Consider the following 72,089-nt stretch of genomic DNA (forward strand, 5'->3'; position numbering starts at 1 on the left):
CTGTGCTATAAACAGCCAGTGTTTAAGATGCCGAGAGAGCCATGACGAAGTTACCGCCATGAAAAGCCAGTCATCTTAGTAACTGCGGCCATCAGTTCGCAAAATAACTCCCGAGAAAAAAATAAATAAAATAATACCTGCAAGTACTTGGGCCGCACTTTGCTCCAGCAGCCAGTCACGAAGAAATGTATTTGCTTTTGAATCAGCTAAGTAGCAGTGTATAGTCTTCACGGCGAAAAAAGACAGAAAAACGAAAGGAGGATGTGGGTCACAGAGCCGAATATCAGCAGAGCTCTGAGGGCACCAACGTGACCTCAAATGAATAGGAAAAGTTCCGCGTTTTATTTTGCACATTCGATTGCAACTACTCTATGCCAGTACAAACATTCCCCTCTCCTTAAGCCGGTGATATAACTCTCTTGGACTACTTGAACTTGTTTGCTACATTGGCAGGCTCGTTGGAGGTGTTTGTGTTACCTACTCCATTCTTCAGGCGGAAGATTGCATCGACCTTAATAGTGAAGGCATATTTTATATAATTTGATGATTTCAATTCCATACAACGTATTCTTCATTCCTGAAACGGCCGATAGAAAAAGCGCCTTGGCTTAAGCCTGCTACATATTAGACCAGTGAGTCACATTTATCAAACAAATAGACATGCAACTTCAGCACCGAGTGGCTTCCCAAGAACTTTGTGCAGGAAACGTTTTGAACAGCACTCGAACGAAGGAACCAGCCAACCAGCAACAGTGTCAGTACTACAGTCGAAGAAATCCTTGGCGGCCTGATCTTTCTGCTTTTCGCTGCTAGTTGTTCCGTATGCTACCCTGAATGAGCACCTTAATGTACCGCAGCTGGAGCAAAAATTGCCACCGTATGCTGACTCTTTTCAACATGTCGAGGAAGTCTACAGTAGTACTTTTGTGCTTTTTGTTCAGAACAGAATGCCGTGTTGCGAAAACTTTTGTACCGCCAACGTCAGCCGATGTCCACCATGTTCGTTTGAGCCGGTTTGGCTGCTCCTTTACGTGTTTGAGGGCACTGCGGTTCATGTGCCAAGCGCCTCGTTAAAACGCAAACATGAAGCAGCAGCAGCAGTTGTAGTCGTCTTCCGACCGATAAAGTATAATGACGGAAATGGCGGCCGCCTGCGGGATGTGGCACAGCCATGGACGAAAGTTTTTTGCATGCGCATTCACGAAGCATTTATTTCTGTAAAAGAATTACCGCGAAAAACAAACTCCAACGGAGGAGCCAGATGAGTCGATTAATAAACGCTTGTTAATTGTTTCATGTCTCTCCTGTGTTGCCCTTTGTTTTTCGCGCTAATTTCTTTACATAATGCATCACCAACCAGCACGACAGCACGCCCTTCTGAATTTATTTCTGCATTGTCTAAGTCGGTATCAATTCTTGCGGATGGAGCATGCTTGTCCCGTCACGGCTTTTCATTGACCTTTTAGTGGCCGCCCAAAAGTAAATATTTTGCCGCGAACCTGCATCCCGTAAACTTTCGTCCACGAGTGTACTTGACGCAACATAGCGCCAACCTTATTGCTGAACATGAGTTCTACTGAAGCGCTCCGGGCAAAACGGCCGCTAACATTTTCCAGTAGTGGTCAGGAAGCACTTGCGGCCACGCATCGCTTCTCACAGTGTTGTCTGTCCGAACTGGTCGCACATGCTGCCAGCCTCGAAAATGCTAAAGAAGGCTTCCTCGGAGACCTCTAGAGCCATAGTACATAACATTTCTTTCGTTTTTGTTTCATTTGGTCGCGACATAAATCCCGAGGAAAGCAACAGTTTGCTGGGAATCAAATTATATTTATACATGCTCCGCCGCCACTGCATCCAGTCCGGCGGAGTCACATTTAGTCCCGCAAACTGCTCACAGTACCGGCTTTTCGAGACGGGGTGAGCGCCTACAAAGCTCGGCGAGCGGTCCAAACGCGTCGTCGTGGTCCGTTATCCGGCGTGGGCGCAGGTTGGAGCGCGTGTGTGCAAGTGCTTGGCATAATGAGCGCTTTCTACCACGACGTCGATCCTCTCCAGCGGCGTATACGACCAAACAGAACAAAAGCGAAGCCCAACAATACACTGCCTCTGTACCCGCCACCACGAAGCGACTTCAGTCGGGGCTGACGCTGACGGCCGACGCGGCCGAGATGACGGACAGCGAGCGGGCCCTTCCGGTCCTCTGCGAGGGCGGCGGGGACTCGCGCGGCGGCGCGCAGCAGCACGTGTTCTGGCCGTACACGAACGCTTCGCCGTCCTCGAGCGTCTCGGGCAGCCGCTGGTCCAGCGTCTCGGGCATCGGGAACGTGAGCACCGCCAGCAGGAGGGACATGGACCCCATCAGCAGCAGCGGGATGGCCCGGCCGCACATGGCCTGCGCAGGACAGCCGGGTGTACGAATGAAATCTCTTCCGCGCAGGACGCAACTATCGAGACAACATTCTCGTACTGCAGGCTTTCTTAGATCACGCGGAAAGTCTGACTTGAGAGGAAGAAACTGCTGGAAAACGTATTGTCGCGCGGAAACCAGCGCTTGATGATGATTTATAACTTCTTACTTATTTACTAAAAATAACAGAGCACAAAATTTCATTGAGTTAGGGGGACAGAAAGTGGCATAGGTGTAGTTGCAACAAAGAATGCAAAATTCAACGTAAAAAAACAATCTTCTGCGCGTGCTTGACGCGCGCCACGTGGGACCTTTGCGAGTGTGCTCGCGCACCGAAGACAGTCAGTAGTAGAAGAGGCCAGACAAGCGCAGTATACGGCGCCACGGCGCCGTTGAAACGTGGGATGCCCACGAAACACCGGGGGGGGGGGGGGGGGGGGGGGGGGGGGGGGCGAGATCCTGCCTATTCCTGTACTATTTTTATTACACCACAGGAAGCACACAAACATAGTCGAGGAATACGCGGAAGTTGGGAACCTAACAGTGTCACCGCTCAAGTCGGGGCTGCTGATAGTACAAAAGAAACGCCCCAGCAGGACCAAACCCACATCAACCATCAAGGTCCACTTGGAAGGGAACTAGATACCAGCGGTCGATAATGTGCGCGTGCTTGGCCTGCGCATTCAGAGGGGCGGCTGCACCACGCAGGCTATAGATCATTAGACCAGATCGAAAGGGCACGTACTGCGGATGATCGGCGAAGTTACCAGCAGATATAAGGGGCTGGAGGAAGCAGACGCGCAACGACTGGCAGACGTCAGCCTCCGCTCTCCATCCCGTAGGCGACGATGCGACCTCCGGAGAGACGGCCCACGTGCTGTTAAGGGCGCATAAGGGAAAGCTAGGACTACTACTTTCACGGAAAGACTGCATGCTACAGTGGAACCACCACACCGGCAGATAAATTGCCGAAGCTAACTTTCCCAACCAGAAACAGTGGCTGCTCAAGTGAGCAATAGGACTACACCTTATGCAAAAGCTGGGTAATCAAGTAGAACGAATAGGCACAGATACAAGCCGCAGACGCGACCAGCTACAATAAGTGAACTAATAGAGGTAGCACCTATAACCAGGAATATGCACCCAGAACACCATGAGGGACGACGGCACACCAAAGCAAAAGCCCACACAGGAATATTTGTCAACTAATCTGCAGTCAGATACAGGGGCGAGGCAGAATACGCGCGGCACAAGGCTTCGGCTATCAGCGTCATAGACCAGGTGCTGGATGCTGTTGCCACAACATCCATAACAACATCCAGCTCGGTAGAAGGTGAAGGGGCTTCCATTTTCGGCACTCTACTCTCTACCCCTCTCAACTCATTTTTCAACCCGCCTAGAAACCCTCCGCCTAAATAGGCGTCTCTACCCCCCGCCACATAACAAACTTTCCCCGGAGGACTCCTGCCACCTTAGTCGCATCCAAACACTTACTTCCCCCAATCTTCACCACCTACACCGCAGTCACCCAACATTATACGCAGATACAAGTCCTTGGTGTGGCGAAATTCCCACATTCACGCACATTACATGGACATGCTCAGATAAACCGAACCACTTAAAGCCGCACAACGCGGCTCAGGAGCAATGGGAGGTGACGCTGGCCAGCAGCACCATGGAAGACCAGGAGGCGCTAGTCGCCATCGCCAAAGCGTCGGCGCAAGCCACTAGAGTCTTGGACTGAGGACCCCACCCACAATCCGCTCCGGTCTTCTTTTTGCAATTAAATGTTTATTCTCTCTCTCTCTCTTTCTCTCTCTCCATTTCCCTCACCGCTATCCACAGTGGATCAAACATCATAATAGTCACGGACTCTCAAGCTGCATGCCGCGTTCGGAAATTAATAAACATCGAAACAAACTTCACACAGGCAATCTAGAACGGACCTCTGGAAATGAATCCGCGTCCTGCAATCAGCGGGGAGCGAACGCTGTAGTTTGAGCACCGGGAGATGGAACACTCCCTTAAAGCATTTCTTTTCAGTCTGTAGACTGCCCATAGAATTCTCCAAATAAATTGTGTACAATTTCTATAGGCGAATTCATTAGACAAGTCTGTATACATTCTATAGTTTTATGGCCATACACTTTTAGTAGGATTTTGTCTGTAGCTAAAAGTCTACTAATGAGACTGTTGTTTACTTTCAGTCGGCAAAAGTCTGTTGCAACTATGATAGACAGAGATGGATACATAGTATAGACGACGTGTGAACTCATGGCCCTGCAGTTTCTTTACACTTGCTATATACAGTATAGAAGAAAGTCTCTGTATTGCAGACACAGATCTATTGATTCTCTGTAAATATTTTATGGATTCATGGCCTCGAGTTTTTAATACACTTTAGTCTATTGAGAGTCTATAGACAGCTCACTGTCTTCTGAGGCCATTGTCCATAGCCTGTTTTGACTCTGCAGACACTCTCTACAAACGTGGCAAATATATCACCACCCAGCTTTTACAAATTACATGGCGATCAGTACACTCACAAATTGAGTTTATTTCTTATCTATCAAAGCGGGACGTATACATTCACTGCGAAGTAAGAAATACGCCGCATTATACAATTAAAAATTGAAAGCAACACCATTCTAGTTTCCTCAAAGCGATTTTTGCAGCCAATTCTGTGCTGTCCACTGTTCAGGGAATACTGATCTGAACAGCGCAGAAAAAAAAATGGAGGGTACATTTAAGCTCCGATTCAAAGGTATGACACGATACCGCAATTGGTTCATTCCCTTATTTGCAGAAGGTCATTCTCTACTTAACATTCATAGATCCCTGGGAGTCCTCGTACCACTCCTGGCGCAGTGGTGCAGCGGTTAAGCGATGCGCCACTGCCCCGCGATGGCAGGTGCTCCAAGCGGTGGGCCTTAAGCTGTGCGACCCAGGTTGCTTTTCCCGAGCGAACAGTTAGTAATTTAACTGCCACCTGCCACAGTGGGCAGTTTGTTCACGCTACAGTGGGCAGGTTGTGATAACGCCGCAAGGTCACGTGACCTAGGTGGCCCACCTGCCTCCTAGGTTGCTCTCTGGGGACCGCCTGCCATCGCCATGCTCGTGATTTTTTGCTCAAAACGCTGACAACGCCGGTGCCAGATTTTCTGCGAAACGGGGCCGTTAACGCTAGCGCTTAAAAAGTGTAACTGAGAAACTACCACTCATTTCTTCAGTGCGCGTGCTTGATAACACAATTATGCTGGCTGCCCTATGCTAGAAAGGTAGTCTATATAGTATAGGTAACTAGCAAGACCACTTCTGGACAGGTTTCACAGAACATTTTAATAAAGACCGATGATCTTTCGATCATTCTTGCACTGCGTTCGATACCTACAACCACGAGTGATCTCTGTATGGCCATTTAACCGTAGTAGAGAAGGCAGAATAATCCTTCCATTTCTCAGCAATGATTTAATAAAGGCGGCTGAGAACAGCTATCATTCCTATAAAACGGCCATTCAAAGCTCTAAACACCGCGATGTCAGCAGGACGCTATTGTAAGCTTGTTTTCATACACGCAACCAGCGGCGGCATGGCTCGGATAACAGAGAAGGACGAGCACAGAAGAGCAAGAGCTGCGCAAGGAAGAGAGAGAGAGAGAGAACAACTTTATCCGCCACTTGAGGGTTGGGAGTTAGCTAAGGCAAGCGGGCCGAGTGTGGCCTTCCAGGAGGGGGCGGCGTCTTGAGCCCACGAGACGCAAGGAAAGCGGGCGCCAGTGGCAGCTCTCAGGTTCTTCGCGTTGTGTATAATGCACACGGTGGCCACATGCGCCCGCACGAGCTTTTATCCAGCCGTCACGCAATTAGCCTTCCTCCAACGCTGCATCACTCGAACTTCGACAAATGTCCCGTGCGGCATTCTAAGCCGTAGTGATAAACCCTTTGGTCAAACGTCGCGGTCTAGGACGCGCGCTGAGAGCGAGAGCCAACGCCTACGTTGCGAGACACACCTATATATTTCTGAAAAGCGTGGTTCATGGTCAGAAAAAAAATTAAATTATGAACATAATTTAGCTTGGAAGCGCCAGGCAAATCGAGATGAAGAGCACAGCTCCACTTAGGCAATGATTTGCAGGATTAACGGTTTTTCATGGTTCGCCTTAATCTCGCAGCACATGAACATCCGCGCACAGCTTCTGAAGAGCGCCTTTCCAACACGAGTTCCTTACGGAGCAGTTTATCCGTGCTTTGAGAACACAGCTGCGCAGACATAAGCGGCATTTCAGCCGAGAGCCCCATGGCTTACGCTGCTTATGACACACTTACAAACATTGATAGAAATTTTGTCGCTGCGCAAAAAGTCTATTCCACATCCACAGCTGCGCTCACAGTAATTTAGGACCACAAATTACACCTGATGTAATTTGGAGAAGATGCAGAAAGAGCGGCTGAACGAAAGTTGGGGGTTGTCAAAAATGTGCGCCACCAGAAAACACCGTCCAGAAAACAACGACTGATCGGCTGAAGCGGCATATCCCTTGGATGTGTGCAGCTGGATCCTCGACGCATGGACCGCCGTTGCCTTCAAGACTGCGGTGAAAAGCTTCAAAGTCATGGGTGTCGCCAACTACCTCTACGGTGCCGTGGACGACCTGATCTGGGGCAGGGACGCTTTCGAGGACGGATTCGGAGGAGGAGGACGAGGGTTTACGTTCTTGCAAGCTCATGAAAGTAACCAAACGTTCTTTTTTTCTTTCTTCTGCCAACACTTGCGAGCGCTTTAGTTTAATTAAGGCAACTAATGATGATGATGTCATCAGGCTTAATGGCACAACCTACAGAAAAACAGGTACCAACGAAAATATTTTTTTGTCGTTTTCTCCGTGTAATGGCCGCACCCCCGATTTTGGCCCTAAATCTAGGAGAAAAAAAGCCTGCTGCAATACAGGCGTGTATACTATATTAAAATACCTTTATTTCCTAAAATTGCTGGTCTATATACTACGCGGCATTCCTTTGCATTTACATTCACTTTTCAAGGGAATAATATGTGTGTTCGAGTTAGCGAATAATTTGAAATTGAGTGCGGCATATCCCAGCTCGACTGTATTGAAAAGGGCGGCACATATTGCGCTGCGAAATATCATGATGAAGCGTCATGTGAATTTTCCCGTTATTGCTTGGCAACAAATAGCTTAACTAAATAGCACCATCCTAGTCGCATCGACTACTGCACTTGCCTGTTGCCTTGGATGAGCGATGCCACGTTCCCGTTTTCCGAATGCCTGACGAGTCGTCGATCACATGATTCGAGTGAAACGATACACATTCGAAGTTGAAAGGATATCAAGGCACCTCGAAGGAGGATTACGAACAAATGCGGGGGTGGGGAAAAACGCATAATTGGTCGCGTGTTGAAATTTGCAATAACCCCCATTTAGGGTTTAATTTTTCAAGTTGGTGCAGCCTCACTATATGTAAAATTTCATGTTAGCCGCTTTAGTGCCTTGAGGCCTTCTCATATATGTTTATTGCTCAGTAATATTCTCAGAGTAAGCGTACTAGAAAAATAACTCAAGCTTTAAAACAACTTTCAGTGAGGGTGATGGTAGGTTGTGATGCAAGGGTGATGGTGATGGAGGGCCAGCAAAACTGTGAGGGTGAGGAAGGGCCATATTTTAAAAAGTAAGGGTGAGGGAGGAAAAGTAAAAATGTGGGCATTATCCCACCTCTGTCCAGGAGCTCCAGCTATTGGCGTGGTAGCCCGTTCATACCCTTGGCAACGACAGATGCATCTTGGATCTGCAGCTTACTTGCATGGGCTCGAAAACACATGGTAACTCTTAGACGGCCACTTACGAGCTGCGTGACCTGTGAGCTGAGGAACTTTCCGACGGAGCCGAATGCCTGGCGCAGAGACAGGGCCTGCGACCGTGCCGCCGTCGGGTACACCTCGGCCGCGTACAGGTAGCCCACGTTGTAGGCCATGGTGAGCGCCACACGCGCCAGCATGAACACGGCCGTGCTCACTATCAGGCTCTCTGTAAAAACGTGCGGGGCGATTAAGCTCAGCACTAGCGGCTTAACCCTTTCAGGCATAGCTCGCTAGTTCGAAACATCTTGCCTCCTAAATGGTGCACGAAGCCCTAGGCCAAGCCAGTGCGTTTTCCCATCGCTGAACTCGTAACGGTTACTTCGTGCAGGCACTTAAAAGATTCCATACAAAGTGTCACATTAGCTGGAAGCTTGGACGCGGATAAGACATGCCTAGTCAACACCCATGGGATCCTTTTATGTTTTGAAGATGTGCATTAGGACAAAAACTCCGAAAATAAAAGGTAGCTCTAGTGCTTGGTCCGTTGTCCACTGAAGCTTCTCTCAATGCATCCGCTCATTCTGTTCTTTGGCTTGCCACCGCGTTGCGCTGTTACTGCTGGCTCGCACGAGAGCACGAGTTGCAAAGCTCACTGATACCACAAATGATATTTACTGCGTTTGCAAATCTGCGTAAAAAGCCGCGCATTTGGGAAATGAATGAGGCTGACTCTCTTGAAACAACTATATCATGAATAGGTTAAGCACACTCTGATAAAATGGGGCGAGTTCGCTCTGTACAGACAGATTACATCAGAGGGTTAAGAGCTGGAAAGCCATATGTGTATTTTTCTTTACTGGAACAACTTCTCTGGCATTCATACTGTGAGATTTGTAAATGTATTATGTGATGATTACACACGACGGTTATTAGTAAGAAAACGAAGGCGCCAAATTGAATTCTCGGACTACGAATTAGCATGAGGTGAGCGGTGGAAGGAGCGCTCCAGGAACCTGGAAGGCAGTCGCCATTCAAGTGAACATTAAGCATGCGGTCGGATTAATAGCGGGTTGCTTAAGCAGTCGGGCAGTGAACCTCAGTCCAGTTGAACAAGTACCCGAACAATCTGCGCTAGTGAGAGCCCAGAATTCACATAATATATGCAAGGTAAGGACTGTTCACAAAACAGCAAGATGAAGGAGAGCAAAAACAAACAAATAAAGCGACCACTGCACTTTTATCGTTATCACATTGTTCCGAGCTATGGCGCACTCATTCAGACTTGGATGAATTGAACCAGTGAACATACAACGCATGCTGTGCATTATATACACTTATCTGGCGGGAAAATGTACCTAGGCGAAACAGGCCGCTGGATTAATGCCCGGCTCAGACAGGATGACAGAGATAGAGAGAGAGAACAACATTATTGAAAATGCCTGCAGAATCGGTTAGGCTCCTCCACGCAGGGAGGACAAGCTTTTACCACGACGCGGCCACTACGTCAGTCTCGTGCGTTGTGCTCCTCGAGGTCTTGGTCCCTCGCTACTTCCGCGGGTCCGAGAGGGCCGCCGCCCCCTTCCTGGGGGTGCTTCCCCCCTTCTCCTCGGTCTCGCTCGGTCGCTGCCTTTCTAGAGCTGCCGAGACCTGCTGGACGGCCACCTGTTCCTACAGACGAAGGGGTGAATTTGCCTAGGCGCGGCAGAAAGCCCAAGCGCACTCCGTTATTTTAGAACATTTTCATTGTTGGGCATGGAAAAAGAAGGACCAGTGCGAAATGTTGCAGCCATACCATAGATCACAAAAAGCAGGCGCATGTGTGTTAGTGAGCGTCAGTGAGCCGGTCAACGAGGAAATTGCATTTGAAAGCTCTTTAGAGGAATCTCTTTCCAAAACGCGGTGTGACGGGCGTCTTTCTTTTGTTGTTATTTTTTTTATTTTGTTACGCGAACTGTGATGTGTGCGCATGTCTGGGTTTCAGTTTCAGTGTATATAAGCCTATATGATATGAAGTGAAATGAAGTCAGCTGATAGTCATTTTGGGGGAGGGGGAAGGGGGGTTAGCGCGAAGGAGACAAGGACATGATAGAGACAGCGGACGAGCGCTAATTTGCAAATGAAAATATTGGAAGTGAAATGACGTTCTCGGGGAGTCAAACTTGTGTGCCAAACTATCACACTGATTTCAGGTGGCGGCTAGATACCAAGGTAAACTGAACTAAGACAATTTGGGGGCTAAAAAAACGAGCTTGGAAAAAACAGGCAGTATCTCTAGCACTATCAAGAATGAACACAGGACGATTGCTCAGAATTTAGCGACATATTGTTTTCTTAGCCGCTAAATGCTTCGTAGTTGCTAAATTCTGAGGAATCTCTGCGGTGGTGTTGTTTGATAGTGTTGGAGGTGCTGCCTGTTTTTTACAAGCTCGTTTTTTAGCGCCCAATTTACCCTAGTTCAATTTACCTTGGTGTCCAGCCGCCTTCTCAAATCAGTGGATAGCTGGGCGCGTGCGTTTGATTCCTAGAGGATGTCATTTCGCTTTCAATTCTTTCAGTTGCAACTTAGGGCTTTTCCTGTGCCCCTTTCAGGACCTTGCTTTTAGGCCCGCCTCGAAATCACGACTTCCCAACTTCTACTTTGCTCTGTTGATAGTCCAGCGTTGTCATGTGTGTCTTTACTGGGTCTGCGTCCTTTCCGTTGGTTTTGTTCTTACAAATATCTACAAACTCGCTCCGCTGTCCACAGTACTTAATAATAAAGACTAGTTGGTATAATTTAAGGGGGTTTTATGTCCCAAAGCAGCTCAGGCTATGAGAGACGCTGTAGTGGAGGACTCCGGATAATTTCGACCACCTGGGGTTCTTTAGCGTGCACTGTCATCTCACAGTAGACAGGCCTCTAGCATTCCGCCTCCATTGAAATGCGACCGCCGCGGGCGGGATCGAATCCGCGTCTTTCGGGTCAGCAGCCTAGCACTTAGTCAACAAGGCGGCTCATGCAGGGTTGTATTGGTAGGCTCCTTACCTTGTGGAATCGCAACAGAACAGACGTAAGCCACGGCAGCCGCTGTGTAGGCGGTCATCATAGTCGGCCTGCGGCCCCAGCGGTCGGCCAAGGGCAGCGCCGTGCCGGTGGCCATGATGTCCACCAAGTTTACCGCGGAGGTCATCACGAACGGACTGTCACTGGCGTTAGCCGCGTATAGCTGGCCAGCTGTGTACACCAGGCAGGCCAGGGTCCTGTGCCAGGTTGGAAGCGTGGTCCATGGCCGTTATTATGCGCGGTCGGGAACAGTGGTGAAAGCATATGACCCCATGTGCATAAAGGGGCTACAGAACCTAGAATTATGGAGATAAAAAAAGAAACTGAAAATGAAAAAAAATTAGTAAATGTGTGTTGTTGACAAAACAATGCAGACAGAACATAGCCGCGCTCCAATTTTTTTCTATGTAGGTGTGTTAGTGCAAAAGAACACTCTGAGGCCTTCTTTGAAAAGGGTTCTCATACACACTATAAATTATAACCCATGCATAGCTGATATTATACGCTGAACTGTAGTTTTTGCATTTTTTGGATTTTTTAATACTGCAGCAGAGAATAAAAAAAAGTCAAAACAGAGACAAGCATCCGTAGGTACTCTTCTCTAATGAACTGGCAAGTGCGGGCAGTAGTGTTTCTCCTGTCTTGTTTACGTAGTACCTGCCTTAGCAAATTCTCTAGGAAAGATGTATTTAGGATGTTTGTTTCCTCTTCGTCGTCGTTCTTCCTCTCCTGCATCATTCAAAGGCCCCTTTTTTGTATCGATCTAAACGGCGATCTAAAACGGGATGATACTAGACACTTTATTATCATCCTTGAGGGTGTTGGTAAGCGCTAGCAGAACACGGAAAGCGCTTTCTCACGCTTTGCCGCCAATTGTTGAATTGGCGTGATATTGCCTTCTGACAAATGCGGTAAAGCACTTTCACTGGCAATACCGTTAAGCTTTGACGAAAGCTTTTCGTTTCGCTACTTTCGTTTCTCTACGTTCGCTATTTACAGTAACTTATGCGCTGCTCACATAGTTCTGTCATGAACTTAAAACTGAAATCTCTGTATCCATCCAGTACCTCGATGTGGTCATTAATATCCCCCAATAAAATTATCTCGACACCTTCTCGAAACTGTTTTATTTCGTAATCGAGATATTTTACTTGATCCATGTATTCTTGACTGCAGTTGAAATTAAAAATTGAAAATTGGTTTTTGAGGAAAGCAATGGCGCTGTAACTGTCTCAGAACGAGGTGGACATTCAAACCGCGCCGTGCACACCCGAAATTAGGTGGACCACATAGGTCATGTGACCTTGTGGCATCATCATCATCACAACCTGCCCACCAATCCGAAAGACACAGGTTCGATCCCGGCCGCGGCGATCCAATTTCGATGGAGGCGAAATCCTAGAGGCGCGTGTACTGTGCGATGTCAGTGCACGTTAAAGAATCCCACGTGGTAGAAATTTCCGGAGCCCTTCACTACAGACCCGCCGTGGTGGCTCAGTGCTTAGGGCGCTCGTCTACTGAGCTACTCAGCCGGTGTACCAGGGTACGAACCCAACCGCGGCGGCAGTGTTTCGATGTAGGCGAAACGCAAATGCTCCCGTGTGCTGTGCGATGTTAGTGCACGTTAAAGATCCCCAGGTGGTCGAAATTATTCCGTTGCCCTCCATTACGGCTCCTCTTTCTTCTCCTAGTCCCTCCTTTATCGCTTCCCTTACGGCGCGGTTCAGGTGTCCGCCGATATGTGAGACAGATTCTGCGCCATTTCCTTCCCCCAACAACCAATTTTCTTTACCCTGGTGTAGTACTTGGACACAACGTTCAAAGAACAAACTAATTAACCTTCGGCCCCCAGTCCCAAGCGGCTGCGGAGCAACTGAACAAGGCGGCGGTCAGGTCTCTGACGCAGCGGAGGGTGCTAAGAATCTGGCTCCGGACAGGCCGCCTTTGGAATCTGCATCTGGCAACGCCTTACGCTAGAAGCTTATCCAGTGAGGCTAGCCTAGCAGCGCCGTTCGAAGAAGTAGCTGAATTTAAAGCGGATGTCATAGGGCTTAGGGAAGTTAGGAGGACCGATGAGGCGTATACAGCACTAAAGGACGGGCACATACTGCGCTATCGCGGATTAGCGGATAGATGAGGACTAGGTGTAAGTTTCCTCATTAGTCAGGATATTGATGGAAACGTAGAAAAGTCCTATAATATTAACGAGAGGGTGGCAGCTATCGTAGTTAGGCTCAATAGAAGGTAGAAGCTGAAGGTGGTGCAGGCCTACGCGCCTACATCCAGCCATGATGACTAGTCGGTTGAAAGCTTTTATGAAGATGTGGAATTGCCAATGAACAAAGTAAAATTACGGTACACTGTACAGATGGACGATTTCAATGCGAAGGGGAGTAAAAAGCAGGCTGGCGACATGGCAGTAGGCGAATATGGGATAGGTTCTAGGAAAAGCGGGGGAGAGTTAGTAGTAGAGTTCACAGATAGAAATAATTTACGGATCATAAATACCTTCGTCCGCAAACGAGAGAACAGGTGGTGGACGTGGGAGGGCCCTAATGGTGATACTAAAAATGAAATCGACTTCATGCTATGCGTTCAACCTGTTCTCGTTCAGTACGTGGGCGTCCTCGCAAAGGTGCTCTGTAGCGACCACAGAGTGGTCAGGTCACGAATTAGCTTGGAGTTGAAGAGGGAACGGAAGAATCTAGCGAAGAGGAATTCAATTAACGAGTTAGAGGTAAGAGGGAAAGTACAGGAATTCAGGATATCACTACAGAACAGATATTCGGCTTTAACGCTTTAACTGAGGAAGACCATCTCAAAGTTCATACAATGAACGATAATCTGACAGCTATCATTACGGAGTGCGCAGTAGAAGTAGGCGGTAGTACGGTTCGACAGAATACCGGCAAGCTGTCTCAAGAGTCGAGAGATCTGATTAAGAAACGCCAAAGAATGAGGGTGTCTAATCCTACAGACAGAATAAAACTAGCAGAGCTATCGAGGTTAATAAATAAGCGCAAGGCAGCCGACATAAGGAAGTTTAATATGGAGATTCGAGCACGCTCCAAAGAACGAAGGTAGCCTAAAAGCGGTGACGAGGAAACTAAGCATAAGTAAAAACAAGATGTATGCGCTTAGAGACAAAGAAGGCGATGTCATTCGCAATGTGGATAAGGTAGCTAATGTAGCCGAAGGGTACCACAGAAATGTGTACAGTCGCCACCGTAATGAGAACGTTAATGATAAAGACAGTAGCGTGCAGCAATGCGTCATCTTGCCCGTAACGAAAGAGGAAGTAAAGAAGCCTTAGGAGCAATGTAAAAGGGAAACGCAACCGGTTAAGATCAGGTAACAGCAGATCTCTTGAAGGACGGAGGGAAGATTGTGCTATAAAAGCTAGCCACCCTGTATACGCAAAGCCTTATGACCTCGACCGTACCAGAAGCTTGGAAGAACGCAAACATTATCTTAATTCATAAGACAGGAGAGGACAAGGACTAGAAAAATTATAGACCAATCAGCTTACTGTCCTTTGCCTACAAGCTATTTACTAAGGTAATCGCTGATAAAGTCAGGGCAACATTAGAATTTAATCAACCTATTGATCAGGCAGGCTTTCGTAAAAGATATTCCACATTAGATTATATTCGCACTATCAATCAGGTGATAGAGAAATGCGCAGAATGTAACCAACCCCTTTGCATCGCCTTCATTGATTACAAAAAAGCATTTGACTCAGCGGAAACCTCAGCAGTAATACAGGCATTACGGAATCAGGGTGTTGAAGAGCGTTATGTCAAAATACTGAAAGATATCTCTAGCAACTGCGCAGCTACCATAGTCCCCCCTAAAGTCAGCAATAAAGCTCCAATAAGGAAGGGCATCAGGCAACGAGACACGATCTCGCCGATGCTATTCACTGCCTGTTTAGAGGAGGTATTTCGAGGCCTGAATTGGGAACAGTTGGAGATAAGAGTCAATAGAGAATACCTAAATAATCTGCGATTGGCTGATTGCGACTCTCTCAGGAGGTGAACTTCAAATCATGATCAATAAGTTAGAAAGACAGAGAAGAACAGTGGGTCTAAAAACTAACACACAGAAAACCAAAGTATAGTTCAACAGTCTAGCAAGGGAACAGGAGTTCACAACTGGCAGCGATGTGCTGGAAGTGGTAAAGCAATACGTCTACTTAGGGCAGGTAGTGACTGCTGATCCGGGTCATGAGAGGGAAATAACTAGATGGATAAGAATAGAATGAAGCGCATAAGGCAGGTTTTCTCAGATCGGGAATGGCAGTTTACCAATATCTCTCAAGAGAAAAGTGTACAACAGCTGTATCTTACCCGTACTCACCTACGGGGCAGAAACGTGGAGTATAACGAAAAGGGTTCAGCTTATGTTAAAGACAACGCAGCGAGCCATGGAAAGAAAAATGTTAGGTGTAACGTTATGAGACCTGAAGCGGGCAGGGTGGGTGAAGGAACAAACGCGGGTTAATGACATCCTAGTCGAAATCAAGAAGAAGAAATGGGCTTGGGCAGGGCATAAATAAAAATAAATATGATGCGAAGGGAAGACAACCGCTGGTCTTTAAGGGTAACGGAGTGATTCTAAGAGAAGGCAAGCGTAGGACGGGGTGGCAGAAGGTTAGGTGTGCGGATGACATTAAGTAGTTTGCAGGCAAAGGGTGGGCGCAGCTGGCAAAGGACAGAGTTAATTGGAGAGACATGGGAGAGGCCTTTGCCTGCAGTGGGTGTAGTGAGGCTGCTGCTGCGGTTGATGATGATGATGATACCTTGAACCAAACCAACTTGCCCACCAGGTTGTGAGCAAATTGACGACTATGGCGGTCGGAGTTAATTTAATGACTGGTCGCGAGAGGTCGCTCGCGAAGATAAACCTGAGTCGCATAAGCCCAGCTGGTGGCAGTACCTGTTGTTGCAGGAAACTGGCACACCGCTTAACCGCTGCACCACTTCGCCAGAGGTGGTATGAGGACTCCAAGCCATCTATGAACGTAAAGTCGGCAATTACGAATTCCGTATATATCCAATAACGCTATCGCGTAATGCCCTTAAGGATGAGCGCGCAGTTTCAGCGCATTGCAAAAACCACGCTGGTTGAAGCGAGAGAAGCGCGCAGAGGTGCCAATCACAGTCCTAAACAGCGCGCAACTGTGTTGGCTACGCGCGGCGAACAGCAGCGACGGCTTCCTGCCAGCCCCATTTCTTAATAAAGAGTTAATCAATAAATCACTAAATCAATAAATAAATAAATAAACAAATAAATCAATCAGTCAGCCGCCTACACCGAAGACTCGCACCAAGCTACCAGGACTAAGTGGTCGGTCTCTTGTCAGAGGTGGGGGCCGTACATTTTTCATACGTCACAGGCGCACTGGCCACTCTGCAGCATACAATTCAGGTTTGGGTAGGGCTATTTTGACAACCGCCCGCCGTGCCAGTCGTACCTGGACGCGGCCTCCCTCCGTGAACCTGTTCGAATTAACTGGCACGAGTCACAGACCTAGCAGTTCTATTGCTGGTTCACTCATTCAGTAGATCCGCAGATCTCCCGTCGGCAGGCTTCCATTTTTTTTTTGCTATTAACGTTTTCGCTATCTTCAAAAGCATTCCCCTTTGATTTTCTGTGGGAGTTTCAACTGCTTGATGGAAAAACTTAAAAAAATGTTCTGCTCGCATCGGAAGAATGGACCATTACCTTCAATGTTTCCATAACAGTACTTGGGCACGGTAGCATCCGAATTACTGAGTGTCGATGCCATACACCTACATGGACGGCGCCGGGATCGCGCCGGCTATTCGATTTATCCAGATTTCTGAATTAACGGTGGTCGAAATAACGAACTTTTACTGCATCGAAGCAGAAGAGTTTAGCGATCCGCCATTTCGTAATGCCGATGATGGTAGGCTGGCGTAGTTTCACTTTTGTACTTGATCCTAAGGCGCATGCCATTTTCAGACCAGTTTTTCCAGAAAAAACGTGCGTGTATCGAGTATCGAGTATCGAGTAAATACGGCAATATAGCAAAAAACTATTCAAGGTGTGACGTCGCTCCCGCTCACGTCAGTATGCCTTGCCCCGCCTGCAACGTGCCATCCTAAACGCTGTGAGTCCTGCCTCCTCACGACTACCAGCTGTAAACTCTGTGAAACGATGCCTCTTCCCCTCAGCGGACTGCAGCGAATCGGGAAAACTTCCGTGCACACTGCGGGCTCCGAAGGAGTCTCCTCCCGGCATCTGCCTAATTCCAAGGACTTCATCCACGGGAAAGTCCACGGCGGACTCCATATAAACGCTTTCACCATAAGATAGAGAACCCAGATTGAGAAGACACCCCGACAATCACCCAGTGGTTAAGGGATTGAAACTATTCCACATGACCGCAATGCAGCCAAATCATTTGCAGATCAGACGCAAAGTTTTCGAGCCGATGCCCATGCAGCAGTTGCCTCGAAAATATTAGAATGGAAAGGAAGGAAAGAGCAGCCATGTATGCAGATTTGATGTAACCATTTTATAGAGACAATTCAAGAATCGATGTTTGTAGAAGCGCGTTGGAGTCTGTCACTTCTGTGTCTTTGTCGACTTCGTTCCTTTTTAACATTCAAACTTGGCCATGAATTACCAGCTAGCTCCTTAAGTTACTCTCGCAAGTTAATAAAAGGAACACTCAAGCTGCGCCCTGTACAAATTAGAGGAAGTGATACCCTGTAAACACTGCGCAAGCTCTTAGGTGAGCGCTGATGTTTTCGTAGGTTGCAACTCAAGCGAAGAAAATACATATTAAAGGAGTAAGAGAACGAGGCATCCAGCACAGGTTAGCAGAAATAGACTGGACTAGGTCACTGTACTCCACGTGCCACGCAGACGCATTCAAAAAGCTGCTTGCGGATAATATACGCCGCGGGAATGTATCTTGTCAGCCAGCTGTGCCTTATGTATTCTAGTTTAGGCAGTCTAGTCGCTGCATTAGTATGAGTTCTGCGCGTACTCCCGTGTGGGTACACAACACGTCTGGCATCGCTTCGCTGTGTCCTTTATGAGATGTGTCCGATGATATAGACGGCTGTCTTATTTGCTACCAAAACCGCTACGCAAGGAGGTGGCTGCTTGTAGCCTCCCTGCAAAGGGCAACGCTGCCACATTTCCTCATAGACTTCTGCGAGACATCGTTTACGCGTGTGAGAACCGGACAGTCGAGGCCTGCATTGTTATTAAATTCTTTCAGCACACTGAACTGAACTCCAAATGATGACAACGGCACTTGACCATTGTGGGTGCTTGTCTGCGCGATGTGCCTCATACTCCTGAATTTAATTATTATTTAAGTGTAGCTGCGCTGGAGAAATTGCCGGCAAAATAATCGCATTGGCAATATCACGTGTAACTTTGAAGAGCCGCAACCTCTTTAGAAAACAAACTATTCTTTGCATCGCCCAGGAAGACAAGTGACAAAAAAATGTCTTTTCTTTGGGTCTTATTTGTCCAGATCACAGCTGCCGATTCGTATCGGAAAGACTCCTTAGAAGTACTTGCAATCAAATTATTTTGTCACACGTCTTATGTTATCAGCCCGTACTTTCTCTGACGTTCTGCAAAGCGGGCTTCCAGCCTAAATCAGGTATAAACGCGTTGTAAGACTCTTCTATGTGCAGCGGCGGTGATTAGAAATGTTAACGTTCAAAAGGCTCCGTCATGGGCTGTAAGGTGCTGATACTGCCAGTAAATGCGATTAAATCATATATCAACTAATCCATAACCCACCTTTTGCATAAAATTTGGCATCATGCTTACCATATAATGAGTGACAAAACGAAGTTTTTTCGTAGATTTGGAGTCTTGAGCATATCTACAGGTGATGCCTTCGTCTTGCGAAACTCGTTTGGAGGAGGAAACTGCAAAGAATTAAACAACTCTGATCAACACAGAAACAAAAGCATTTTGTTCCCGGGAACAGCCACGCGCCTGACGACATAAGTTAAGCTTCTCTTTGAAAGAAAAAGAAAAACATTGCGACGCTTGACTTTCTTTTGTGTTTACTGATTTAACCCTGGTGTTTTTACGCCAGCACTATGAAGACAAGACGAGGAATTTTGAGAAACCATGTTTGTCAAGAATCTTTGTCATACCTCTATTGCCTGCAGTCCACTATTACATTACTAAAAGTTATTCAACAAAATAATATTTCGTAATGCTACACATTTTCCGCACCGCAACTCCACAGCTTTATTTACCTCTTTTAGTAAGGAATGCAAGGGGCTTCAGTGTACTCTCCTCGTTCGTGCTTCTGCTTTTTTGCATTGTTTATATTTTAATTTTGTAATAAATATGAGAAGCACCCAAGTGCAAAACAGTGAGACTAGGAAAAGTAGTAAGAAGGAAAAGGTCGCTGGCAGTTTTCAAGGTTCCTCCTGCAATCCAAAATTGTGTCCAAAAAATACAAAACTGTGGCGTCACACTTTGCCCTTAGCTTATTGCGAGGCACGAGAAGAAATCTATCTGGTCTTCGCGATGCCTAAACGCAGTCTACATAACAGCGGCTTTCTAGGCCACAAAAGATAACACATTAGAATGATTTTTGCGTTAAACAGGCCTTAACGTAGCTCAACATTTAGCGCTTCCCAAGATTTGATGTCATTTAATTTCGTTCAACAGCGAAACCATGCTAGGGAAGAGAGGCACAAACAATAAAGGCACCAACAAAAGAGCATGGTTAAGAGAAGTGATTTAGTAGGGTTATTTTCGATACGTTCGTAGCAGTGATGAAGGCGACCGCATATAATATGCGAAGACTCCTGCTTCACTTGAATTCCTCGCAAGTTGACTAGATTGCTGACCCAACAGTTAGCCGCAGTGATACTTCCCCTTGTGACTGTTCGGCGACAGAGATCATTGTGTTCAAAAGTGCCACTGCTGTCATGGCGGTCACCTGCTTCGCGATGTTCAGCATCGTGGTACGCGTTTACTAAGCGAATAAGAACATATTTAAGGTGTTGTGAAAAGAACGCTAAACATCGCTGCCATGTGAAAACTGTTTTGCTTTTACACAAACTGAACAGCCAAAAAAGCATTTGAGAGGCATTTCCTCGTATGGCGATTTCTTGTGCCGCGAGACAAGACTTCCTAAAGAAATTAAATATCCGTCCACAGTAAAATTCTTTTAGCTCTTTATGCCCGCGGCTTATTTTGAGTCATGCTGATGCGTACATTAACGGTTGTGTGATCCGTCATCTTGCTTAAATGTTCTTAGCAGGGTAAATTACGGTAATATGTAAGACTTGTTTTTCTGCAAGCAATGTCTGTTGCTTTGTTGCTTTCGTAATAAGTGATCAGAGCTGGGCACTATTTATTCAAGTGTGCTTTTGTCGACACGTCTCTTTTATTTATCGCTCTTTTCCTTTGACACATCGCCTACTCCCGCCCAAGCCCTTATTTGAAGGCTAGCAGAACTGAAAAATGAATAAACAAAAAATGAATTCAGCTGAAAAAGTAATTAAAAAGTAATTAAATAAATATCATTACATGGCGGCCAGCTGCAGAATGAGGCGTGATGAACGATGGACAAGGATTATTTAGTGGCTGCTGGACTAGCGCGAGTCCCGCGTCCCGCGCCACTGCCAGCTTCTTCTTCGCGACAATATGTATAAGGTGGCAGCCAGCCGGCGTGCGGTGAAACCATAAAGTATTCAATGGCACAAAATGTGCCGATTGTGGCGTCGCGCCCTCCTTGGTCTCATGCGAAGCCTTCGTCCTGTTCTTCTTCGACTCAAAGGGGTGGGAAAGATAAGAACCATAGGAAAGTAAAGGGAGTCAGTTTGACTTCGCGTTGATTCAGTTTGGCATCGCTAGCCAGCTGTTGTGCTGCAGAGCTTGGGGGATAGGCACGAAAAGGGTCCCAATGAGTGTCAGTTAAGACAGAGCAGTGGCACGATGTTGTGAAATACACAGCCCTATCTTACCCGACTCTTAGGTTCAGGGCAACCTAAAAAAGCATTCGTGGAAGTCGGATAACTAGGCAGGTAGGTTTGCAGCCCCGTGCCGGACTTGATGATAATAGGCCTCGCAACCTATTCGATCGGAAGCCGGTCGTGCAGGGCTTATTATAGCGACCCGTTAGAGTGACGCAAAGGCGCGCGTGGAGTCCTACGCACCTGGCATTTCTGCATGAAGTCGTCGGACAACTTCTTTCCGTTGATCCTGGCGATAGTGACCAGGATTTTCTTGGAACGTTGCTCCCTGCCTCTGGATATAAGCCACCGCAAAGACTCGGGAACGAACCTGAGAGCACAGATGCGCCGTGAATGCCATATATGTCGGCACTATGTCACCTACTCAGCATAAACTTTATGTGATGAAGAATTAATTAAATTATACCGCTTAAATTCATATATTAGTCTTAAATCACACATCCTTGCTTGTCTCTGTTCAGGATTCGGGACTAGCTGTATAAACTGGAATGCTCTCTAAGGTATTGTGGACGTAGCGGTGTTTTAACACTGACTGATCTGACAAACTTTTTTTGCGCATTTATTCTGTCGACGCATTGTGATAAGTTTTAGTATTTTATTTCACACTGAATATAATACCGGCTCAGTGCTATCTTTTCTCTTCGAATCTGACAGAAGAGCACACACTTAACGCGCTCTGATTAGATGCGATTTTCATGCAACAGTCACATGAAAGCAGTGCGGTCTGGAGCACTCAGATGCGGATTCTTTCCCAGGACTGGCGAATTGAGCGTCAGAAGAGGCGAACGACAAGGAAAGTTGGCCTTCTAACCAATACTCTCTCATCTTGAGCCTTCTAAGAGACATGGAAGATAACCTTCAACGTTTGTTCTTAGTAAATATTGACTGTAAGGCCCTTGTAAGATATGTCGCATGCTTGATGAGCAGCACAAATGCATTTGCTGCTGAAAAAATTGGAGTTAAAAAATGGAGCATTTTTTCCCGCCATCGATTCAAACTCCTGATGTCAAGAGCGGAAAGAACTGCGTGATCACTGTTCGTAAGTGAGCGGTGGTGCATTGTGGCCTCTTTTATCCGCACAGACTAAAGCTCTCTCGGCATCATTCACAGTTTTCTCGCGAATATATACACGAAAATGGAATTTATACTCCAAGTATTTATGGTGTTTATGCTTTCTGCAAGTTGTCTCAACTGTGTAGGCACGTGGCGCACGATCACCGCAGGACTGCTTGTACGACAAAGCACGAGCACCAGTACGTGCGCTGTGCCAGTTTCCGCTGCGATGCCGCAGAGTGAACGTCGGCCAGACGCAACGTTTTTAGATAAGGGCAGTTTGAAAACAGCTGCGGCGCGCCAGGGAGCGCGCGGACCAATGCGATCGCCGCCTAGGCGGTGGCGCTGCGGACGCTTTAGGATGGCCGCGTCGTCTGCTACTCTGAGGAGCGCAGCGGACGGTGGCTGGCATGCGTACAAAACCGTATTTAAGGAATACAAATGTAGTTTTCGCCTTGATCTCTTTTGTATTAATGAAACAAGAGGGTTCAGTAACATGTATAACCATATCTTTAGCCGGGCACGTTACATAAACGTTGGCAAACGTCTGCTCGTCTCGTTTTTACTTCCTAACTGTGCCAACGTTCAGGGAGCCCATATAATGAAGGAATGCTGTGGTTCGTCATGAAGCTTAGAAGCTCGTTGTTCGAGCTTCTTTAACCATATTTACATGCCGTGCCGTGGCAGGTTGGTTGATTTAGCTTCGTAGAAACCACTTTTGGCGGCTTCTAAACGTCAGATTTCGTATTTGACGAGGTGATTTTACTTAGTAAATGGGAGTTTTCACTCAGGCTCAGGCTGAGGCTGTGAAAGTCAGTAGGTATTTCAATTACTTCTCAGATTGTGAATCATTCAATATCATATTCATCGCTTTAGAAAAAAATCAGGGGAGCACTTAAGCCACCTTACGTGCATCAAGGCGAAAACCTGTGTATAGTCCTGTTGAGCTCTCTAGCTCAACACGATCTCCTCACTTTTTTCTAATTACTTTCCGGGTCAAGTTACGACATACTGCACCTTCGTTACATCCGATGTATCCGTTTTCATGTTACGACATATGCCTTCTAAAACACCCTCGTTCCGTCGGAAGAGGCGGGCGAGTGGTTAAGGCGGTGGACTGCTAATACATTGCGCGCTGCCCGCGTAGGTTCGAATCCTATTCTCGTCAAAATTTCTTTTTCTTTCATTTTCTTTGATTGAAAGGTGGAGCGGACACTTCTTGCACACGTTTTTTGCGGACAGGTCTTGCGCACACTGATGAGGCAAGGAAGGCTTTCTTTCGCGTTAACAATAAGGTGCGTTTCTGGTGCAGTTGGTGCAGCAAGGTGAGCAATATGGCCCCCGCACTTGAGGAAATTTAGTGCTGTTACTGCGACTTCAGCCATGACGAAGCGGACCTGCAAACTACTTCGCACAGCCGCATATTACCCACGTGATAAATTTTATCAAGCCAAACCACGAGGGGGCAAGCGGCAGGTCGTGTTTCTTCGAATTTATTATGTGGAACCACGGAAAGAAGGGATTTCAGTTTCGGCTGACCTCTACACCCAAAAGCTCAACCCCGATCATCCTGTCATCTCGCCCAGGTGTACAGCGCACGCGAACTTATCGGTATACGCAAAAGAAGCAGCCACACCCGGCGCAGACGATGCGAGGCGCGAGACAGCGTAGACCCGTTATGCAGCAAACTGACCTGCGGCCTCCGATCTGGGGTTCTCACGGGAGCGCATGCATTCATTCAGTGAACTGACGCAGGCCTGCAAAGCCGAACGTCGGCTCTACCCCCCACCCCATCCCTCCCTCGACAAGTATCACCAGACACTCTGGAGGCGGCTCCAAACACGCACCTTACCCTCCCCTTATATACGCTCGCGCTATCACCAAATCCACACAAACCCCTCCTAGCTGTACCCTCTGCCACCACCCCAAAGCCACTCTCGATCATGCCCTTTTCCTCTGCCCGGCGGATCCTCCCCCGCGAGGCCTGGAGCACCTTACCACTTGGGAGGCTTGGGAGACCCGACTGCGCTCCGAGCACCCGGCCAAGCAAGCCATCGCCACAGGCCGGGCAGCCAGCTTCATGAGCCTCCGGGACATGAACGTTTGAGTGCAGTGGGGCCGTGCAGGGGCCCAAGTACCAGCGTGTCCTAAACTCCCCTGTGTCTAAAAAAGTTTCCACCACCACCACCACGGGACCAAGCGCAGCCAAAAGGCGTGGTCAACGGACGGGGTACTGTCACAACCCTATAGATGGCACTCACGTCCTTTTGAGATTAAAGCGGCGACGGAACGGAGCCGCATCTCTGGAGCAAGTTCTCCAATGGTCCTTACTAAAAAAGTTGGCCAGACGAGCCAATTATTAAACGACAGGCTCCGTCAACACTTTTGATTCATCAAACCGGACAATGGCGCCAATCTCCCGAAACATTGCAGCGAATGCCAAGGGTGCTGCCCTGAGCTGAACAAAGCTACTTTCATCGGGAGAGGAAAGTCTAGACTAGAAAGGGAAATTTTAGAAGCGGCATGCATGCGCAAACTTGGACTAGACACATCTGCTAGTGAACCTTCTATGGCTCTTCTAGATAAGGAGACTCGGTTCTGTACGCGCTTTTTTTCTTGTGCCTTTTCTTCTTGCTTTTCGTTAGATTTCAAGGTCATTTTGCGTGAGTTCTGCCACGGACGTTCACCTTACTCTTTTGTGGGGCGGTTTGCGCAGGCGCAGTTTTGCTGAGACCAAGTTCTTTCCAATAAACCCCAGTTGCTATTTGCCGCTTGTCCTGTCCACTTCTCTTACCACGTCCTGTTCCTGTCGCGGTTCTTTTTACCCTTCAAGATGTCAAGTAGGTATTAAGGCGAAAGTCTTTAATGGCTCATACTAGTGGTGTCCGTCCGTCCGTGACTCTCAACTAGATAAAAAAAAAACCTTTGTGCACGATGGGATTCGAACCACCATCCTTTCGTTCCGCAGCTGAGCGTGCGAACGACTACACTACTTCCTGCCAACGCATATGTAGTTCTCTTTGTCTAGGACGCTGGAGAGTATTTGCAGAAAGGCGTCGAATGAGATGGATGCCTCCCAAATGCCCTCCAGTGTCTCCAGCATTTAAGACTCACAAACAATTGTTTACTTAATTAACATCCTAACCACACATAAGTGACACAACCAGCAATACCGTGCTAAAGACTTTCACCTCACTGCATTTTACGTCAACAAAGTGCCCCTTGAATATTTTTGTCGGTTTATGGCATTTTTTCTCAAGGAATCAGACTTGGGAACACAATGCGCTGTTCCCTTCATGGGTCGCTGACTAACGTCTCTCGCAAGATGTTCAGCCTGAGACACGGCTGTAACATGTACCACTGCTGGCTCAGAAGCACCCTTATATTGCAAGCAGCCTCGATGCTGACCAGGAGAAGCAAGGCGCCGCCAGTGGTGGCACAGCACAGAGCAGAGTGAGCGTCCTCCAGTCGGCCAGCGCATACGCCATCCAGGGAAAGGCGGCGCCCACCAGAGGGTAAGAGAACTGGAAAGCACTCAGCACCATCATGCGCCGCTCAGGTGCCACGTACTCCACCACTGCACGGCGGGCATCCCGGCGAGATGCAGGAAGGAGAGACAAAGGTAAGAAACTGCAGTCAGTTTATGTGTCTAGAATGAGTTCTTTGTGGCGGATGGGCATGGCACCTTTTTTTTTTGTTTTCGCGAAACAACTCATGAGCGCAGCATGCTCAAGCTGCAGCCCTCTCTTCATATTTGCACACGGGCACTTATATGCCATTTCGGTGACCAATACCTACCTGCCAGACTAACGTTATGGTGGCTGCTATGTGTGGGCCATGCTGAATGGCTGGTCTCTTATCTAATGCGCTTGTCGTGAACCGCTACAATGTGCATTGTGTAGGCTATGCGCGGTACATCACCACGGTGCTCGTGACGTCGCGTGCAAACCATTTATAGAACAGAGGTCATGCTATAGCCTACGATAGAGACCAGTCATCATATCACAGGGCTGTCAGTTGACAGCTGACTGAAAATGTCTACTAAACAAAAACCCATGTTGTCATGCTGGTTTAGGCCATTCTTTTTAATGCTTTAGCACTAGAATTCCCCTACTCGGAAAAGTTATCCTGCATGGGCGTTGGCTTCCAATTGGTAAGAGGCAGAGTCGAGACATAGAACCTCACCCTCTCCACTTTGAAGGGAGAGGGAGGAAAAGTGTAAGAGGGAAGAGAGGGTCGGAGGCAACTGCTAGCCAGCGGGACACCGCGGTCGCCAATCAGAGGCGACGAGTGGAGACAGGAGGGGGATGCGGCGTGTCACATGGCGACTCATCGACTGCACCACGCCACCTGTTTGCATGGGTTGAAGCCGTCAGAGCCAGCGGGTGCTCCGGCCGAGGCAAACACTAATGCTAACGCAACATTGCCGCAAAAATCGCATTGATCGCCTCTAAATAAGATTTTTAACCAAAGGAAGAAGTTGGCTTTACATGCGTCATTCTATGAGGCACTGTCCACTTGAGGAGACTACTGTTGCATCACCGCGAAGACAGATTACCCTGTGTGAGAGCAAAGCCATCTACTATGTTTTAGTGCTCCACGGTAGAGGGAGCGCTTCCGGTCGCGACAACCGTTCGCGGAAGCCGTGTTCTGCAAGCGCGGCTCCCACTCGAGCTGAAATTGAGAGTTCCCGTCTACGCCTGCCAGAGTGCCGAAGGCACCTGTGATGTCAGTCCAGGGAGAGGAGCAAGCGACAAGGCTTTGAATGAAGAAAGTGTGGTGCGAACACAAACTGCTGAGTCCACGACCTTTGACACAGACATGCGCCATGTGAATACGAAAATTTCTGACTTCCAAATCTAGCGTTGCCGCAAGTGTCGGTGCCAGCTCGTTATCACTCTCTTTCTATCCCTCATTCTGTTGAAACTTAGCACATCGGTTCAAAATTTAGGGCTAATAGAAGCGTTTTACGTCTCAAAGCAACAATGTCAGCTGCGGACAAGCCGTGACAGAGGGCTCTGCAGGTTAACTTGGACCCTTTTGAGTTCTTTAACATGCAGGGCGATTCCTGCATATTGGAATTTCCGCAAACCCACTGAACGATCACTGCAGGTAACTTCAACAAGTTGAACGCGTACGTTTCGCGCGTCACTGGCGTAGCTGCACAATAGTGTACGATACTCACCCAGGACGAAGGGCATGATGCTAACGGCGAGGACAAAGAGGCCTACGAGCACACGGCTGACCACGAAGTGCACGAAGCCAGCCGTGTAGTAGGTGTACAGGCCCGCGGCGCCACACATGACGTTCACGCCGATCATCACAGGCACTCGGCCGATCCTGCAGGACGCGTGATCGATTTCCTCCTTTATTTCACTTCCTTCCAAGGTGTCCTTATATCGACCATAAGAACTTGCATTCCAATACGACAAATTCCCTTTCTCTCATTGTAAATCTGCTCGACTCGCTTTCTGCATGAGCACACAGCTTAGTTGAAGCACAAGAGAACTTTAAAGAAAGAGGAGCGCAAGTCTTTGCACCGCCGAGAAAACTGCCTCATTATGAAAAGAAATCGAAGGCAACGAGAAATTCCAACCGGCACGCTGCGCCGAAGAATGAGCCGCATAAATCCCCCTCACACTGAAGAACTAATAACGTGCAGAAAAGTGCGGCGAGTATGACAGTATACGTTAGCAATAGAAACTTCAGAACTTTAAGGGTGGTAAGTATGACGTCGAGAAACGTCCATTACCATCCGCGTAAGCCTCGTTCTCTTTCGGGGATCACCTGGATCCGTGCTTCCGCCGCTTCGGTCTTCGTGCTCCCTCTCTCCTTTTCTCATTAAGTGTGGGCGTAGAGTCTCGTACGACTAGCGGTTGAGCATCCGCCTCGCATGCGGGAGGTTCGGGTTCGATCCCCAGTGCCGCCGGGCGCCCACCGCTGATACAATGGGTACAAGCTTTTCCCTGGTCTGGTGCTCGGCTTATTTAGGGTGAAATGCTTGGAAAATGGGTCTTTGACCCCAACTTGAGTAAAAGAAATAACCTTGTGCCATGGCGCTCTTTGGCCGCAGATGCCCTTGCACAAAAAAAATTTAAAAAAAATCAAGTAGAGTCTCGTACATTTAATGGTGATCGTACTGCTTCAGCGATAGATAACAAATCATTATCGTTTACAGAGGTGGTATCGCGGTATTTATGCGGAGTTGCCTTAATAAAAAAAACAACACACTTAAAAAGCTTCCATAAAAAGCAATTAAACTAGAGACAAAACCATTCAACAAGCAAGCCATGCGCAGAAAAATCAAGCGAAAATACTATGCGCAGCAATGATTGGAGAAAAATTTTTCTCACCTTGTGCACAGCGATACAAATAAGAAAGTGATTAAAATTAGGCTAAGCGTAATCATAAGCTCAAACCAGTATTCATGCGAAGCACTCACTACTGCCGGTGTGACTGGGAGTATAAGCTATAGATTACAGTATAACGAATGTTCTGGAATAGTGAGCGCTTTCAAAAGAAGCAGCATTTAAATGTTGCGCTCATCCTACGCTGCAGCAACGAAGTACTTTCAGTCAGAGCCGGGCTGCATAGCCATCCGCCTACCTATCGCTCAGGTCGCCACAGATGAGCACGCCGACTGCAGTGGCCACCCAGAAGGCCGTGTTGGACACGTAGGCTTTCCACGAGTTCTCGCAGACCCAGTCCATCTGTTGCAAGCAATATGAAAGGCCACATTATTTCGCAGGCACACAGTAATAATTTTTCCTTGCTTAACTCAATTCTTGTGTTTCATAGGTACACTTATGCACGCAAAAAGATGGACGGGTTGAGAGTGAGGATGTGTCCCAAAGTTCGTGCCTATCCTGTCTTAACTTTACTGTGTGGGCCGTAGCTTATTCTAGTACACGGATGAACGCAGGGAGGGCGATTAAACTAAACAAAAACTGTAGTTTAGCGGCAGGATCAGGCCACCCCTGCACGGGCGCCCGGCAGCGTGGTCGACAGGGGCTGCACAAACACGGAGCACGGTGGCAGCTGTTTCGAAGAACGGGGTGTTTGGAGGCTTGCATGATGTCGAACCCCCCTCGCCACCCTGCTGGTTCGATGCTCAATAGAGGGCCAGGATTTTTACATTCCTTCGCCATCAGTGCAGACGCTGTTTTGGGACTTGGGGCTCTCATTTCTTCACAATTTCTTTTTCTGTTATTCAGTAAAAACGCAAAGGAGCTGTACATGGAGCTTAAGCTTGACAGCCTTCGCAATTCATGAATTAGATCATATTGTATGGGATTAAAAACTTCTTCACAGCTAAAATTCAAATTTTATTATCTGTTTCACGTTACCCTGCTTCAAAATGGAATTGGGCAGAAATCAGTTGCAATCTATATTAAAACAACATACGTGTCCTCCAAGTGGTTTACCAATTAGTTATGAAGAGCTCGTTGGTGGTGATATATCTTTTTTGAGGATGAGACTCAACGTCATACCTTTTAGACCGACGTCAAAGGCTTGCTTTGATCTATCTCTCAAGGATAATACCTTCTGGCATTCAAGAGGCAATTGAAGCCCACGGTCATCTGCCTTTTCAGAACAATGGCGGTGTGTTGGTCAACGCGCTCCTTGAGTTACTAAACTTTTACCTTCATTATACATTCTCTGTTTTGTAAGAAAACACGTATTGGTTCAGAGAAATTGAATAAGTGTGGGATCCTGCATTCCCGCTTTTCTGAGCGACCTGCTTTTCGCGTCTAAGGATCATCGTATTCCTCTGCTCAGGAACTTGCCCAGCAGTCGTCAAGATTTTAAGCTACACTGATGACTGCGTTGTCATTTTCGGTCAAACCCGTGAACCTTTCTAGACTTGCATATCTGACATTCTGGAGGATTTACGTGACGATGTTGTGCCCCTCGAAGTGACCCATGAATTCACTTTAAAACACACTATCAAATTTCTTGGCCGAAGGCTGGTATTTCCTTCCGCCCATGATTGCAGGACATACGCATCAGTACAGGCGAAACCAGTTTCATTGTAGCATTCGGATAGCTCATCCGAAACTAGGAAAACGGAGCATTGTCAAATTGTGATTTCTTAATCATGTGAGCAGACGCAGCATTCATTCCATGTAGTCCAGCTTCAGCCAACAAGTTGAGCGACTCACCGCCGCCAGGGTCCCTCAACATTTTGTTAGAAGCTGCGGAAAGGAACCTAAGTATGTGTTAAAAAAGCAATTTGCTTGCAAGGCCCCGTCGCAGGCCGCTGCTGCTAAAAAGAAAAGAGACAGGAAAAGGAATCCGCACCACCATTCTGTATTGCCACATCTATTTCCGCTATCTAAAAAGAATCTCGCAACGTGCCAACGTAGATGCGATGTTCTCCGCCGCTAACAATTCCTTCTATGCTTTGCAACTCATCAGCCTGCCTAACAGAGAGCGCATGCATCATGAAGTGCTTGTCGCAGTTTGTGTTGTGCGCTCTCATAGTTGACCGTTCCCTTAGGCTAAGGCGCGGTGCACATTCGCGAAACCGCTAGGTGCGTCCGTTATGGCCTGCGTGAACACCACTGTCAAGTGGAGAAGGAGATTTCTGGGCACCTCGTTGCCCACGGCATGGATTCCGACCTTCTGCCGTCCTTCAGAAGCTTCTCCATAATCAAAAACAGCCGCAATAAACTGGTTAGGGAAATCATAAAAGACTTCAAAGTTAACAGCGCCAAAGACCACTGCGTGAGGGCCCCTTCGAACACTTTCGCAGAAAGAGAAAAAGCGTGCCTTTCCAGAATGGGGACACATTCATCGTACACGGGTTTTTCTCATTTCCCCGTCTTCAGTGCTCTTTCTTTTTCCTTCCGACGACCGCAGACGTCGACGCTCATTCATTTCCAAGGTTGTGTTCTTCCCCCTCCCCATATTTCTGGAACAAGAGTTCCACATACCGCGTACAAACAAACCTTGAAGGTCATGTTACGGCGCAGATATGACCTTGAAGCGGCCTCAATTAATAAAAAAAAACAAGAACATTGTGGTGTAGGTGGGAGTCGAACCCGGGCCTCCAGCATGCCAGAAGGGACGCTTCCACTCCGTCACGACTGTTTTTGTTTTGTTTATTGCATGGAAATAGTGCCGAAAAGAAAAATCTAAATATGCTTACGCCACAAAACACCAGGGCACCATACCCCTGCACGACCGCATCTTCCAAAACATCAAAAGTCTGGGAGGCACATACATGTATCCAGATAGGGGAGCCAGCTAGGCGGTTCTTGCTGGGCAGCATACACTCCCCGCACCAAAGCGCATTGCTCACGAAACAAAGATTTAAACGACCGCGGTGATTCCGCGTGGCGGTCCATCATGCGACTCCTCCAGAGACATAAGTAGATCATGTGGCACAACACAGTTTTTCTCCACAGGCAAAAAATGGATACTGTTGGGTGTGATGCCAATAAGTCGTTGTAATACGTCCCAGAAGAATATAGCATCATTGCACAGAATAAAGCAATGATCAGTTGTCTCTGGTGTATTGCAATGGCGGCAATTCACCATTAATGGCATAAGCATCTCCTTATCATGAAGCCATACCTTCACAGGCAGCGTGGATGTGCGCCGTTTAAAAAAGAACGTTTTTGCAGCAGAAGAAATTCACATTCGCCTAGCTGTTTTTTTTTTCAGCGTGGTATTTATTACACACCGAGTTTTGGAAGCGAATGAAGACGCGTCTTTCTTCCAGTCCCTCCTTTATCCCTTCACTTGCGGCGCGGTTGAGGTGTCCGCCGAGATGTGAGACAGATAATGCGCCATTTTCTTTCTCCAGAAACCAATTTTCAATTTAAATTCTTTAGCGTGTTTCCATCACTCGTAACGAGCAGTTAAGAGTGCCATAGAAAACCAGCGGGGAACGCTTTTGACCACAGCAAGAACGTTAACAGGAAAAAAGTCATGCTTGCCGAACAGAGATCTGCGAATTTATTGATTGTTTTGCATTTTGTTAGATTTCACTATAACAATCAATAAATTCGCAGATCTCTGTTCGGCAGGCATGACTTTTTTCCTGTTAACGTTTTTGCTGTGGTCAAAAGCGTTCCCCACTGGTTTTCTATGGCACTCTTAACTGCTCGTTACGAGTGATGGAAACACGCTAAAGAATTTAAATTGAAAATTGGTTTTTGGAGAAAGAAAATGGCGCATTATCTGTCTCACATCTCGGCGGACACCTCAACCGCGCCGTAAGTGAAGGGATAAAGGAGGGACTGGAAGAAAGACGCGTCTTCATTCACTTCCAAAACTCAAACAGTGTGTAATAAATACCACGCTGAAAAAAAAACAGCTAGGCGAATGTGAATTTCTTCTGCTGCAAAAACGTTCTTTTTTAAACGGCGCACATCGACGCTGCCTGCAAAACAATTTTTTTCATAACCTGCTTGCCGTTCAAAAATGGTTTCGTCCAGAATTGTTGGGTATGTAGCACAAAAGCCGGCGCCCGCCGTCCATGGCACGAAATCAGGATGATGTCAGAACGCCGGTGTACGATAGGTTACGGGACATGTAAGCGGACATGTAGCGTCATGAACGATAAAACGTAACGTAGTATGACCGGCGTGCATAGAGTTTGCACAATGTATGCGTAGTCATGCCTCGTAGTCATAATCATGACTCAGCCATTGTGTACCGTAGCATGACTCGGCAGTTTACAAATAACGTAATGTAAGCTGTATATAGTTTACACAAAGTTTGCATAGCCACGCACCACAGTTATAGACATGACTCATAGCCATTCTGCTGCATGGCTTATGGCGCAGCATTCTAATGCTTTCGCATTCTCACAGGTAAGCAGTGTTAAGCGTCTTTGCAAATTTTTTTTCGCGGCTGCTCCTTGAGAAGAGCCACTGGTGTGCGATTTCTCCCTGTGCTTTTGTCCTTCGTTTTGCCCTGTTTAGTGCACACTCGAAACTTATCGAGCGAGCATCGTTGGTCAGGTTGGCCTGATTAATTACGGCAGCGTCTCTTCTACTGGCAGGTGGAGGTATTTTAAGGCTGAAATTCTCCCGGCACTCACCTCTGATTTACTACGTAGCGCAGCGTGAGTATTCTGCGCTTTTCACGGCCCCTATTCTTTGCCACAGTTTATTTTAGCCGCTGGCGGGGGGGAAGTACCAGACTGACTCGACTCTTGCAGGGATCGGTGCAGTATGAGCGTAGTGCGTCTGTTATTTCTAGCGACCATTACTGGCTAGTGAGAACTCCTGAGTCCTAAAATTATAGCTGCTAAAGATCCATGCGGCTGGACACAGCTGAAAACGGATGCAATTGACAATAATTTGTACCTACTGCGACTCAGTAAGATCGGCATTTATCGGCTATACTAAAGCCCCACGCGAATGTTAAAACTGGCCATTGTGGACGTGAGGTGGGGCTGAGGAACTGAGGGTGAGACAGCACGACCAAGTTTTAGCAGGTGAGGGCGAGAAAAGGAGAGAGAGTTACGCAAAGTGAGGGGGAGGGAGGAACAAGGATTTATTGATGAGGGTGGCGGCGTAAATGCGTCAATGAGGGCATTTGCCCATCACTGATATCAAAAGACTGGAAAGCTAAGTAAGTTGGAGGCTGTTGAGGGCGTTTTTGTTGGGGAAAGCTTTACTAAGACGAACAAGGAACACACAGGATGGCCCGTGTCCTGCGCTTTCTTGTGTGGTCCTCGTAAGGTTGGCGCCCACAAAAAAATCAAGAAGAATATGCATACTTGTCTATTGCTTGAACAAACCGGAGTTGAAAATTTTCCATTGTCCAGTCTTGCCACCTATAGTTTAGTTTCTATATGTGCAACCCATCTTTTTATTATTTTGAACCAACTTGCCTAAAACAAATCCTGCTAAACGTCACTACTTGGCCGCTTACTTTAAACTAATCGGACATTAGAGAGCATTTTCTTTAACACCCTGCTATCTGTTGCTGGAAAGGGTTCATAACGATACATGAGGATGTCAAGCGGACGTTACAGTCGCATAAAACGAGTATAAGCAGTCCGAAGATATGCATAAAGGTAATGTCTCATAGACACCTTTTAGAGGAGGTGGATGAAAGAGTACTTCCCGCGTCTTGGTTCTGCGCACCACCTTAGCAAGAAACTCGCCTACTAACTCAACATCTGCGTCGCCGTGCTTGTGCACGCTTAAAATGCCCCCAAGTCAGCCATGGTAACTTGCAAGGACTATCGAGACTTACAAGAGTACCGGTAAACACATCTGAGCTTGGTATATAAAACTGCAGGACGGATTCATCACCACCGAAGAGATGAGTCCTGTTATCCTATAGTTTGTAGCCTAACGCCATTTCCTGTTAATTAGTCCACAGGCACCTGAGAATAGCAATTCCTTTAAATGCCAGTTAAAACATACGCATATGCGTGAACATAAAGAAGTCAGGATTGCGATTAGATGACATACCACGCATAACAGCATTAGCCGACACGCTGGCTGAGTTGTCTGGTGCTGAGCTGCTGATCCGAAAGAGGCCGGTTTAATGCCGGCCTAGGCGGTCATCTTTCGATGGGGGCTAAATGCTACAGGGTCGTGCACTGTACAATGTCAGTGCACGTTAAGGAACCCCAGATGGTCGAAATTATCCGGAGCCCTCCACTGTGGAGTCCCTCACAACCTTGGTAGCTTTGGGACGTTAAATCCCATAAAACTAAAACCAAACGTGCAAGGACATTGATAGCTCGACTGAAGTTATGGCACAAGCAATCAACTGAGGTGAGCCGAAACAAAGGATGAATACCAAAAACAAATTCTATAGTGCAACGTACTGTAATCGATGGCATATCCAGTTATTTTCCTCTCATAGATGGGTTATACTGTTCGAATAATAGACAGCAGAAAGCGGCATGCCGCATCATTCTAGACCTAGTGCTGCGCTGGGGTGGACTTGATGAGTATACACAAGTTCCCTGTCTTGTCGATTCACGAGTTTATAGTCTTCAGCAGAAGCTTGAGTGTTCTTGCAGGCGAGTCATAATTCGGGAAAAGATTTCTGTGGGCATATTAATTTCAGTTTGCCAATTTTTATGTGTTCATGCCATATCATTTCATTGTCATCGGCAACTACGGCACCAGCTACGCGATCTAGGCCACAAGGCGTCAACTGCCACGGAAGCTCCGGCATGAGGTTTACCGAGTCGAATATTCAGGCCTGAGTATACAAAAATTGGAGGGGACACTTAATCTCCGTCTCAAGGGTATAACGCGATAGCTTAATCGATTCATGCCCATATATGCAGAATCGGGGGAATCTCTACTTTACATTCATAAATCCCTGGGAGTACTCATACCATTCCTGGCGCAGTGGTGCAGCGGTTACTGAAACCCATTATCAAGGTGTTTTAGCGGTTACGCGATGCGTCACTGCCCTGTGATGGCAGGTGCTGCCACCGGTGGGCCTTGTGCGACCCAGGTTGCGCTGCCCGAGCGACCAGTCGTTAATTTAACTGTCGCCTGCCACAGTGGGTAGCTTCTCACAATCCGGTGGGCAGCTTGAGATGGCGCCGCAAGGTCTCGTGACCCAAGGTAATCCACCTGCCTCCTAGGTTGCTTGTGTCGGAATTTTGGGGGGATTTTTCGCTCACGGTCAACGACGCCGACACCGGATTTTCTGCGACACAAACTCCTTAACGGTACCGCGTTAAAAATAATCGACGCAGAAAGTGCAATAAATAGCCGCCGCGCTCACCTCCGACACCACGCTGGGATAGAAGTAGGAGAAGTCGTACTGCCAGCCGAACTCACACGGTACGACGGCGCGGCCGAAGGCGCCAGCGTGAGTCGCATTGGCAATCCCAGAACCCAGCGTGACCGCATCCAGCCAGAGGTCGAGCGTGGCGTTCGCTTCGTACATGCGACACTCGCTGAACCCGCCGTCGGAGTCGCGAGGCAGGGCAAGGGAGAGAACTTGGTCCTCGGTGGCGTTGGCTGCTTCGAGCGCAGCCAGCAGTTGGGGTGCCAGGCGACACCGGTGCGGCGGCACGAGCAGGCTGAAAATGTGCCCGAAGAGCGGCAGCACGCGCAGCGGAGCCACGAACACGCACAGGTAGACGATGAGCAGCCACTGGAAGCGGCCAAAGTCGCCCACCTCGCGCAGCGCCTCCTCCAGCAGCATGTCTGCAGCCGGGATGAGTGTCGCACCTTCCGGAGAGGGGGGCCGCTGGAAAGGAGTGCGAGCAGCAAAGTCGCGTCACTCAATACGCCTGTGAGCATAGAGGAGGAGGGAGGGGAGAGCAGGGACGATGGGAGCGCAGCAAAGGAAAAAAAAAACTCGAAACCCGCTGGGGTAGAATAGAGAACAGCAGCCAAAACATCGCAGTCCAATTTGCTTCCCTCAAGGTTTTTTGGGGGAATTTAGATGCTATATTTATTCTTGGAAAGCAGTGTGCTAACCAAGTTCTGTCCTTCTTTTCTTATTTTTCTGTGCACAGCATTATTATTGATACGGGTCCTAGCTGTTGTACGCGCGATTATGATTTTTTTTTTTACGTAATATACCGCGTACTATGCACTGGATATATTTCTGCTGTCCGTTGTAGTGAGTTAACTTATATCGACGTTCTTTTAATATTCTCTGGAGATGTTTTTCTTCAAAAGCCGTGAAGGGTGCTGTCACGTACTGGTGGCAATACTGAACAGAATGGACAAGCAGAATAGACTGTTGAGAAGCGAATCCTTATTAGGCTATCTTGCGCACGCACACAAGTGAAAAACCCGGCAGCGGCAAATGCAACAAACATGCTATTAATATTAAATAAAACGACTAAAATATCTACACGGAAGGTCGTTGGACGAGCCAGATAAATATCCAAATTGGACGTCGCCTATGAAAGCTCCACATTTGTCACTGCTTCTTTAAAAACGTGCGGAAACGGTGTCAATACCAGTCTTGCCACGTTTGAATGGAGTCGGAACTGTTCGCCATTGCAAGACTTTCGGCGTGTTCTTTGCGAGCAGGCGCATGCATCTGATAGAAGACACTCATACATTAACAACAATTAGCTTAGTGTGTGTGCTTCCCCCCTCCCCCTCCCCAAAAAAGCTATAAAAAATGAGCATAGAACATTAAGTTCTGGTTTCTGCTTCTCTCAGAGATACCTAGTTGTGAAACTAATTAAACATGCAAGAAGGTAGTCTCACCCAACGAGCTGGGGTATGAGAAAAAATTATGAGCTAAAGACACTGAGAAATATACTACTAGCCATAGAATAAAGCAGCGCACGAGGAGGAGCACTTTATTAGTATGCAGCTATGAATAACTTCCAACTATAGTCGATTCACACACTTTGCACAGTAAGTGCATAAGCGTTCACAGATGATAAATAATGAAGACCTCTCCTAAGGGAGCCCTAACGGTCGTGGTCCTTTCAGCCAGGTCGACCTTGTTGGCCTCGTAGGCATAGCTAGCGAGCTGCTTTTCTCAAGAAGCACGAGTGGGGCGACGGGCAAAGTTAGTGTGCGAGGGGATGGGTGGTGGGTATGAAAAATGCTCGGCATTGTCAACCTCTGTGGACGAGGGCACCGTAGTTGCAGTCCTTTCCCCAGAAGAAATAAAAATTTACATGACGTATATAAAGCATTTTTTATCGGTGCGACACAGCTACTGCGTGAATTCATTTCTGCGAAGGCTTCCCTGTAAGGGCCTCCATCGTGCCGTGACCTTAATGATATCTTTGAACACGTAATGTTGTTTTAATGAGCCAGCTGGTCTAGAGTGTTGGAGGATGCATAACTGTGCTAATATCCCGGCCCCACTGATGACACGATCAAGAGAGGAAGGCTTTGTCATTTGTTGTCTATGGAGTGAAAAATTACTTGCCGCGTCGTCCGTTTCGCAATGCATGAGCCTGACGAGGATATGACCCTGAGCTTTGCTATCGTGTCGTAATCACTTTTTAGCTTATTATTTGTTTTTATGAGCTAAGTTTCTGCTTTTTTAAAACTACGTAACTTCATTTCGAGATCATTGGAGCCTGCACAGAGGCTAATGACGTCACATTAAGCCAAAGTAGAAGGAATGCAAGATAAGAAAATGTAGCAAACAAAAAACGAAAGCCACCTCTTACCCAATTTTACAAGCCAGATTTCCGGTCACTAGCCGCAAGCTTTGGTAAGCTATTTGAATTAAACTAAGCGTACTTACCCGACCTTAACTAGGGAAGGGGGAGCGGGAGATGGAGGCTGAAAACAAAACAAGGACCACAGATTTGCTATAGCGTAAAAAAATCCTTTAGGGTGATCTATTGTTAAACTGCGCTTTGCGGCTAAAACATAAGTCTACGGCTCCACTACAGAAGGTGTTGCGCCGTCCAACCAATGGACAGAGAACAGCAGACGCCGCGGACATCGTCAAAGGTAAATACAGGTAACAATACTACGCTACTATCTTTCCCGTATGCTAACATCCGCAGTCTAATGACGCACCACAGTATGCTGTCTTTGTTTGTGCATGATAGCGAAGCTTCCGTCGGAATCATCACTGAAGAATGACTGAATCGCAATATTACTGACGACGAAATTTTTCTTACCGCAAAATTTATCATATACCGGGTGATTTTTTTTAAATATTTACTGCTCTTTATTTAAAAAAAAAGTGGTAGATTTTCAACGTAGTTCAACAGTGTAGACGTGCGAAAGCGCTTGCTTAGCCTCGTTTGCTCATGGTATTGTTTTGCTGGGCCGTCAGCACGTCTGGCGACGATATTAGACTCAGGGTAAGCTCTCATAGAGGTTAACCTTATCTCATTTGTTCGCGCCCCATATGGGAGTTAATGAAGACGACGATGCGCAAAGCACTGCGCGAGAGGGTATTGCAGTGGCAGGCCCATGTCGTGGGTTTTGGCATGTCGTGGGTATGTGCCATCGTATTTGTGGCAACAACAACAACAGTGGCAAGCAGAGCAGGACGGTGGGTCTAAAATTAATATGCAGAAAACCAAAGTAATATTCAACAGAGTAGCAAGGCAACAGCAGTTCACAATTGGCAGCGAGCAGTGCGAGGTAAAGGAATACGTTTATTTAGGGCTGGTAGTGACCGCTGATCCGGATCATGCGCGTGAACTAACTAGAAGAATCAGAATGGGTTGGAGCGCATATGTCAAGTTTTCTCATGTCATGAATGGCAGTTTGCCATTAAACGTCAAGAGAAACGTATACTCCAGCTGTATCTTACCGGTACTCACATATGGGGCAGAAACGTGGAGGATAACGAAAAAGGTTTAGCTTAAGGACAATGACGCGTACTATGGAAATCAAAATCATAGGTTTAACGTTAACAGATAGGAAGAGTGCAGAGTTGGTCAGGGAAAAAACGCGGGTTAATGATATGCTAGTCGAAATCAGGAGGAAGAAATGGGCATGGGCAGGGCATGTAATGCGAAGGCAAGATAACCGCTGGTTCTTAAGGGTAACGGAGTGGACTCCTGATAATAATGCTCAAACTTACTGCATAATCATTTACTGCACAAGAAGCGGTCGACCACGTAGCACATTGCTGGATGATTTGCAATTTCCTGCACTTCAAGTATACTCGCCTATTTTATCATGGCTTTATAACTTTATTTCACATCGCCAGCATTTCATGTTTGTTGACGATCTGCACTCAAATCTTTCTCCTGTCACTTCTGGAGTGCCGCATGTCAGCTTGCTTGGCTTATAATTGCCACTTAGTTATTTGAATTATTCACCCCAAAACATATCTTGCTGCATGCACATTTTTGCGGATGTGCATATTATCTACAGGTCTATATAATCTACTGGTGACCACGTGGCATTCCGAGCAGGCCTTAAACTTGTTAACGACTGGTGGGGCACTTGGTTAATGATCCTTCACACATCCAAGTGTCAGGCCATGTCATTCGGCCGCAAGCATAATAATTATTACATAACGTAAGAGAGATGCCTGAGTGATTCATGTATCCCACTAGGAACAGTTTGGTGTTAGCCTTTCGTCAGATGTTTCATGGTCCATTAACATTACTAGCCCGCCCCCACCCCTCCTCCTCACGCCATGCGGCGTCTTCCCTCGTTCTTTTCCACCCTGGCCTCGAAACACTGGCTGTGGCGCCGGTTAAGGTGTCCAGCGAGATGTAAGACTGATACCATGCCATCGCCTTTCCCCAAAAGTTCAATGCCGCGTTCAGAGGTGCGAAGAAGAGGTGTCCACGATGCATGTTCACGAAAAAAGTGCGCCGTGGGATGCTCTCAGATTCGCCATGGTGACGGAAGTGCATATTTTTAATTCCGACGGGAATGTCGAAAACGTGTTGATATTCGAGCTGAATGTGCAAGACCGCACAGCTAGCGGTGGTGCTGGGCTATGATGCGGCGAAGCTTAGTGGTATTTTCAAATTTATTTTCTTTTAATATAGGCTGACTATTTAAACTAAAAATTTCATGTTCGAAACAAGTTCGAAACAGGTTATAAGCAAAGCGTCTAAACGTGCACGCAATAGAAAATCAAAGCCCAGTGGTTATTTGTGTGTGAGGTTGGCTTGTCGCGGGTATTATATGTCTCTAAATATGCTTGTGCCAGCGCAACCGACCTCGCTGCAAGCGAACGCCAGACACACTTTACCTGCCGCAAACGCTACTAATTCCAATCAGCTTTCGCTGAATAATGCGCAAACCCGGTAAGCTTTGCTCTAATAATATTTTTTACTTTCCACCTTCTGTTCACTTTTGTTGTTTTTTGATTTCCCCTCATATCATGAAAGTGGATATCCTCCATTCCAACGGGAATGTTGAAAGCGTGTTGATATCAGAGATGAGCGTCCAAGACGGGACAACTAGCGGCGGTGCTGGCTCATAAATACGTGGCTGAGTAAATAAATTTCTCGTGCATTGTAGCTATTTTTGTGCTTTATATATTGTCGCGTATTTACATCTTTTTTAAATCATTTAATTGGTTTCAATACGTTCGATTTCAAGTGCTATTTTGATCTCATATAGCTAAGTGTTTTTTTGTTACGCATTACATTTTTTTGTTGTTCAGTCTTTGCATAAACACGTTCTGCGTTTATGTTACCCCTTTTGCGCAATGCCCTGCAGAGACTGTAAAAATAATAAAAAAATTGACTCTATAGCGGGGAACAAACGGGTGAGGGCGCCCTTACACCAGCGCTATGTTAAGGCCCAATATGGACATCTCCATCGGCACTGCACAGGCTTCAAGAAAGTGCTAAAGGTTGGCCCTATCAATCTTAAGCCGCCATGGTGGCTCAGTGGTTATGGCGCTCGGCTGCTGACCCGAAAGACGCGGCTTCGGTCCCGGCCGCGGCGGTCGCATTTCGATGGAGGCGAAATGCTAGAGGCCCGTGCACTGCGCGATGTCAGTGCACGTTAAAGAACCCCAGCTGGTCGAGATTTCCGGAGCCCTTCACTACGGCGTCTCTCATAGCCTGAGTTGCTTTGGGACGTTAAACCAAAATAAACCAGACCTATAAATTGAAGTTATTTGAAAAAACACCGACCACAATCATCACTCCCTAAGTAGTTTCTAGGTTGATTTTTCGCACCTGAGCAACCTGGAAACGTGATTTGCGGTAGCAGTGCTCGTTGAATGGTAAAGTGAGCCAGAAATAATCAGATCTTCCGTGCTTACCTCAGGAAGCAACACAATGTTGTTCCATGGGCACTCTGCCGCTATTCGCAGCTGGCCTACTGAAAACAGTTCCGAATTAACTGCCTGCGGCAAGCAGAGATAAGGAAGGCATGCAGGGTTAAAACGCGCAACTTACCTGCACACACCGACAAGCTACGAGTGAACGTTAAAGTACACAAGGCACGCACAGCCCGGCGTCAGATGTCGGCGAGTGTCGAGCAAGGTTAGCGCGACCAATGTATGTATACCCTTACTTGAACGCACTGCAACGCATCTTCAGCGAGTGCGCCACCAAGCACGTCTAATCATATTGAAGCGAAAACAAGTATTTGTGGTACAGGGAACAAGAGCGGAAGAGCAGTAACCACTCAAACTACAGCGCCCTGAGCTTCGCCATAAGAACCGGCCACGAACGAGACGCAGTGACTGCCAGTGACCCATGAGCGGAGGGCGCCAAAGACGTTGAAAGGCACGTGTAACCTACTCTTACTTGGGTACAAAGCGCGCAGAAGAAGGGATCGCCTGTGAGCCGCAACGCACGGTCACCAGCGCTGGATTGTTAAGTGATGTTTTTTGGGCAGAAATAATTGTAAATACGGGGTGGGAGTGACGACCGACGACACGCTTATCGGAATAATAAACAGAATTCACTGCCGCAAACGCCGTTCAGCGTACTCTATAGGACTCGCAGGGGGCAACTAAAGCATGTTGCTCTCCAACCTCCCCATACCTCTCTCCAAGCAAGCAGCACAGACCGATGATTTCAAAGCAGACATCTTCATTTAGTCATCAAGGACATGCAAAGCAAGTGGTCCGCTTTGAAGTCATCGCTGTTTGCTCCTTGATTGGAGGGAGGGAGAGGGAGGTTGGATTTAAACATGTTTAGATGCCCGCTCCGAGTCTTGTGAGTGCGCTCAACGGTGTTTGCAGCCAGTGAATTTTGTTTATTATTCCGATAAGCGTGTGTCGTCGGTCGTCAGCCCGCTCAGTATTTACGATTATTTCTGCCTAATGACCTCAGTTAACAATGTGGCGGAGTGCTCGGCTTGAAAAACACTGGCACGGGTCGGCGCGGTATTGCACTGCCTCCGGGATCGGCCCGGGGCATAATAGCGCGCGCCTTTTTCTTTCTATATTTGCTCTCCTATCCTTTAACTCTCCTACTCTGAGCACGCGGCAGCGAGCGTGGCTCGGCTTGAGTAAGTAGGCAGGCCTTACCTTTTCTTTCTTCCTATCAGCAACAGCAGCAACCGCAGTAGCGCTGCCGGTCGTGCGTTGCGGTTCACAGGCGATTCCTTTTTCCGCCTGCTTTAATTTTTTTTTTTTGAAGCGATGTTTATTGCCTCAGGGCATAAAAACTATGAAGTGAGAGATGAGTAAGATGCTTAAATAAATGAAAAAAGGTGGGCTGATTTGATTAAATCAAGAAGTGAACGATGATATGGACCCTGTGTCCAGGCAATATAGCAATCCGGATTGTCCGGTGAGAGTCCTACTGCCGCCAGGTGCCGAATTCTCGTCGGCTTCAGCGCCGGGCAGTCCCGCAACAGGTGGTGGTTATCCGCCTCACAGTCCCTGTTCTTGCAGACTGGAATTAGACCCAAGTATGCGTAGTTTACACACGCGCTTTGGCCTCATGAACCCTGCGCCCATGGGTCACTGAATCTTGTTAGTGACCGTTCTTACGGCCATGCTCAGTGACTTCAGTGGTCGCTACTGTTGGCTTCTGGTTCCATATACCAAAAAGCCTAAACCATCTAAGACAAAATTCAGGAGGGCGCTTAGCTGACCTAAAGTGCAGTGAGGCGAAAGCCTTTAGCGCGGTGTTGGTGCATGCGTCGCTTGTGTGTGGTGAAGAAGCTGATTAGAGACTACTCAGTTGTTGTGAGCGCATTTAAGTCTGCTTACGTGCAGGAATGCGAAAGCATGAAGCTTTCTAGAACGCGGGTTATTTTGCACGACGGCAGTACGCGTTGTATTTTTAAAAATGTTCGTGTTTATCTTGTATTGTTTTTATTTTAAATTTTTTAATTTTATATTTTCATTTACCTTTTTGCACTGTTTATTTTCATATTTATATTTTACTTTAATATTTTAATGTTTTGTAACTTTTTACTTTTATTTCTTATCCTTTATTAATTTCCTTGTTTTTATTTTTGCTTTTTATTGTCTTATTTTGATGAAGTCATCCGTTTTTATGCGAACGTATGCGCTAAAAGCGACACAAGAAGACAATACCCACACGACACACGACACGTCTTCTTGTGTCGCTTTTAGCGCATGCGTTCGCATGATGATGGACCAACTGGCCCCGGTATTAGCTTTGCCGTCATCAGTTTCACCGACAGCTATAGTGTGATACTTTTCTGCGAACATCCCCGCTGCATGGAGAGTCACGAGCCTATAAAGGCTTTCGCCTTAAATGTGAACCAACTGGACCAACAGTAATACGGTGCGAACTGATGGAGTGCAAAGCTAAACGACAGCTACAGACAGACAAGCTCACTGAAAGTACACTCAGTTCTCTTCTCTGTGAGTGAGAGGGAATAGATTTTAGTGTCAGCCGGCAGCTGTGAGTGTTGCTTGAAGTGCGTGCGGTCGTGATGGAGATCATGGGAGGCTGAGTGAGTTCTATTAAAGTTAGTGCGTGTGAGCGGTGATGAACCCGAACCCCCCTTGATTGCCAGTGTGAATAAGTTGACGGGAGGCGGAGGTATTCGTGAGTGAGTTGGCCACCTCTCGTGATGGCGAGGTTTAGAAACTAAGTGTCGGATGACGGGGCTGTTCAAGTGCAGCAGCTCCAAAGCGACCATCTGCGGTTTTAGAAAGAAACAAGGCGACCGCAACAAATGTTACGTGTGGCACCGTAAGCTCGAAATCCCCAATTAAGATCATCATGGCTTAATAAAGGCGAGCCGAAATGGTGCTGCGCGGGAAGCTGCGCCACGGGCATTCAAAATGCAGGCCCTTATTGGCCTCTTCGACAGTATAAGTGAGCGACGGAACCAGCTGCGTACGACACCTACTGGTCGGGGGACATTACCAATAGCTGAAAACAACACCAAACGCCACAGATATTGACTATACAACACACCGTGATAGCGCAAGCGGTGATCGAAGCCGCCGGGGTACCTTTCGCAGGCGAAAACGCTAGAAGCAGCGAGAAGCGTTCTCGAGCTCACGTCAGTGCTGCTGACCGCCTGGTTAGCCCTTTCGACCCTGGTGGCGTAATACTGCACCATAGCACAAATCTCCCACTAGCGCCTCGGTATTAAAAGAAAGCGGCATTGATTTCTGACGCGAATAATTCTTTAGCTACCTCATCTAGACTTGGCCACGTATCAGTTTCCCAGGCTGACGCTCGCCGCAGCTGGACCAACACGAAGACGAGATGGGCCTCGCAGAAGAGGAGCTCCTCGAAAAAAGACTTCCACGTACGGCCGCCATAAAAGATGAGGGAAGCCGCCCGACCACGGCGCGCCCGTGAGGCGAGGCTCGAAAACAAACGGGCAGTTAGCCGTTTTCTTGTACTTAACAATCATCTGATGCTGATACCTACTTTGCGGAACACTTCATAAAAGACGGGCCCTGACTGCCGTGCATAACAGTTCACGTAGGAAGTTTTCGAAAATGAACCGTTGTGAGATCGGAGGTCTAACTTCTAAGCTTGCTTTTCAACAACAGAGCCGTACATGAAAACAGCTAACAATGAAGTTTCAGGCTGGCTGGTAAACGACGAAATAGGCGCATTGGAGCACATCGAACTCGACGAAAATAGTGATCCACGTAGACTGTGATTGCGTTTCCCTAATTTGCTTCTCGAAGACTGTAGTTGAGGTACCCGAATATTTTTTTTTTTTTGGGGGGGGGGGGGCTTGTTGCAGAAGCTAAGAAGCGACACGTCACGTGCACAAATTTAGCTGCCAGTTCTCCCTGGTTTGCAATAGCCAGACGCACTGAGAGTGCATTGCGAAGCGAGGTATAGCGTTCAAGCGAAGCCGCTTCCCTTCGGTACAGGCAAGTGCAGTTGAAATCCACAAGTGACCTAGTGTCACGTACGGTGAGGTAGTTCACGATTACAATAAAAGGTACTCACTCAAGCTCGTCTACATTGCTCTCTCCAGGGCTACAAGTCCCGAGGGACTCTACGTACCATACCAATGCAAACCATGACATCACCTCTGTACGAACCAAAGGAGCAACCAACAGCGTTCTGATAGATGAGACGGAACATCTGGGGACGTGAAAACTGGAAACACTTCCCATACAAACAGCATAGTGACGTCTGGAAATATTCACTGACATAGTTCCTTTGAGGTGCTTGTTGCTATCAGCGCCACTGTTCTCGAATTTCTGCTGGGCTGTACTGCTACACCGTGAGCCACAATGTGGCATCAAGGTGGACCTGTACCGCATGGCATGGACCTGCCGAGGCAACAGAGAAATATAAGCGATAGAAGAACTGACGGGGATTGAGCGGTGGGAGCAACTGCTGTCCAGATGAGAACCGAGATTCCAGCAGGAGCTGACCGAAAGTGCAAGAGCGGCTGCAAGACACAATGGGCTCACGGAATAGGGGGAGCGACCACCAGTTCTAGGTCCAATTAAAAATACTTTCTTCATCATCATATGCACGGCATGCGGAAGCAGAAGCAGCAATGAAGGCATGGCTGATGAAGCCGAGGAATAGCGAATTTTAAACCTATGTCTCCCTAACCATTCTTTTCGATTGTGCTGAAGTTTTTAAATGTTTTATGACATGCGTAGCAAAGCTTCTGACCATCTCATCAATGTGATGGAAAGTGTGGAGACTTCGCAGTGCGAAATTTTTGACATGTGCGATTTCCTCACCACGAGGCCTCAACGTTTGTCAGTGGTGGCCATTGAGTAATGGAGGCATCAAGGACCATCCCAGAGGAATATGTGCTTACCTTTTTGCAGATGCACTTACACTGATGATGTTACTGAACTGTTGGCACAAATATTCCTCGCTGCAAATCGACGGAATCATAAATTAGCTTCCTGATGAACAGAAAAATGAACATTTTAGCTTTCGTAGAAGACGAATGTTGGGATCTATCCATGCAGTGACAATGCAAATGTCAACAAGAGTACATGAACAGTAAAAGTAACTGAACTGACCTTGCGCTTTTTTTTCTTGGGGCTCTCTACCTTTTGCGAGCATCACTAGCGAGCTGCAGGAATCGACCGGGGCATGCACACTGCAGCTGCGCGAAGCGCCGCTCGTGCAATACGTGTGGCCACCCTGGGCGCCGGGAATAATGCTGTGTGTTTGGCTAACCCTTCTAGAGACCGCTTATAAGATGAGCCTAAACCTTTTTGCATTCTTCTAGAGTAAGGCTACCAACTCAGCACAAGGCTAGGCATGAGGAATAATTTCTTGTCGGTTGTACGGAACAGCATCTCGTCAAGATTCAGACACTGCAGACTATGTCCTATGTAGTTCCTTATGCTCGTTTTATGAACTCATCCATCGAAAACACCTGGGTTTAAAACCAAGCGAGACAGCCGGTTCCATTGCGCATCGCACCTGGTGAGCGCTTTGATGTGCCGACCTCATCGCTAAGAGACGACGGCGATACAGATCTCGGGAATGCCTGCACCTTTTTAACTACAGCCGTTCAGGAGAGTGTGCATTTTTGAAAAGATATATCGTTTACATGACTTATTTTCAGCAGCAATACCCGCCTGAATACGCTTAGAGCGAAGAGAAACTATGAATGAGGAAAATATGAATAGGAGAGAGCAACACTTTCTTTAGCAAGTGCAAGATCCATCTATCGCTTAAAAAGTACAGGAACTGCCTTAAACTCATCCACATTACTAAATAAAAGAAAACATTTTGATTCAGTTCTTTCTTGTGATTTCGGTAATCGACCGGATCATTTTCACATTTAACAGCCAATGAGCCCTGAGGCCATATTTTGACGCCGTACCACTAAACGCATGGATACTTCGACCACGAGATTCAATTTTTTTTCGGTGTTGTTATGGGGTCTTATACATTTAAATAACGCGAAAGAAAAAAATGTGCCACCAAAATTAAACTTCTAGGGCCGAAACGGATAAACAAAACTTTTTCCCATGTAGGGCTGAACAAATCCTAGAGGACAGACTCACTAGGGTTCAATAGACACTCATGCTTAGCTGGACTCATTCACTGCAATGAATCGACATACTTATACTCACTCACACCCATCCATGCTCTTAGCTATGTGGGTTTAGTTGACTGGACATTTGCCAGATTCAGATGATCTGTAATGAGTGGACTCGTGAGTGAGCCGGGCGACCTATTAAAGTTACCTACGTGGTCACAAGGACGAGTGATGACTGCAGACAGTGAGAAGGACCCCAGCAGACGCGTCGGGAGATCCTCTGCGGAGCTGTCTCTTAAACAGAAGTTAACAAATTAAAATGCATAGCACACAAACAAGAAACGCCTCGCACTCACCTTTTCACGACTGCGACGTATTCGACGCCAGCGTTGTCCCGGCGCGCGTCAAGGGAGGAAACGGCTTCTCCGACGAGAGACGTCATTAGCCGCTTATCGCGGTCGTTTTATGAGCCCTGCGGCGCTTTCGGGGGCAATTCCACCATTAGACGGATGCTCGAGGATCCAAGGAAGTATTATGACATTGCTTTTCTCATTGTTGGGCGTTGTTCGCAGTTGAAAGCAATACGGTCATGTGCTGCACTAAAAGGTGGTAACATACCGTAAACAGTAATTCCATGCAAAATGGAGCTCTTTATGCGCTGCGTTTTCATAGATGCTTACCGGAGAAATACAGAAGAAGGAGAGACAGGGGCATCGCTAACAAAGAAAAATTGGCACCAAATCGGATAACACACAACAACAAAGACTGCACAGGCGCAATCAATTTTTTTATGTTAATGTGCACCAACTAGCTCCCAAGATGTGCTAACAACTGAAGGTTTCTTTAATAATAATAATAATTGGTTCTGGGGCGAAAGGAAATGGCGCAGTATCTGTCTCATATATCGTTGGACACCTGAACCGCGCCGTAAGGCAAGGGTAAAGGAGAAGGTTTCTTTCCAGATGCACGCTCAAGGAAGCAAACGCGCATGCCCAGCCACATGGAAGCATGGAAAGATTTGTGATTACAAGGTAGAAAAATCATATCACTGCAAAAACCATTTGTTGCGATATCAGCCGGGGGACGCAATCGAGTGCAGGTTACTGAATAAAACAAGTCGGGGGAATTGAAACTACGAAGCCGTGTTTCAATAAAATTAATGAAACCAATAAAAAACGGGTCAAGTAAAGAAGTAATCGTGAACAATTTAACCCCAACACACACAACACTAGAAACAAGTGTTTCCACTGATCGTCCTCCCTGAGCTCTGGTAGCACGTGAAACGCCTAGACCTTGTTGATGAAGGTATTAGTTTGGAGCCGCCTCCACGCAAAAATTGGAAAAATTGAAACATTGGTTTTTGGGGAAAGTAAATGGCGCAGTATCTTCTCACCTATCGGCCGAAAACTGAACCGCGCCGTTAAGGAAAGGATAAAGGAGGCAGTGAAAGAAGAAAGGAAGAGGTGCCCCAGTGGAGGGCTCCGGAATAATTTCGACCACCTGGGGATCTTTAACATGCACTGACATCGCACTGCACACGGGCGCCTTAGCGTTTCGCCTCCATCTAAACGCTGCCGCCGCGGTCGGGTTCAATCCCGGAAACTCCGAATCAGCAGCCGAGCGCTCTAACCACTGGGCCACCGCGGCGGGTCTCCACGCGACAGCTTCTGTATTCTTTAGGCCAACACCTGGCGGGGGTACCATTATACGTCCGAATTTATAATGGCCTCGACGGCTACCCGGAAGTGGAGAGCTCTGGCTAGCTCGTAAGCCGCCTCGTTACCAGGGACGGCAGCATGCGCGGCTGTCCAAATTGACGGAACTTTCCTGTTCAGTTCTCTTCGGGTGAGGATTTTGGCCGTTTCCGGCGATATCCTCCCCTTTTCAAAATTTTGGATGGCAGTTTTGCTGTCGCTAATTATGAACTTGGCTTCCGTTCCTACGCAAGCGAGCGCTAAGGCAGCTTCCTCCGCAGTCTCTATGCTGCGGCCTCGGATGGATGCCGCGGACACAGGCACCCATCGGCCATTGACTACCGAGGCTACTGCCGCACCCGTCCTGCCACTCGCCGCATCGACATAGGGGGCTTCCTTCGCTTCAATATTTTCGAATCTTCGCTCTGGAGCTTCGACTCGTTTGGCTCTTCTTTCTACGTTAAATTCTGGCTGCATGTTTCTAGCGAAGGGGGACGTCTGCCAAGGCGTTCCTGCTTTCCCTACTAATTTCGACTTTGGTTTGGATCCCTCTGTCTGGCTTGAGTCATCATCATCATCATCATCAGCCTTACTACACCCACTGCAAGGCAAAGGCCCCTCCCATGTCTCTCCAATTAACACTATCCTTTGCCAGCTGCGTCCACCCTTTGCCTGCAAACTTCTTAATCTCATCCGCCCACCTAACCTTCTGCCGCCCCCTGCTACGCTTTCTTTCTCTTGGAATCCACTCCGTTACCCTTAAGGACCAGCGGTTATCTTGCCTTCGCATTACATGCCCTTCCCAAGCCCATTTCTTTCTCTTGATTTCGACTAGGATGTCATTAACCCGTGTTTGTTCCCTCACCCACTCTGCCCGCTTCCGATCTCTTAACGTTACACCTATCATTTTTCTTTCCATGGCTCGCTGCGTTGTCCTTAACTTAAGCTGAACTCTCTTCGTTAGCCTCCACGTTTCTGCCCCGTAGGTGAGTACCGGTAAGATTATGCTGTTGTACACTTTCCTCTTGAGGGAAATTGGTAAACTGCCACTCATGATCTGCGAGAATTTGCCATATGCGCTCCACCCCATTCTTATCCTTCTAGTTATCTCCCTCTCATGATCCGGATAAGCTGTCACTACCTGCCCTAAGTAGACGTATTCCGTCACAATTTCTAGGCTCTCGCTGCCAATTGTGGACTGTTGTTCCCTTGCTAGGCTGTTGAACATTACCTTGGTTTCCTGCATTTTAATTTTTAGACCCATCGATCTGCTCTGTCTGTCTAACTTATTGATCATGATTTGCATTTCACCCCCTGAGTGACTCAGCAAGGCAATGTCATCAGGAAATCGCAGATTATTTACGTATTTTCCATTTATTCTTATTCCCAACTGTTCCCAGTTCAGGCCTCGAAATACCTCCTGTAAACATGCGGTGAACAGCATTGGCGAGATCGTGTCTCCTTGCCTGACGCCCTTCCTTATTGGAATTTTATTGCTGACTTTATGGAGGACTATAGTAGCTGTGCAGTTGCTATATATATCTCCCAGTATTTTGACATAAGGCTCTTCTACCCACTGATTACGCAATGCCTGTATGACTGCTGAGGTTACCGCTGAGTCGAATGCTTTCTCGTAATCCATGAAAGCTATATATAGAGGTTGGTTATATTCTGCGCATTTCTCTATCGCCTGATTGATAGTGTGAATATGATCTATTGTGGAATATCCTTTACGAAAGCCTGCCTGATCATTTGGTTGATTAAAGTCTAACGTTGCCCTGACTCTATTAGCGATTACCTTAGTAAATACTTTGTAGGCAACGGATAGTAAGCTGATCGGCCTGTAATTTTTCAAGTCCTTGGCGTCTCCCTTCTTATGAATTAAGATAATGTTTGCATTCTTCCAAGCTTCTGGTACAGTCGAGGTCATAAGGCATTGCGTATACAGGGTGGCTAGTTTTTCTAGCACGATGTCCCCTCCATCCTTCAACAGATCTGCTGTTACCTGATCCTCCCCAGCTGCTTTTCCCCTTTTCATTGCTTCTAAGGCTTTCTTTACTTCATCTTTCGTTACTGGCGGGATGACGCATTGCTGTGCACTGCTGTCTTTCTCATTAACGCTCTGATTACATTGGCTACTGTACAGGCCTCTGTAGAACTCTTCGGCTACGTTAACTATCTTATCCATATTGCTAATGACATTGCCCTGCTTGTCTCTTAATGCATACATCTGGTTTTTACCTATGCCTAGTTTTTTCTTCACTGTTTTTAGGCTACCTCCGTTCTTTATAGCATGCTCGATTCTCTCCATATTAAACTTCCTTATGTCGGCTACCTTGCGCTTGTTTATTAACTTTGATAGCTTCGTTAGTTCTATTCTATCGGTAGGGTTAGATGCCCTCATGTTTTGGCGCTTCTTAATCAGATCTTCCGTCACCTGAGATAGCTTCCCGGCATCTTTTCGAACTGTCCTACCGCCTACTTCTACTGCGCACTCCGTAATTATTGATGTCAGATTATCGTGCATTGAATGAACATCAAGATCATCTTCCTCAGTTAAAGCCGAATATCTGTTTTGCAGCGCTATCCTCAACTCCTGTGCTTTCCCTCTTACTGCTAACTCGGTAATGGTCTTCTTCACTAGCTTTTTCCGTTCCCTCTTCAAGTCTAAGCTAAGTCTAGACCTTACCATTCTGTGGTCACTACAACGCACCTTTCCGAGGACGGCCACATCCTGAATGATGCCAGGTTTAGCGCATAGAATGAATTCGATTTCATTTTTAATCTCACCATTTGGGCTCTTTCAGGTCCACTTGCTGTTTTCTCGTTTGCGGAAGAAGGTATTCATGATCCGTAAATTATTTCTATCCGCGAATTCGACTAATAACTCTCCCCTGCTATTTCTAGAGCCTATCCCATAGTCACCTACTGCGTGGTCGTCAGCCTGCTTCTTGCCCACCTTCGCATTGAAGTCGCCCATCAGTACAGTGTACTGCGATTTTACTTTATTCATTGCCGATTCTACGTCCTCATAGAAACTTTCAACGGTCTGGTCATCATGACTGGATGTGGGTGCGTAGGCCTGCACCACTTTCAGCTTGTACCTCCTATTCAGCCTAATTACTATAGCTGCTACCCTCTCGTTAATACTGTAAAGCTCCTCTACGTTGCCAGCTATATCCTTATTAATGAGTACCACCTGAGTACCTGGCTTGAGTACCACCTTTCAAAGGTCACCCTGCCCGTCCCGGTCGTACTCAGTCTCTCTAAGTGGGAGACTCGTTCTGCCTCCGCCAATTCTTCCCCCGTGTTGTGTACCCCGATTTCGAGCAGTCACTCGGTCGAGGTGCCCATGGGTAGTACTAGCGCCTTTTTGACATATCTCCGGATTAGGGAGTCTAGTTCGTCTTTCTTAGCGGCCTTGATGTCGAGGTAGGGAGTCGCGTAACTGATTATATTTATTACGTATGCCTAGATGGAAGGCAAGATAACCGCTGGTCTTTAAGGGTAACGGAGTGGGTTCCAAGAGAAAGTAAGCGTAGCAGGGGGCGGCAGAAGGTTAGATGGGCGGATGAGATTAAGAAGTTTGCAGGCAAAGGGTGGATGCAGCTGGCAAAGGATAGGGTTAATTGGAGAGACATGGGAGAGGCCTTTGCCCTGCAGTGGGTGTAGTAGGGCTGATGATGATGATGATGATGCCTAGATAAGTTCTGTGGATGCATGCTCAACATCTCGGTGCTGCATGACTTCCGGTTTGTGGCGTTGCTGTAACCTGATCTGTGTTTTACATATGCTAACATGTTCAACATGTTCGCTGTGAGACCCTGTGACGTTATGAAGATTTTATACCTGAAACTGTCAGAAGTTGTCAATGCAACTACTTCATTGTAATCAATTGCAGTCTTCGATTCTAAATCGCAGAAAACGTAAATTAGACATTTCTCATGGACCGAGTATGTTTTTTTTCTTGGGCCTGTAAAAATCCCCAAGGAAATTTGCCTTTATTTGACCAATATAACCAACATGTCCTTGTTAATGCATATGAAAATCCTGAGGGACTTCCTTCCGACTTCCCTTGGATACAGAAACTGCGGAAAAAGCGGTATGGGAGAGATGTCCGCGGGAGTTTGCGGCACTTCCTGGGGATATCCGCATGTTTTTCAAAATTTCGCAGGGACATCTCTTGGATGGCAGTGTTGTCTTTGGGTGTTTTCCTGTGCAGTAAATTATGCAGTTAGAAGCCAAACGGGTTTCACACAGCAGCTATGGACGGTGGTTTACTGCTGCGAATAGGAAGCCTTAGCGCCGTCGTAAGATAAATACTGTGATGGCCCCCATAATGCGCAGGTCCACACGGGACGGAGAGGCAAAGAGACACCGTATGGCTCAGTTTAAACAAACAGGTATATTCAATAATTACACATGATTAAGGTTATACATCAGAGGCTGGGGCGTCCGAGCTTACGTGCCGACGACTTCATGGGGGCGATGGAGTGGCTCCGGAGTTGGGCTCGAGCGGTTGCTGGCAGAAGCTGCACGCCGTCGGGCTTCGGCACTGAAGGCTCTCTTGGCGAACGATGTCGTCCTCAGCGTGTATGCAGTAGAATTTCAATAGTCGTCCGTTTCTTCGAGGATGGTTCACAAACCCTTCCTCTAGTGTCGTTCGGCTTGGAAGATGAACAGGAGGCGAGCTTGTAGATGATGACAGCAGAGCATAATTTTACAACATACCTATACAGAGAGTTAAACTGGAAAAAGCAGAACTGAATTTACAAAAGAACAAACTTTGCACTACTTTACTCATCGGCCGGGCAGGTTAGTGCCTAAGTAGCATCACATTACATGCTAAGCGTGGAGCCCCAGCTCAGACTGAACTGCATCCGTTTACATGCGCTTTTAAGCACTTGATTAACAAAGGACTAAGGGCGGTCATTTCCAGTGGCCCGCCCAAAGCATCAATTCTCCAATCCAAAATAACATGCGAGATGGGGACCACCCCTTGGGTTGGGCTTAGCCTCGACCCCAGAGTCTGTTAACAATACAAACTAAATAAACAACAAAAACGCCACCACTCTCTCTCAAGTGAGAGTATACACAGGCTCTCTCTTCGGAGCTAATTCACTAGCGCCTGTCTTTCCACATTCTTGGCGAGTACTGCCTGTCTGTCTGACAGGTGTCCGTCACGGCCCTTCTGGGAAGCTGTGGGTGCCTTCCCGGCGATAGCCCACGACAAAGGGGGGGGGGGGGGGGAGGGAAAGAATGTTGTCTTCGCGGTAGCGCATAGCGTCGGCTGTGGTACGGCGCGCTCTGGCCCGCTGACAGCTCCCTTGTCCTGGAATGTGCCCGGAAATTGGGGAGGATAAAGCCTGTTTCCCCGGGGCGGCGGCGGGTCCGGTTGTTCTGGTCGTCACTCAAAGAGCATGGCTGGGTAATTGATGATGCCGCTGTCACGGGTCTCCGTCTACGCCGCGCCGTCGAACGTGGATCCTCGTAGCACACACGGAATGTCACACTCGCTCACCCTCCAGAAGAATGTTCTCCGAACATTTGAGTCCACGCAGCTCCCCTTGTCTTTCTGAATCGCCTCGCACAGTGCGTCCGACAAAACACTTTTCGCTGCACTCAACACCACTGCACAACACCATATGCCTCCGCTGTCAATACTGGCGTCTCCAGGGGCAGCACTGATCTTCTTTTACAGATAAACATGAAACTCAGCACCCAAGCCTCTCTTTTCTAGTCCAAACTGGACGAAATAAATTTACCACAGTTATAAAGGAGCTCCCACTTCTAGCACGATCACGGCACAGACAAAAATATAGATAACCAAAGGAAGTAGGGCAGGTTCTGCATGCGCTCCGCATGCTCTCCTGTGAAGGTGTTACTTAATGACAGAAAGGTTTAACTACCAACTCCGATAACTTAACACATAAGCACATAGCAATGTTATGAGCTGCGGCATTACACAATTCTAACCAGTTCACAACTCCGCTCTGTTTACGCCATTAGTCCGACTTAGCTTTCCGATTTCGCAGCGGATATCGGCCTTCATGAGTCATACTAAGTCTGTGCCCCTTTGTCTGCTTTGGGACTCGCGAGGGCTCGTGGCAGGAGCCTCTCCTGGCGTTATCTGCGCGGCAACCTCGCGCGCTTCTTCTTCTAGCAATGCATGAAGTAAATCCGGTGGCATTCCGGCCGTCACCTCGGGCGCCTGCCGAACAAATGCAGGAGAGGGCGTTTCTTGCGAACTATCTGCGCGCTCCGCTTCACTTCTGTCCCCATCAAAATCCGCGCTTTCCCTTTCCTCATTTCGTGAATACTGAACCGGTGCCGACTTGAGGCGATTTGCGTGTATCCTTATCAAACGCCGGTTCACGTCTCGGACTCTGAAGTTTACCGGAGAAAGCTTCTCGACAACCTCGCACGGTCCTCTCCACTTCGTCTGGAACTTACGAGCTAGCCCAATCTGCCTTTGGCAGTTTTCAATGTACACGCTGTCCCCCACATCAAACGGCGCGTCTCTAGCACTGCGATCGTGCACCTCCTTCCTGCGCTTCGCCGCTTTCTTTAAGGACTCCTTTGCGATGTCCCTCGCCACTTGCAAGCGCGATTCTAGCTCAACCTTATAGTCGTCCAGTGAAGCGTATGGGACACGACGGGGGCCCTCTGGCACTTCACTAGGCTGGTCCGGGTCTCGGCCGTAGAGAAGAAAGAATGGCGATTCGCCCGTGCTCTCGTGTGCTGCGGAATTGTAGGCAAACATTGCATACGGGAGCCACAAGTCCCAGTCCCGCTGGTCGCGCGAAACAAAATGCGACAGGAACCCGGCCACGGTTTGGTTCAGTCGCTCCACCGCGCCGTTGCAAGCCGGATGGTACGGTGTTGTCTGCTTCTTAGCGATCTTAAGCAGCTCGCAAACTCTCCTCATTAGCTGCGACACGAAGTTCGTTCCCCGATCTGTCAAGAGTTGCCTCGGGGGTCCATGTCGGAGCACGATCTGTTCGACAAATGCTCTTGCAACCGTGTCTGCCTTCTGATCTGGGAGTGCTACCGCTTCCGCGTATTTTGAAAGGTGATCGACAAATACTAAAATGTACTTGTTTCCGGAAGTGGTCGTGGGCAAGGGGCCCATTATGTCCATACCTGTCCGCTCGAAGGGAGCCGAAACCTCAGGGAACGGCTGAATTGGAGCTGGTCTTCGTCCCTTGGGTGTTTTTCTTTCGAGACAGGAATGACACTTCGCACAGTAGTCTCTAACATCCTGTCGCATGCCACTCCAAAAGTACAAACGCTCTACACGCCTGCGTGTCTTCGCTACGCCAAAATGACCGGCGCATGGCGCATCGTGAAACGCGCGAAGAACCCTTTCTGTCCACGACCGAGGTATGACGACTCTCTCCCAAGCGGTTTTCTGTAATCTCCCTTTCCTGGTTGGCTTCGTGCGCCGACACAGGGTGCCGTCTTTGTCAATGAAATAACCTAGCTGTTCGGGGTGAGACGGTGCGCCCTCTAAGCTTTCGATTATTCGCTTCAGGTCAGGATCTTTGCACAGCTCTGTGCGTAATTCGGCGGGGTCGACTACGGGGACAAACTCATCTATAGCTGCCACGGCAGCCGTGCGGCTGAGTGCATCAGCATTCACATGTGTCTTTCCTGACTTGTGCTCAACTTCAAAGCAGTATTCCTGCAGGTGTAGATTCCATCTAGCGAGTCGCGAGCTAGGGTCCCTGACACTCATCACCCATTTCAGAGGATGGCAGTCTGTGACTAGCTTGAATTTGCGGCCGTAAAGGTAGCATCTGAACTGCTTTACTGCCCAGACAACGGCGAGGCACTCCCTTTCCGTAGCTCCGTACTTTTGCTCTGTGGGGCTCAGCTGTCGGCTAGCAAAAGCAACGGGATGTTCTTTGCCCTCGATAACCTGAGATAGCACGGCACCAACTGCGAACTTTGACGCATCTGTGGCCATAACGAAGGGCAAACTAAAATCCGGGTGGCGCAACAGCGGTGCACTCATTAGCTTCCTTTTCAGGGCCCCAAAAGCATTCTCCGCGTTTTCGTCCCAGCGAAAGGCGACATTTTTGGCTGTTAAGGCGGTGAGCGGCTTAGCGAGCTTGGCGAACTCCTCTATGTGCCTTCGGTAGTAACCGATCAGGCCGAGAAACTGCCGGACCTGGCGGACGCTAGTCGGGGATGGAAAATCCGAGACACACCTTAGTTTCTCAGGGTCCGGTCGCACGCCGTCAGCTGAAACTACGTGCCCGAGGTACTTCACCTCGTTTTTGAGGAATTGGCACTTAGAGGGCTTCAGCTTGAGACCCGCTCCTCTTAGTCGCACCAAAACCTGTTCAATATCGCGCAAATGGTTCTCAAAACTGTCACTGTATATGATAATGTCATCCATATACACGAAGCACAGCCTCCCCAGAAGACCTGCCAGGATAACATCAGCGGTTCTCTGCCAGACAGCAGGGCTGTTGGCCAGACCCATCGGCATTCTTTTCCATTCATAGTGCCCTGAGGGCGTGTTGAATGCCGTTTTCTCGGCATCTGCCGGATCCATTGCTATCTGCCAGAATCCCGCCGCCATGTCCACTACCGTGAAGTACCTGGCAGAGCCCAGCTGAGAAAGCGTCTCCTGTATATTGGGGATGGGGTATGGATCGATGCGAGTTACGGCATTTAGTTTGCGGTAGTCCACTACCAGTCGATACGAGCCATCTGGCTTTTCCACCAATAGTGCTGGTGCTCCCCAGGGTGACTTTGAGTGTTCGACAATGCCGCGATCAATCAGGTCCTGCACCTGCCGCTCCATCTCCTCACGTTGGGAGTAAGGAATCCTGTACGCACGCTGGTAAACGGGCGATGAAGTGCCGGTTTCTATCCTGTGCTTTATAACGCCACAGCAGCCCAAATCCAGGTTGGACGCGGCGAATACCTCCGAGTAGTCGTTCAGCAAACCAGCCAGAGCCTCCCTCTCCCTGGATTTTACGTGAGAAAGATCGAACGACACCTTTGGAGCAGCCGAAGGACTAGCATGCTCTACAGTTGCGAGTACCGTATCGGTGGGCTCACGTTGCTCTATCGCAGAGGTGAAGAAAGCCAATGTTTTGTTCTTGGGAAGGCTCAGTGGCTGCTGGCTACAGTTAACCACCCGTAGGGGCACTCTGTGGGCGTCATTAACTGTCACGAGGCACGCGGCTGCCTTCAGGCCATTGCTGAGAGAGTCGACCGGCTCAAGCACTCCCACGGCGCCGCTCTCTACATCTGAAGGCACAAATGCGTACAAAATGTGCTCCGACCAAGGAAGGACGACCGACATGGGAGAGGCCTTTGCCCTGCAGTGGGTGTAGTAGGGCTGATGATGATGATGATGATGATGCCTAGATAAGTTCTGTGGATGCATGCTCAACATCTCGGTGCTGCATGACTTCCGGTTTGTGGCGTTGCTGTAACCTGATCTGTGTTTTACATATGCTAACATGTTCAACATGTTCGCTGTGAGACCCTGTGACGTTATGAAGATTTTATACCTGAAACTGTCAGAAGTTGTCAATGCAACTACTTCATTGTAATCATTTGCAGTCTTCGATTCTAAATCGCAGAAAACGTAAATTAGACATTTCTCATGGACCGAGTATGTTTTTTCTCTTGGGCCTGTAAAAATCCCCAAGGAAATTTGCCTTTATTTGACCAATATAACCAACATGTCCTTGTTAATGCATATGAAAATCCTGAGGGACTTCCTTCCGACTTCCCTTGGATACAGAAACTGCGGAAAAAGCGGTATGGGAGAGATGTCCGCGGGAGTTTGCGGCACTTCCTGGGGATATCCGCATGTTTTTCAAAATTTCGCAGGGACATCTCTTGGATGGCAGTGTTGTCTTTGGGTGTTTTCCTGTGCAGTAAATTATGCAGTTAGAAGCCAAACGGGTTTCACACAGCAGCTATGGACGGTGGTTTACTGCTGCGAATAGGAAGCCTTAGCGCCGTCGTAAGATAAATACTGTGATGACCCCCATAATGCGCAGGTCCACACGGGACGGAGAGGCAAAGAGACACCGTATGGCTCAGTTTAAACAAACAGGTATATTCAATAATTACACATGATTAAGATTAACATCAGAGGCTGGGGCGTCCGAGCTTACGTGCCGACGACTTCATGGGGGCGATGGAGTGGCTCCGGAGTTGGGCTCGAGCGGTTGCTGGAGAAGCTGCACGCTGTCGAACTTCGGCGCTGAAGGCCCTCTTGGCGAACGATGTCGTCCTGAGCGTTTTGCAGTAGAATTTCAATAGTCGTCCGTTTCTTCGAGGATGGTTCACAAACCCTTCCTCTGTTGTCGTTCGGCTTGGAAGATGAACAGGAGGCGAGCTTGTAGATGATGACAGCAGAGCATAATTTTACAACATACCTATACAGAGAGTTAAACTGGAAAAAGCAGAACTGAATTTACAAAAGAACAAACTTTGCACTACTTTACTCATCGGCCGGGCAGGTTAGTGCCTAAGTAGCATCACATTACATGCTAAGCGTGGAGCCCCAGCTCAGACTGAACTGCATCCGTTTACATGCGCTTTTAAGCACTTGATTAACAAAGGACTAAGGGCGGTCATTTCCAGTGGCCCGCCCAAAGCATCAATTCTCCAATCCAAAATAACATGCGAGATGGGGACCACCTCTTGGGTTGGGCTTAGCCTCGACCCCAGAGTCTGTTAACAATACAAACTAAATAAACAACAAAAACGCCACCACTCTCTCTCAAGTGAGAGTATACACAGGCTCTCTCTTCGGAGCTAATTCACTAGCGCCTGTCTTTCCACATTCTTGGCGAGTACTGCCTGTCTGTCTGACAGGTGTCCGTCACGGCCCTTCTGGGAAGCTGTGGGTGCCTTCCCGGCGATAGCCCACGACAAAGGGGGGGGGAGGGAAAGAATGTTGTCTTCGCGGTAGCGCATAGCGTCGGCTGTGGTACGGCGCGCTCTGGCCCGCTGACAGCTCCCTTGTCCTGGAATGTGCCCGGAAATTGGGGAGGATAAAGCCTGTTTCCCCGGGGCGGCGGCGGGTCCGGTTGTTCTGGTCGTCACTCAAAGAGCATGGCTGGGTAATTGATGATGCCGCTGTCACGGGTCTCCGTCTACGCCGCGCCGTCGAACGTGGATCCTCGTAGCACACACGGAATGTCACAATACGCTAACTATAGTGACTGCGACCGTAGGGCTAATGCCACCATGAAATCTCGGCAAAGGTTCCATAGGCAACCTTCCATCCGGTCACTGTCATGTGTTGATTTCCTCAGTGATCATAAATTGCTGTTGTGTGATCTTTCTATTCCAATCCCCATGAAACAACCGTCAATAAAATACATCCGTAGTTACAAAGGAGCCGATTTCGCTAAGATTAATTCCGAGCTTAATAAGTATTTTCCGTACTTCCTAAATTCTTCTCCTGCTCGAACAATAGATCAAAACTGGCTACTCTATAAAAATAAAATTTTATCGCTTATTGATGCTTACGTTCCCCTCATACGTATTCGCGGTGATGCTAGGAAACCGTGGTATTCCAACACACTAAGAAGACTATCGAATAAAAAGAAACGCCTCTACCGTGAAGCGAAAAATTCTACTTTCGCTTCTAAATGGCAAAAATACCTGGCATGTCTTCACCAATATACACGGTTATTACGACACAGTAAAAAGAAATTCTTTCATCAGGACTTGAAGAACATTATTCGTAATAATCCAAAGAAATTTTGGTCCATACTGGCACCACACACTCACCGTTCACGAGACATCACCTTGTTTGACGAACGTGGTGCATCTGTTCCCACAGAACTCCGCTCAGATACAATGAATTCATATTTTTCATCGGTGTTCACCCATGAGCCCCCTCAAAATATACCACCAGTTCCCAATTCAAATTTTCCTCAAATGCCCCCCATTCACATTGCAGCGGAAGGCATTGTGAAAATAATTGATGGGCTTAAAACGTCGAAAGCACCAGGCCCTGACGGAATTCCTGCAAAATTTCTTAAGAGCACTAAGGAAAGTTCTAGCCTATTCCTTCAAGTTATTTTCGAGCAGTCATTGACTACGGGTTTGCTTCCGAAAGACTGGAAAATAAGCAAAGTTGTGCCGGTGTTTAAAGCAGGTAACAGATCAGATCCCTCAAATTATCGCCCAATATGTCTTACATGCATTGCCTGTAAGCTTCTAGAGCACGTCATATATTCACATGTTGCATCACACCTCGATCAGAACAATTTCTTTTTTACTAAGCAGCATGGTTTCCGTTCCGGTTTTTCGTGTGAAACTCAGCTATTTGAATTTACCACTGACCTCCACTTAAATATGGACTCTTCATTCCAAACTGACATTATCTTTTTAGATTTTTCTAAAGCCTTCGATCGCGTGCCCCATCTTCGCCTCATGTCTAAACTCTCCGGACTGTCCATTGATCCTCTCGTTTTATCATGGATACATTGCTTTTTAACAGGTCGCTCCCAATACACAGTAATCGACAATCATCCTTCAGGCACTACTAACGTTATCTCTGGCGTTCCCCAAGGTTCCGTTCTTGGCCCACTTCTTTTTCTAATCTTCATTAATGACCTTCCTTCCGGTGTTTCATCCACTATTCGGCTTTTTGCGGATGATTGCATCCTTTATCGTCGCATTGTCACTAACAGGGATCAACTATCGCTTCAGAACGACTTACACATAATAGAACGGTGGTGTTCCGACTGGCTTATGCAGCTGAATGTCTCAAAGTGCCAATTCATGCAAGTATCGCGAAAACGTTCCAACATCAGATCTGCATATTCACTCCTGTCAAACACGGTAACCCAAGTCCAATCATATCGGTACCTTGGAATCACCATCTCCAGCAAATTAACCTGGTCGGAACACATCTTATATCTAGCATCTAGAGCATCAAAATCACTTGGCATCATCCGAAGATCCCTGTACCTAGCCCCTCCTTCTGTTCGAAAATTAGCATACGAAACATTCACCCGTACCATACTTGATTATGCAGCGGCTATATGGAATCCTCACCAAGCATACTTAATTAACACCTTAGAAGCCGTTCAAAACAGAGCAGCCCGTTTTATATCCTCAAATTACAATAGACACAGCAGTATCACCAGTATTAAATCTTCACTTAACATCCCGCCACTAGAGCTCCGACGGAAAATCGCACGACTCTGCCTCTTTCATAAGTTATATTACAATTTTCCTGATCTTCGTGACACATTATTACTAGCTCCCATCAGAACATCGCGCCGCCTGTTTAACCTCCTCAGCATTCAACGTATACATGGATCGACCTTGGCATTTAATAAATCTTTTCTTCCAACTGCAATAGAAAATTGGAACCTGCTACCCGACTACATTGTTAACGAGCGCGACGCTACTAAATTTCGACAGGCATTAATTAATCACTGTACTGAATAAAAGACACTTCTCAAACTTCACCCAGTTAACTTATTATTTTTCTTGTTGTTGTTGTAGTTGTTACCGCCTAATTCAGCCTTGTGCCCTTCATTATTGACCAACGTTGTATTGTGATGTATCGTTTTTCATTTTATTGTATTGCATTATGTTTTGTTGTATTAACGTATTATTCTTAGTTGCATTTGCTTTGTCCCCCCCCCCCCTTATGTAATGCCTCAACAGAGGCCTTTAAGGGTATAATAAATGATGATGATGATGATGATGATGATGATGACGCGTTACCATATTGGCCACACGGTAGTCTGGCAGGCCTAAAATTGCATATATAAAGGCAGCCGTCGATTACACATTGAAAATAAAAATTACAGAATGATAGCATTTTGACCCTTTACCTTATCGATGCTTAATTTTATGTCTCATCGTCTGGACGCAGGGCGCCTTTTTTTTTGCATTGAACTCTATATGCGGCTGGGCGGCGCCTGTTCCTGCATAGCGGGCATCAGCGATACGCGCGCTGCTGCAGACGCAGATATCCCAAGCCTGAACGCCGGCGGAAGAGAGCGCGCGCAACATGGAGGAAGGAAAAATTAGTTTTCAAATTAGTTTTCCTTCCTCCATGGCGCGCAACAAGGCACCCTAGGCAGTGGTAGAGTTCGCACCTCGAGACTGCGCAGTGTGGTGGCGCCATCTGTCGCTTAAAACAAAAAATAAAACAGCACCTACAGAAGCGGCCGCTAGATGTCCCTGTCCCTGAGGTCAAGAGGGCAATAGAAAAGCGCAAGGAAGCATCCAGGGAACACAGATATTCCAAGAAGAGGGGGGAACCAAAACCCGAAGTAGACAGAAAATGGGATACCTTCATAAAGTGTAGAAGGGACGCATCCTATTTAATTAATGAGAAAATTAGATGAAAGGATGCCCAATGGATGTCAAAAGTAAATAAAAAGGATAGAAAAGCAGCCCAAAAATTCTGGAAACATCTAAATGCAATGAGTAATAAAACTAGGCTAGAACAAAGGTTTATTGTTACAGATGAGGGTATTCGACTAGAAGGTGATGAAGCAATAAAACACATAGGAACAAGGATGACGGAAAAATTTTCAGCAAAGCAAGTGGTACATAATTTATCGAAGGAGGATTGACCGGTTACAGCAATAGCTTCACTTGAGCAAGGAGAGTGGGAAAGGGCAGAGAAGAAGGTTCCTAGTGGCACATCAACAGGACCAGATGGTATCCCGGTTATGTTGATAAAGAAGTTAGGACCAAAATCCAAGCAAACATTAATACAGGAAGTGAACAAAATGATAGTGGATGAGAAAGTCCCCGATGAATGGCGATTAAGTAGAATGAACATGATATATAAGGGAAAGGGGGACAAAGCAGACGTAAGTAACTATCGCCCCATAACAGTGATATCTGTGGTTTACAGGGTGGTGATGCAAATTATAAAGGATAGACTGCAGGCTTTGGTGGAGAACGAGGGGGTGTTAGGGGAACTACAGAATGGGTTCCGGAAACAAATCACATCTTTTTTCAAGCAAGGTGGAATGATTAAACAGACATTACCGGGACTAATATACGCGGACGATATAGGGATAATGGCTGACAACAAGGAAGACCTGCAGAAGTTGTTAGACATATGCAGTACAGATGGAGATAGATTAGGCTTCAAGTATAGTAAGGAAAAATCTGCAGTCATGATATTTAATGAAGAGGGCGGCGAGCATAGAATACAGGAGTTCGTGCTAAAAGTAGTGAATGAGTACAAGTATCTTGGGGTGTGGATAAACAACAGTGTTGAGTATCTGACAGAGCATGAAAAATATGTAATGAATAAAGCTAGTAGGAATGCAGCTGTCATGAAAAATAGGGCACTGTGGAATTACAATAGGTATGAGGTGGTAAGAGGGATCTGGAAAGGGGTGATGGTCGCTAGCCTGACCTTCGGTAATGCGGTCCTGTGTATGAGGCCAGATGTTCGAGCAAGGCTGGAAATTAGGCAACGGGGAGTAGGGAGGTTAGCTTTGGGAGCACATGGCAATACACCAAATCAGGGGGTACAAGGTGATATGGGATGGGCGTCTTTCGAGAGCAGAGAGGCTAGCAGTAAGATAGCATTTGAGGAACGACTGAGAAAAATGGAGGAAAAGCGGTGGGCTAGGAAAGTTTTAAGATACCTGTATATAAAGAATGTTAACACGAAATGGAGAAAGCGAACTAGAAAATTGACAAGCAAATATCTGGACAGCAGTAAGGGGGCAAATAAGCAATTATCGGTTAAGAAAAAGGTTAAAGGAACAGAGAGAGCTTTGTGGAAAACAGGGATGCTGACGAAATCGGCACTGGAAACATACCGGACCTTTAAACAGGAAATTGTCAAAGAAAATATCTATGATAATTGTAGGGGAAGTTCTTTGTTGTTTGAGGCCAGGACTGGAGTTTTGCGGACTAAGCCGTATAGAGTCAGGTACCAGGAGATAGACACTTTGTGCATTACGTGCGGAGAGGAGGAGGAAACGGCTGAACACTTGATACTTTTCTGTAAAGGGCTTCACCCTACAGTGGAAGGCAGCGGGGCTGACTTACCCAAGGCATTGGGGTTTAGGGATAGTGAAGGGAAAGTGGATTTTAAGAGGTTAGAAGTAACCAAGCGAAGGTTGTCTGATTGGAGGCTAAAAGCAAGACAGGAGTAAAATTTTACAAGACATGGCTAGGTGGCTTGAGCCACCGCCCGATGTAAAGGGTTCAGCCGTATCCATCCATCCATCCATCCATCCATCCATCCATCCATCCATCCATCCATCCATCCATCCATCCATCCATCCATCCATCCATCCATCCATCCATCCATCCATCCATCCATCCATCCATCCATCCATCCATCCATCCATCCATCCATCCATCCATCCATCCATCCAGGATTCGACGATTGGTGGCTTGGTGGATTGGAGGATTGGTGGCACAAAAGCAGAAAGGTGACATAAGTTTTGAAGTGTAGGAAGACGTTTTTTAAAAGGAAATGGGGAATTGTATTAACAACTTAAAGCAGAGTAAACAAAAATAAAGGAAAAACACAGAGCATAGTGGCAACAATCACTGCCCCGTTTCAAAGGGGACGCTCCTACCTTCCATCCATCCATCCATCCATCGTTTAGGATGCCTCGAAGCGCGCGGCGCGGGCATCGAGGCAACCTAGCTTAGTTAGCTTTGTCGCAGAGGCAGCAGTACTGCCGGATCGTGGGAAATTTCCCATGTGGTTTGAAAAGTGAAACTGCCAAAAGAAAAAAAGTAATATACATTTTAGTCTATGCAGAACGTAGGAAATTTGTGTGACCCCTAGAGAACTGCCGTGTTGGATGCTGCTCTCAGCCAAATAGGGATCATGAAGGCTTTGATTTCCGAGAAGGTGCACTAAGTCGCTGTACTTGACTCCATTCGCTACTCCAGCGTTTCATGCGGTACCTGGCGGCGAAAGCAAGTAACTGCCTAGGAAGTTTCGCTCCCCGTAGCAGACACCAGAGCTCGGGCAGCCGCTGCACGCCGCTATAGTGTTCTGGTAGTGGGTTCAGCAGCCGGCGCGCCATATGCATTGCGGCGAGGCGGCGAGTGCGGACGGGACCCGGATGTTAGCGGGTCCAGCGACCACCCAACACCAATGCAGTTTCTAATTGCCGTCAACTGCTTGCCGTTTTACAATCTTGCCAAGACAGTGCGCTCAGGCAATGCTGACCTTAATGGAGGTTGTGGAGAAATAAGTTCTCTCCTGGATGCGTGCGATGCTCCTGCTCAAGAAGACAGGGTTGCTGCAATCGACCAGCTCATTGAGAAAGGCAACCTAGCTTCAGCCGAGCGCATGCTTCAGAGTATTCCTGCTGAGCACAGAGAGTATCTAGAGCAGAAGAGCGACGACCGCCTTATGCATTATATGGCAGGGTATGTTGCCCGAAAGTTTCTGACGCGTTATCACTGAACGCACTGCAAAGCCTATTTTAAAGCTCCAAGAAGGAAGGCAGAAATTCTGAGTTCAATTATATGGTGGCAAGGGAGAGTTGTGGTATCCTTCGCAAGAACTTTTCCGAGCAGTGAAGAAGTTAGAGGATATATTCACTGTTTTCTTCAGTCGCGAGGAGCTCTGCAGTGACGGCATAGTAGATGCAATGCTCCTTGTGAAGGTAAGATTTGGTTATGGCTTACGTTGCAGCCAGCACGCAGATGAGCTCACAACAGAGTTGATGAAGTTCTATGTGTTGACAGGGCTGCACTTTTATGTGAAAGGGCTGAATCAATCGCGACAGGAACGACGTAAAAAGAAATTGCACACGAAGATAAGCCGTTGTTCATAGTGCCTCTCTCGTAGCAGCCGTAAGCAGTGCCTTGAGAAACAGGTGACTGCCCGTTTGTTGTACCAATAAAATTATTTGGTGCAGTTCCCCTACCTTTTTTTTTTTTGCAGGTGTATTACGAAATTTCGCGCATTTTAGGAACCGCCGTGACCGCCTACTAATTGCATCACCGTGGCAGGAATTATCTTTCTAGATTTAGGTGAATGTGTACTTTGGAAGATAAAAGCTGAATTTGATGAAATAAAGCCTCGTCGATTCGGGATATCTCTGTTCAGGATGCGTAAGTACGCGTGCCGCGATTGTTTGGATAACTTTAACAGTGAATGTGATTGCGTCTGAACGTGCATCGAAAATTTTGATTGAAAATTAAGCGATTTACTCATTCACAATTTTACTTCTGCCCTGTTTGTGAGCTCTGCGTTTAGAAATGCAACCGGGTCGTCGTACGGCGGTTCTGTCTCTTCGTCGGGTCGGCATTATCTTCGCCCAAACTTTAGCATGTCCGCCTTTCCACCTTTTCTGGGCCCTTTGCCTTGAGAGGTAGGTTTTAAGAAAATATGCATTAGAGCTGCAGACCTCCGATTTTCGGTGTTACACCAGATGCACACAGCTTTCTCGGCGCTGCGAATGCAGCGCGTATCGCGGGTATGTCGCGGGTTCCTTGCAGCCAGTGCTCCGGTTGCGCCATCTCACGCTGTCGACGTGAGATGCTGCATCCGCGGCTCTCCCAGACCCCGCTACCCCCGTCTAGAACACTATAACGCCGCCTGTTCTTTCTGACATTAGTTGCATTCAATTCCGCAGTGTTCACTGTACTGCCTGCACCGGTTCATGGTGCGCTGCGCTCAAGTTCTCGATTCAGAGCACTGTGGAAGGAAAAGAGGTGCTCTGAGGGCAAGGCGCGGGTGAGCGGCCACTGGCCGCGGGATCGAGCAGAGTCGCCACCTCACGACGCAGCGGCGAACCCTCCAAAGTGTGGACGCGCTCGCGTGGTCTGCTAGCCAGCAGTGTTAACGTGCTCGCGTACGGGAGACATTCCTCATGACTGTTGTTTCTTTTGCGGTTTCAGTGCGCCCCTGTTTACATGTCTGCCTTTTACGTTGTAATGAAGGCCATATTTGTTTATATCGAGTGCTCAGAGCTGGATCGTGACTGCTGGTTTCCGGCACTCCATTTTCTTTGTCGCTGCTGTCCATACAACTGTATTCAGCCGCCCAATGATTGTATATCGCCCTCAGAAGTTTGAAAGCGCCATGTTATGCCATCTCTCTGCATCATCAAGTTGAATTATATATATATATTGAACACTCTCAAGGCTCGCTTACACGCAATAAGCGAGAGCCGCAGATTGGACAGCCGTCGCCATAGCTCAGTTGGACAGCCGTCGCCATAGCTCAGTACATTCAGCCGCCCAATGATTGTATATCGCCCTCAGAAGTTTGAAAGCGCCATGTTATGCCATCTCTCTGCATCATCAAGTTGAATTATATATATATTGAACACTCTCAAGGATCGCTTACACGCAATAAGCGAGAGCCGCAGATTGGACAGCCGTCGCCATAGCTCAGTTGATAGAGCACCGGGCGAGATCTTCGGAGGTCGTGGGTTCCGATCCCACCGGCGTTGTGGTTGTTTTTTCTGCTGCTTTACAATTAATTTACTTTAGGAAATATTATTCTCCAATTGATTGGCACTACAAATTAAAGAAAAGTATGTATAAAACATTCCCCTGTGCACCTTGGTGTCGGTGACTGTTGGCTTCTTTCATATGTTTGTCAAACGAGCCCCTCATTCCCTCTACTCACGAGCCACAGCGGCCACCACCTCCGCTGTGGCTCGTGGGTAGAGGGTGGTGGCCGCTGTGGCTCGTGGGTAGAGGGAATGAGGAATGAGGGAAAGGGAATATATATATATATATATATATATATATATATATATATATATATATATATATATATATATATATATATATATATATATATATATATATATATATATATATATATATATATAAAGCTCATTGCTCCTGACAAGTCAAAATTAAGAGAGCAATACGAGAAATATATGTACAACGTCACTCTGTGGAGTGGAATATAATAGCACTCAGTATCATGCGCACTTAACTATATTTCCGTTCATACGTGGCGGTGTTTACTTTGCGAGGAGTAATAATTCATAGTAGTAGCACGAATATGAAGACAATGAATTTTTTTACGGACCAGCGAATTAATACGTGGAAGGTTTTATTTCCGGTACCTCCTTTAGAAATATCCCCTCATTTATATTTTGTTTAAGACAGGCACTGCCGATAATATAAGTGATAAAGAAATCTTCATTCCCATAAGCCTCCTTGCACATGCCTAGCCGCACTCAAGCGCAGTGATCTGCAGTGTCTTCGCACCGACTTATTCTCAGCTTGCACTTCACCGTATAAGAAACTAATCGCTGAAGCTCCTGAATTTTGGTGACCGTAGTACTCCTGTTAAGCGGCCGAACTCTCATTTTAAACGAGCGACACTCGCGTTCAGTCATTGGCGCAGTGTCAAACGATTAACGCCACTGAGAGTAGCTGCAAATTGATCATAGCATCGCACTAGCTTCGACGTGCTCACTTCACTCGGGTGGCTAACCTGGGTGAAACATTTTTCAGATGGTACGCGCGCGAGCAGTCAGCGTTCCTGTGCGGCGAAAATTCTTGTGCAATGCCGGCGTGATTCCCATTGCGGGAGCAGTCCGGAGAAGTGCTGGTGTCGTCTACCAAGACCCTATGTGCGCTTACCATCGGTGGGTGCACTTGCCAGGCGGTACGCTGCCGACGTTGCATTTAATCCGCTTAATCCTTGACTCAAGAACGCCAGTGAACCTTGTCTTTCTTGAGGCAGGTTAGGGTGGAAAATACATGCGCCTCTGCGTGGGCGCAGAAAGTTCTACTACAGCAACTAATGTATCGACCCAAAGTTCGTCGTATATCTGCCCTGTGAATTGCCGGACAAGGCACAGCGGCATCGCCTTAGAAAAAAAATAAAGTGGAGGCAAAGCTCATGCAGAGTACGTTGCTGGAAAAAGTACGTTTCGAATGGCGCTTATCTTCTAAGTGTAGTACCGTGTCTCGCCGGAATGAAACTTATGAGGCGAAATGCACCACCCGGCAGTCACACTAAAACTGCCTGCCCGACAACCGTTCTACTAAATTACTTGTGTAGCACAACAGGCAGTGGCGCGCACACTAGTGAAAAGGTGAAAGAAAACCAAGCTGCCTTTAATAAATATATAAGACCCGTGAGCACATTACAAGGAAAACGCATAAAAAAGCGCGTGAGAAAATCACAAAACAAGGGTAATGATGTTGCGGGCCATTTGGTTGTTTTTCTGCAGTCCGGGCTCCTTTCACGTTGCGGTTGCCGATTCTACGCAGAAGGTTTGTAAGCATTAGGTATTTTCTAATGGCGTACGACGTATGCACCTTCAAGTGTTGCAATGATAAGTTTATGGGTTTCCAACATATTCCCAGGAAATACCACTTTTCTGCAAAATAAAAGTAATCGAGTACTGAAGAACGGGAACACTAGGGGACTTCAAAACTTGTTCCCAGAAAGGCTTAATGAGCAGAAAAAAAAGCGTACGGACTCTATCGGGCGGGGAAAGTAAAACTGTGGATTCCTGTATAGGGTGTCCTCTTGTCAAGGTATGGGATATGAAAGAAATGAAAGGAAAGCTAACGAGCGGCATCGGGTTTATACGGAAGAGGTGTCAGAGTGGGTGCGAAACGAAGCAAAAAAAATAGAAAAGAGAAATGCTACCAGACCCGTTTAAGGCCCTCGTTTTACAAGATAACAAGGCCGAGAACTTTCCGCAGTTGCCGGTTCTTCAAAGTATTCTCGGTTCTTTCTAACTTGAAAGCCACAGAGAAGCGAGCCCGGCGCCGCTGCGCAATCTTGGGCGTCGGGAGCGCGACCCTCTCCTTTCAGCGACCAAGGGGCGAAGGCGGCCGAGTGCACACTTTCTGAACGGTCTTTTCAATTAACGACGGTCGCTTGCCCAAGGTGCCACCCAATACATGAGGGCTCGGTTATCGCAGCCCACTGCGGTCGTCATTTCCGTACGCCTGTGAGAGCAGTGCTCGCACAATCAAGGCCGTCCACGCTGAGGAACACGCACGTTCGTGTGCTTAGAGGATACTGGAACTGTCGTTTCGCCTGTTTTTTTTTTCTTTTTTTACCGCATAGCATCAAATTGGGCGACGCTGGAAGGGAAACAAAGGAAACAAAATCTTGCTGGAAGAGACGCTCTCAACTTTACATTTCCGAGGTCTTCACAGAATGCACAATAGCATTACCTTACATAAGATAAGTACTCCAAGCTCGTGCAGTGAAATCTTCAACGATCTAGAGTGAACATTGCGGAAGTGCATGCTGGCTTAAGTGAAAATGTGGTCAGTTTAAATCAGTGCGCAGATAAAAGTACATTTCTGGGATTAAAATAATTCCTAAACAAATTTATTTCGCAATACTTAAAACTCGAATATCTAATTTAG

General features: G+C 47.4%; 1 protein-coding gene across 2 annotated transcripts; it reads right to left on the reverse strand.

Moving 5' to 3' along the window:
• Window positions 1-321: 321 nt before the first annotated feature.
• LOC144136196 (solute carrier family 22 member 6-like) lies at window positions 322-48,490 on the reverse strand. Of its 2 annotated transcripts, none has more exons than XM_077668280.1 (10): window positions 48,423-48,490; window positions 36,038-36,508; window positions 28,922-29,025; window positions 27,501-27,655; window positions 25,724-25,892; window positions 21,446-21,572; window positions 19,089-19,189; window positions 11,247-11,461; window positions 8,266-8,447; window positions 322-2,392 (listed from the first exon to the last, which is right to left on the reverse strand). In XM_077668280.1, exons 2-10 carry the CDS (start codon window positions 36,461-36,463, stop codon window positions 2,132-2,134), a joined length of 1,740 nt encoding a protein of 579 aa, XP_077524406.1. In that variant the 5' UTR covers window positions 36,464-36,508; window positions 48,423-48,490; the 3' UTR covers window positions 322-2,131. The 2 variants fall into 2 exon arrangements, with proteins under 2 accessions (XP_077524406.1, XP_077524407.1); XM_077668281.1 differs by having other exon boundaries at window positions 323-2,392; window positions 48,279-48,441.
• Window positions 48,491-72,089: the final 23,599 nt, after the last annotated feature.

Source organism: Amblyomma americanum, chromosome 6 (assembly GCF_052857255.1).
Source record: "Amblyomma americanum isolate KBUSLIRL-KWMA chromosome 6, ASM5285725v1, whole genome shotgun sequence".
Lineage (NCBI taxonomy): Eukaryota > Metazoa > Arthropoda > Arachnida > Ixodida > Ixodidae > Amblyomma > Amblyomma americanum.

Excerpts from the sequence above, each read along its gene's own strand:
- LOC144136196 (XM_077668280.1), bottom strand. The coding sequence starts at position 36,463 with ATGCTGCTGGAGGAGGCGCTGCGCGAGGTGGGCGACTTTGGCCGCTTC. Across the intron at positions 29,026-36,037 it reads ATCCCAGCGTGGTGTCGGAG|ATGGACTGGGTCTGCGAGAA; the intron begins GTGAGCGCGGCG and ends TGCTTGCAACAG. Across the intron at positions 8,448-11,246 it reads TTCTGTTGCGATTCCACAAG|AGAGCCTGATAGTGAGCACG; the intron begins GTAAGGAGCCTA and ends ACGTTTTTACAG.